This window comes from Saccoglossus kowalevskii, chromosome 12 (assembly GCF_978046115.1).
Source record: "Saccoglossus kowalevskii chromosome 12, keSacKowa6.1, whole genome shotgun sequence".
Classification (NCBI taxonomy): Eukaryota; Metazoa; Hemichordata; class Enteropneusta; family Harrimaniidae; genus Saccoglossus; species Saccoglossus kowalevskii.
In genome coordinates this window covers 18,787,301-18,859,389 of record NC_140652.1, presented here as the reverse complement: position 1 = coordinate 18,859,389, position 72,089 = coordinate 18,787,301, and the positions used below count along the sequence as shown (strand labels likewise).

General features: G+C 33.5%; 2 protein-coding genes and 5 long non-coding RNA genes across 13 annotated transcripts; 6 read left to right on the top strand and 1 right to left on the bottom strand.

Moving 5' to 3' along the window:
- Positions 1 to 6,328: 6,328 nt before the first annotated feature.
- On the bottom strand, positions 6,329 to 7,388 carry LOC144363527 (uncharacterized). Its single transcript, XM_078014109.1, has 4 exons — positions 7,278 to 7,388; positions 6,975 to 7,107; positions 6,495 to 6,775; positions 6,329 to 6,343 (listed from the first exon to the last, which is right to left on the bottom strand). The coding sequence occupies exons 1-4, from the start codon at positions 7,386 to 7,388 to the stop codon at positions 6,329 to 6,331; spliced, it is 540 nt and encodes a 179-aa protein (XP_077870235.1).
- Positions 7,389 to 15,631: 8,243 nt separating this feature from the next.
- Positions 15,632 to 18,265, top strand: LOC146735596 (uncharacterized). Its single transcript, XM_085506163.1, has 3 exons — positions 15,632 to 15,736; positions 17,071 to 17,206; positions 17,739 to 18,265. The coding sequence occupies exons 1-3, from the start codon at positions 15,683 to 15,685 to the stop codon at positions 17,873 to 17,875; spliced, it is 327 nt and encodes a 108-aa protein (XP_085362289.1). The 5' UTR covers positions 15,632 to 15,682; the 3' UTR covers positions 17,876 to 18,265.
- Positions 18,266 to 25,914: 7,649 nt separating this feature from the next.
- LOC144363526 (uncharacterized) lies at positions 25,915 to 30,163 on the top strand. The gene is made up of 6 exons (XR_013422741.1): positions 25,915 to 26,018; positions 26,140 to 26,228; positions 29,219 to 29,246; positions 29,428 to 29,483; positions 29,661 to 29,682; positions 30,010 to 30,163. It is a non-coding gene; the product is annotated as an uncharacterized LOC144363526 (long non-coding RNA).
- Positions 30,164 to 44,986: 14,823 nt separating this feature from the next.
- On the top strand, positions 44,987 to 45,478 carry LOC146735595 (uncharacterized). Its single transcript, XR_014931133.1, has 3 exons — positions 44,987 to 45,104; positions 45,202 to 45,310; positions 45,408 to 45,478. It is a non-coding gene; the product is annotated as an uncharacterized LOC146735595 (long non-coding RNA).
- Positions 45,479 to 50,182: 4,704 nt separating this feature from the next.
- LOC146735594 (uncharacterized) lies at positions 50,183 to 50,914 on the top strand. Its single transcript, XR_014931132.1, has 4 exons — positions 50,183 to 50,297; positions 50,397 to 50,505; positions 50,603 to 50,721; positions 50,821 to 50,914. It is a non-coding gene; the product is annotated as an uncharacterized LOC146735594 (long non-coding RNA).
- A 3,847-nt stretch (positions 50,915 to 54,761) lies between these two features.
- On the top strand, positions 54,762 to 58,109 carry LOC144363523 (uncharacterized). 4 transcript variants are annotated; one of them, XR_014931131.1, is made up of 6 exons: positions 54,762 to 54,865; positions 54,996 to 55,084; positions 55,383 to 55,410; positions 56,829 to 56,899; positions 57,072 to 57,090; positions 57,948 to 58,109. It is a non-coding gene; the product is annotated as an uncharacterized LOC144363523 (long non-coding RNA). The 4 variants fall into 4 exon arrangements; XR_014931129.1 differs by having other exon boundaries at positions 57,069 to 57,090; XR_014931130.1 differs by having other exon boundaries at positions 56,826 to 56,899.
- Positions 58,110 to 63,393: 5,284 nt separating this feature from the next.
- On the top strand, positions 63,394 to 66,438 carry LOC144363525 (uncharacterized). Of its 4 annotated transcripts, none has more exons than XR_013422740.2 (6): positions 63,394 to 63,547; positions 63,635 to 63,723; positions 64,027 to 64,054; positions 65,483 to 65,553; positions 65,737 to 65,755; positions 66,268 to 66,438. It is a non-coding gene; the product is annotated as an uncharacterized LOC144363525 (long non-coding RNA). The 4 variants fall into 4 exon arrangements; XR_014931128.1 differs by having other exon boundaries at positions 65,483 to 65,555; positions 65,724 to 65,755; XR_013422739.2 differs by having other exon boundaries at positions 65,480 to 65,553.
- Positions 66,439 to 72,089: the final 5,651 nt, after the last annotated feature.

Genomic DNA, 72,089 nt, shown 5'->3' with positions numbered 1-72,089 from the left:
ACTGTTAAATATTTGTTTCACGGATTTTTTTCACCAAAGGCATTTTAAATCTGAAGTACACATTTTTCGTTTCGCTGTAACGATCACCGTGCTGATAGAATTGCGATGCAATGGATAAAAACCATTGCTGTGCTGTCATCGTTAACTAACTTAACTAACTAACTAAACGTAAAATGCTCAGTCAATTAAAAATAACAATTACCCTGGAAATTACAGAAAAATCGGCAACGAGATGTTGTTTTTAAACACAGTGAAAAACTCACACACTCTGCGATGCCATCTTGGTTACCTTAATCGTAAACCCCCTTGTCAGCTAGCATGCATCTGTAGTGATGTCGCAAAGTACGGTGTTAATATATGACGAGATTGCAATATGAAAACGATACACAAAATAGGAAATCAACATGCCAGTAATCGACCACCTGAAAAAACTGACATGTTGGCCAGCTCAAACTCAAGATTAGAATATCCAAATTCACACAGAATAAACCCACAGGTACACAACCGCCAAGTAGTAAACAAAAGACCACATGTTGGTCTCACCTTTGAACCAGGTGATCAAGCCCTCAAACAGGGAGCATCTGAGAAAAAAAAATCATTGGTTGTTTCTATGAGCGGTCATTGGTTGATTAGTAGCATGAGATCTGCTCGGCGACCTCTGATACTAAGGCACTCTATGAATGAGGTATTTCAAGAGGTCAGGGTTCGTTTAATTTTTATCGACCCGTCTCGTCTGTAGTTGAATGAAACCTGTCTTGATTTACAATAATTTGCCTTCCATTTCGACTTTTTCTAACCGCCGTTTGAGCTATTGAGTAGTAAAAACTGCGAATAGCCGTTGTGTAGCAACATATTACAGCCAATTTCAACCTCGCCGTCTAAATTCGCACTGTCCATTTCACCGGAGATCGCGAAAAACTGCGTCATACAGAGTATTTGTTTAAAGGTTTGAGGAAAGGTAAATTTAGACTCAATCCACACAATGGCGCTCGCTGTGTTTATATCACTGTATGAATATGTCATCAGCTTTACGTAATCCATTGTGTCCCTCCCTCAGTGGAATGATAACACGACGCCATGATAGTTTTCATGCAAGGTTTTGACTCCGTGGACAAGTTTACGTCTGTTTCCCTCATATTGACGATTGAGCATCAGCAGACGTCGGTGTACGATGGATTTTGGGATGTTGTCGTGATGTAATAGCATTTTGTGGGTTATTAACGTCACTTTCATAACATGGGCATTATCTCTGTTCGTGTTTTCTGGTTGGTCAGAGAGATTGAAAATTAATTAGCTCCCACAGTTTTTGTCAGTTTGTCTTGAAATTGTCACACTATTTTGACAACGTCTCTACGAAGAAAGGTAAGTTTGGGCTTATTTTTAAAGCTTTGCGTTCTCGGACAATGACATTCGAAGTGTGAAATACTGGCCAGGATTAAAAATCCTGTTTGAGAAACATCCTGCTTGACAACTTTGTTATATGAAAGCAAAACATACTATTTATATGCCTGGACGCCTGTATGTTAATATACAACTGATAAACCTTGTGTGAAAGTTTTACTTGAAATAAACAAGATTTGTGAAAGCTATTTAGATTTGAACTTCCATAGTAAACTGAAAAAGTGGAGATAATGGATAATTTGCATAACTATTCAAGAAGTTTCCTAATGCTCATAATTAAAATGGCTGTAACAGTTCCAACTTTAAACCGTTATCGTTTTGTAAAAAAGTTAAATATAGTGCATAATAATATTATTATTTTTTCACCAGGATTCTTTTTGATTATTTACGTACAATATTTCTAAATCTTACTGAGCATTCAAAAAAGAGAATGTTTGTACCTGTTTTCTATATTCAAAAAAATCGTCTTTTGCTATCCTCTATGCTGCGAAATTTTAACAATCTATAGTCAAGACTGTTTGGATAATAAATAGCAAAATAAAAACGAACGAACCTGCATCAATACCTTAAAAAGAATTAAACAGAAATAGAAGCTATTAAGTGGTTTCGTTTTAAACCTAATTTTTCACTTTGTTACTCAAATCGACTAACGGCTGAGGTGGTAGTACGTCGAAACAAAGCCATGGAATTCCGAAGGAAGCACCAAAAGAAAAAAAACAGATATGCAATATACCATTTTCCAGCGAGTAAAATACATCTTTTGTTGAAATTAAAATAGAATATTAAAATTAATTCATTAACATTACAAGCAGTGAACGTCAAGGATGCATTAAATTATTATACATTACAAACCCCTTGCCTCAAAACTGATTCAAACAGCACATATAGCTTGCACATATAGGGCTTCGAGTTTAGCCGCCTCATTATTTCTGGCATATACCATTTCCCAGCTAGCGAATCACGTATAGTGTTGAAATTAGAATAGAATATTAATGAATTAATATTACAAGCAGTGAACATCAAGTGATGCCTTTGGTTAATTATGTGTAATGTAGACGTCTTTTAGCCAAAACGCCATCTAGCGGCGATATGTGGTAATTTTTGTTATTTTTTATATAACCATATTTGTAAGTATTATTTAACTAATTGTTATAGCATTTTTAATGTTATTGAGTAAGGACATTGTTCAATACGAAGATCGGCATAAGAAGCGGATTAATATCGGTATATATGATGGGAGCAGCTCATAGAACCGAACCACGTGATCGCGAAAAACGCGCGAAGACCGAGTCTCGCGCAGGAGTTTGACGACTAGACCACAAGCAAGGGAAGACGAACAAAATCGTAAAACGGACCAGAAAATCTGCAAAATGTGTTCTCAATGAACACTACAGTGACTGTGATACCGTTTGACCACGAAAGAATCATATTTGACTTCAAAAGTGACTGAAATCTGCGTTTCTTAGAAGTGAACATTCACTGAATTTGGAAACCACATGGAACTGCCGTGCTCCGCGAAATGATGTCAGATCCCATGAGATTGAATATGGCAGCGCCCATACTACCTAGAAGAATCTTACGAATCAATTGGAAGTGCACTCACTTGAATTGAATCAATCTCCATTCACAGAATTGTCTCCTCCTAGGCTTCGATGTCAGCTCTGATTTATGACAAATATAGTCGTTAAATGCTTAGTGATCGTATCTATACACTCAACTCATTTTAAGCTGACCTTTATTCAATTAATGCTGTATGGCTGTTTATCTGTGCTGAGTGAACTTTTATATCATATCTTGTTGCACAGAATGACACTTTCTATTTGCCATGACGCATTATAGTGCATTATAATTGTGCATAAATGAAGCTAATGTTGCATGTGTACTGATCACATACTGTGCTAATTAATAAGATCGGTCCTTTTGTATTAATGATTGGGTAGCAAATAAAACAAAATCCTTTGTGTAACTAGACACACGATTAAACTTTTCCCATATTTTTGAAAGCGTTTTAACAACCTTGTTGTAGTTCGACACACCATTTGTGTTAGGATCATCATACGCTGAGTACTTAAAGGGGAACCGATACTATAATATACTATAATCATGGAGCTAAAATAAGAAGGAGAGTGAACTGCCTTTGATGCTATTGTTCCCATGACTTCTGTCGACTATTTGGTCAACAGATAACACTTGACGGGTTTATCGGGGGATTACTGAACGTGAATATTTAATTAGATATGATCGGACGTTCTCTGATGAGTTCGGTTGTTTTTGTAAAACAACAAATCTGAAAATGGCGAACGACGTTGTTTCAGCTGCTTCTTCGGACGGCAGTAGTTTTTTCGATAAACGCAACGTTGTTAAAGGCATTTGACCATTGAAAACGCAGTTTTAGAGGACGACGAATATTGTTACTGCAATGGCGAGGAAACGATGGAAATGATAGCATGCGACGGCGAGAATTGGGCAATTGTGTGGTTCCATTACAGATGCGTTGGGTTAGCAACCGAAACAGTGCCAGAGGGTGAATGGTTATGCAGAATTTGTTCAGGTAAATTTGACAGTATAACCATCCTAACCCGAAGTTATATAAACTGCTCGTTGTTATTTACTGTTTTCGATTTTTTTATTAAGAGTTTTTGTATTTGTTTAAGCAGGAAATGGAAATTACGTCGTCGTTGACAGTGCTGATAGTCAAAGTACGTTCGCTAAGAAAACAAAAAGAAAAGTAAAATAAGGTAAGATTGTAAAATGTTAGAAGACTTCGTGTTCAAATTTTTCGTCTATTTTGGGTGATAAAAAAATCGAAAATAGTGCAATCGAACGTAAAATCAAAGGTCGTACTGTCGTCAAAACATGGCGTGGGATTCGACAAAATATTCTTGGGTATTATTTGATAATGTGCTACACATTTGCCGAGTCAATTTTGATGAAATACATGTATCCCAACGGTATACATATTCCACTCTAAAACATCGTTATTTTGACAGTAAACGAAAAATCGTATGTTGTAAACTGTCGGTGAAAATATGGAAGAAAAAACTGTGGATGTAATATTTTTCAGGTAGATAATTTTTCCATCCTAAATAAATTGTTTGATGTTTAGACTTTTCCTTTAACTTGGGTCATTCATTTCTTGCAGTGGTTTGTCGATCAAGTTTTACAGAGGCTGATGCACAGAGGAAGTGTTCTAGTATGTTTGGTGCAGCTGTGAGTGCTGTTTTGCAAAATCCTAGCTGTCATTGAATGAAGAGATCAGCCATGAACTTCAGCCACTACTGGGATACATCATTGAAAACATACACTCGTCCCCAGGTTTTCAGATGGCGACGAAAATAGTGGGCATTCTCTTTCCAAAGATTTGTGTAAAGGATATTACTCCCCAGTCTTTTGACAATATTTGTATTTCTTTTCAACAACTGAGATTGTCATCGGAACTTTGTGATATATTTCAAAATTTTATTCGCCAAACACATTTTATTCTTTCCAAATGTCCACTGTATTTTTTGGAACAGAGTCTTATGTTTGACTTGACAACACTTTTACTGCAAGCAAGATGTAGGGAAGTGAATCACCATACTCTACATATCGAAAATGAAGCAAAATTCTCACAAAGTGAGGAGCAGGTGTTGAGATACGTTGCTGGATTTGTACCACACAAGTTGATCAAATTTGATCAGCGATATCCTCAAAACTCATTTGCCCAATCCTGTTTGGAGGTACTCCTTTCATGGCAGAATGCTAGTAGAGATGACAACAGCAGTACAACTTTTCTTAGTTACTCTAGAGAATGGATACAGAAAGTTGATAGAGATGGCTTATTCGAAGTGAATGATGAGGTTTATTTATTTTTCAGACGTTTAGCGAATGTTGCTGGAAGTTTTTTTACATACAATAAATGATTGCATGTACAGAGATCAAAGTTTAAAGGAGGTTCTGTTGACAAACTTTCAAAAATCATCTTCAGTTGTAAGTGGTTGGTACATACTTGCCCAGTCAATTGAAAAATCATTGGCATCATCTCTTTTTATGAGAATTTTAGAATGTTATGTAAATATACGTTGTAGATCTTTCGTCAGTGCATATATGTAGTTGCGAAAAAAAGGAAAATAAAATAAAGCTGTCCAAGAAGGGTGAGAAATCCCTGAGAAAGCAACTTAAGAAGTGAATGATTTTACAAGGCTGGCTAAACTGTAAAAAAAAACTTTGTTCATAAGTTGAAATCACTATTGTAATTTTGAAGCAGTTATTTAATAAACAATTTCATACACAAGCTTTTGTTATTACTGAAATGAACATTTGTAATGGGTGGCCATAATAAGGGCAACGGTACCCCCTCCCAAACGGCTGCAAATCTTCCAATATTGAATGTGGAGATGACATGATATATGTAATAATATCCACTTTCTCGTTGAATTATTTATTTTCTCTGAGATTCAAGGCAAATTGTGAATGCAGAATAGAAATACAACCATTCCGGAGATGACTTCAAACAAAATATTTAATACAGCACAATAACGAATATTATCTGAACTTGTGACAACCCATGACAGGTACAGGCATTGACAATTCTCAGGTTGTGGCAGCATATCAAAAAGTAAAATGTTGAAATAGTAAGTACATGGCAGCCCTTGTAATTGTGATGGCAGTCTATTAAAAAATAAATAAAAAAATTGATATGGCAGCCCATAAAATTGTAAATGGCAAACTTGGTGATGGCAGCCTATTAAAAAATAAATAAAAAAATGACATTGCACCCCATAAATATGTAAATGGCAATCTTAGTGATGGCATCCTATTAAAAAGTAAATACAAAAAAATGACATTGCAGCCCATAAAATTGTAAATGTCAAACGTGGTGATGGCAGCCTATTAAAACATACATAAAAAAATGACATTGCACCCCATGAATATGTAATTGGCAATCTTAGTGATTGGCATCCTATTAAAAAGTAAATAAAAAAAAATTGACATTGCAGCTCATAAAATTGTAAATGCCAAACTAGTGATGGCACAGCACATGGCAGCATATAAAGGCGCAAAATATATACATTTTTTAAACAATGCAGTTCATGGCAGTCATTTGTTTCTACTGCGCCTATCCAATGGTTTATGGTACAATGCAGGCAGTTTTCCTGGTTGGTGTTTGTGCAGTTGCCTCGTGTACTGGCTCTTACTGCTGCTAACCCAGCAACATAGAGTGACAAGGCACTGTTGGCAAACTCAGCAACTGTTGGATTGTCATTCCCACCTACACATGCTCTGTGTTTACTGAAGTACTCTTCAATAGGGTCCTGGCAGAATTTTTCACTTAAAAGAAAATCTACACCATCCAACTGTAACAAAACTGGCACCAGATCCACAAAACAGTTGACTAAAAAATTAAAATAGAGTAAAACAATCATTGTTAAATACATAAGAATAATTAATGATTAACTATCATGCGTCTGCATACCAAAATATTTTCCGCATGTTTTCACATACTAGTAAACCACATTTCTTAAACTTTGATCCGCACTGAATATTTTTTGTTACTGTTTTTTTAGGTAAAATATAAAATTTTCAACACTAACCTGTAATTCTGTATCCCTCAAGTGTCTCTCTGCTTAAGCACATTTTCTTCTTCTCAACCTCTGTCGTATTTGGAGTTTGTAGGCACTCCCTCTCCCATTTATTAAGAAAACCTAGAAATTCTTCTTTAAGCCACTGTGAACAAAACATTGTTTTCACATCATATGTTTTGTTGATATACACAGACTGTTCTCAAAATGTATTACAATGTAGTAAATTAGCTACCATGTCTGGACATTTATCTAGGGACAACACTGATACAATATTATTTATAATTTTGAATGCATATTGCCAATTTTACTCACTTTCAACCTCCAATCATCAACACTACGATAAACTTCAAGTTCAGGTTTTCTACTTCTAATACCTTGCCCTTTTCTGTAGACATTTAAACAGTCAAAAAATCTGTCCATCATGGATACAAATTTGTTTGTTGACTTGGTGTCATGTCTGCCTTCGGCAGCAAAAGCTTTTGCCACTGTACCACTAAGAACCTGAAATAAAAAAAACATTGAACATCATAATCAATCCAACCTGCATGACAGATACGTCAACTCACTACATTTAAAAAAAATTCAACAAGACATAATCGCCATATATATTGATATAACTATACAATAACTATAAAATACTCACTTGTTCTGCTAGTTTGACCTTCATTCTCAATGGTGAAGAGAGGTGCAGGTGCTCCTGTGTGATACTTGGCAAACGTCTAAGACGAGCAATACCAATACCAAGTCAAGGAGGTGTTTCCATGATATATCTTGTTTCTGATACTAAATGCAAATTAAAAAAAACAAAACATGGTGAACTATAATGTTTTTTTGGAGGATTTGCATGACAATTCGTAGTATACTCCTTCTAATAATAAAACATAACGATAAAGAAATCAACACTAATTCAGGGCTAAAATTCAGAGTTAATAAATGTAAATAAAACCAACAAAAAATAATATTAATTCTTACATGTAGGTTTCTGGTCTTGTTATGCCAGCCGGAGTTCTCCCAGTTGTTGCGAGTCGTTTTCACAAGATGTGGAACATCGCATACAAAGTAAATTTTTCTGGTCTTGTCATGGGGATTCACTGTCCAATAAGTGACTCCATTACCATTTTCTGGGACATAATGTAGACGGTAAAAACGCCTGTTCGGGGAAGCACCATCAGCCACAAAAGCTCTAACATTAAAACCAGAGTATTCAAGAAACATCGTTGCTTGCGAAACAATCCAGAACAACTGGTAACTGTTGAAGCCAATACACGGAAACCAGGCAAATACTTCTTTCAAAGAAGAAAAAAATCCTCTAACCATCAACGCTAATACATGAGTGGCAATGGTAGGTTCCTCTGGTTCTTCATCATCATTTTTCAGATTTAGTACATACTGATGTAATTCATTATTTATATCGCCAATATTGGTGAATCCTACAAGCTTTCCTGACGATTTACTGTAAACCAAACCAGATTTTATTTTCATTTCATCAAATATTATGCTAACATTGGTTTGAAAATGTGGCAACTTGCAGTAATTAATGTCTTTCTTGATTCTTTTCATCAAAGCAGGGTTGAAACCATGTGACGATGTTGTGAAATATCTATAGTCTGACAAAGTTTGCTCATGGGGTAGGATTAGATACTGCGAACCTCTTATTATCCGGTAGGCAGAGAGAGATTTGGCATAAAGTGCAATGCACCACTTAATCATTGCCGGGTGCCATCGTCTGTGGGTTTTAGGGCCTCTAATTGCTCCCTGTTGCTGCTTCCAAAACAGATACTGCGGGCTGTCACTGTCATATAGACCAGCAATTTCTTGTTCTTTCTCCTCATGATAATAGAAAAAGATGATGACATGTCATCGTCCAGAACTTGTCCCTTTTCCTCAATAATCTCCTTTAATTTGTACTGCAGAGTCTTGTTTTTCCTCTTCAGCTCTTTATTTTTCTGCCCTAGCCATCTTGCTTTCTTCTCCAGTTGTTCGCGGGATAAATAATCATTTCTTGTCTTGGGAGACATTAGAGTCTTGAACTTTAAGTTTTTTACCTTTTTTTGCAGCAAGATTTGTCCGGTACATACTGCATACACTTTTTCTACATCTTCTGTCAAGGGGTTTTAACAGTAAATGACACTGTGTATGTCTGATGGAATTGGTGGCTATCGTTTCTTCATATGCCTCAATACCCCCTTTCTTATTCAAAAATACAGCAGGGTGGTTTGAAGATGACTTCACGTCCGCACAAAGAGATTCAAAATCTTCATTTCCAGAACAAATATTGCTTGTTGAAATAATGGTAAAGGCTTTGTGACATAAATCATGACTGTCAATGACAGGTGGTATCTCTGAATTGGCTGTACCAGATGTAACAAAGCGTCCATATACTTCCACAGTCCATGTACCTTTGCTGCTTATTGACACTCGTTGCAATACATATCTCCTGTCACGTGTTGTCTTGATGCACACAGCAGTGTCATTTTCAATCAGAGGATGAAAACCATACTCTTCACTGACACTGCATGCAGAGGGCAATATGTCGTATTGAATATTGCATTCTGGCACTGGACGAAAACACACGCTGCATTGGTCAGAATGTTCTGTGAAAGTTGGTAGATTGATATTTAAAGGATTCTTCAATATTTTACAGTTCTGCTTTTTTTTCCATCGATCAAGTTTCTTTACACATGGGAGACAGACAAATGGAGGATATACAGATTCATCTTCAATGGTGACATCAATATTCAGCCCTCTTGATATTCTGTTGCTGCAACTTGTTTTATGGGTAGGCTGCCTGCCACTGACTACTGCTCTGTTCTGACTACATAATCGGCATATCTTGTTTAGGTTGTGGATGTGAAAATCCATAATAAACTCTAAGGGAGAAAAAAATTGTGTTTAGCTGTAGCTAAATATGAATGTCAAATCATTAATATATATGATATCATCCATGGGACCATGCTACATGTGACAATGAAAGACTGTTGCGTGTTAAGTTTTTTTAATCGAACAAAAGATGTTCCATGGCAGTCTTGGGTACCAAAGTAAACTTGTAGCACATACCGTGAAGGGGTTAATTATTCACTGGGTTTTAATTTTGCTTATTTCGCTGACTGGAAAATGTGCTAAGTTAAAACCAATGAACATGTAAAATTTAGCATAGAACATATTATCTAAATGATAAAACCGTGAATATAAAACCCACTGAATATGCCTGAAATGGTGAATCAGCGAAATTTAAATTCAGTGAAAATTAGTCATTTTACAGTATTTAACAAATAACACATTTTTCATCATTTTGAACAAAAGTTAACTCTAAAATAAAATAAAAACAGTATACCAGTGACACAATTAGGGACCGACATTACAAAGCAAGGTGAGGGACGAAAACAAATTAAAACGGCTAGGTAAAAAACATGGCCAAAATTACACAGTAACTACTAAATTGTTGATGCATAATATACAAGTGATTTTGATCAAATCACTGTAGTAGGGAACAAAAATCGTGAATGTCAAACCCGCCACAATTTAACTATCCTCTATCCCTTAATATGAGCTATCAACACAAATCAAACCAATGCAACGCATGTCAAATTCAATCGGCGATTGTCGGTTTGGCCATGATATGCCGTTATTGGAACCTACCTTAGCAGGACGTAGAAGAGGTCAGCTTACTATTGAACTAAATTTCGGCGTCTGCAGGCAAAGATTTTACGAAAAAATAGAATTTATCGGAGCTCAAATTTAACGTGTCGTTTATCCAAAGCAGTTGTTGTCCATGAGGGCCCACACAGGAAGTAGGACAGACGAACAGAAATGAAAAACGTGATTGTGAATTTGGCCACGGGAGCTCGAACTTCAATTCTAGCTTATTATAAAGTACATGAAAAACACTATATATTGGTGGTAATTTTATCGTCTGCGGCCAAGTATTTAGTTTTAAAATCAATTTCTTGTGAGCAATATTTCCAAGACTACGAGAACTACATAAAAAGTAATAACTTACTGAAAAACGGTGCGATTTCCATGACTCAAACGCAGACCTGTAATTACCGCTACGCGCATGTTCACCGACCTTTGACCTCAACTGCGCAGAACAAAAATGATCGTTACACCTCAGGAAGGCGGTGACGACTGAATAATCAGTGTGACGGCAGCCGGCAGAAGTCATCGACATGAAAGGCGCGTAAACACAAAAGAATAATCAGCTTAAAATAAAAGACTCAAGTAGGATTAAAACCAGTTCACTCTCCTTCTTATTTTAGCTCCATGCTATAATATACAGTAGGGTCAAGATGGCCATCGTATTAGTATGCTAATCCGAACCAAGCGGCTAACATCGCGCCGGGAGCTCCGTGAAATGTGCCATTCACAATGTTTGGAGATCAAGTTGTGGTTTCAAATACATATCCACGGGGGCACGAATATATACGCTAGCAATTGCACTCATCTGGTTGGGCTTTTGATGTATCTTTGTTATTTTCGGTTGAAACGTGCCGCGACTAGAGAAAATCACGAGTTTAAAATCGTGGCTAATGTATGCAAAATGCCTGTCAATCACAGTTTGAGTAAACGAAAATGTAAATCCCCTAGATGTTTATTCAATCGACAAAGCTTGTTGGTTTACAAACAGCATTATCGTTACAAGGTATATGTCTAACCATCGGTAACACTAGGACATGTAAGACGGTAAATAACGTCAATAACATTAGGTTACGGCCTCTCGGATATACATTGCAATAACTAGAAGTAGAAATCATTCGCGTAGTTTCAATTTCGTGGTCCAAAAGCTCGAAATTAAAACCACGCAAAATTGTTCTGTTGGAATGTAAAACACAATACCAAAGTCAAAACAACAATCACTCCTGACCTTACAATCTTACGAATTTTACCGTAGTCATTGACGCCTATTCAAGAGTACGATGTTGTCATTTTTACCCACTCTATATAGATTTTTCATACATTTCGTAAGAGGTAGAAGAGGAGATGGCAGTGAGGGGTTACCTCAGCTGACCTATATCAGCTCAGCGGGTCACAGTTCCCAAACACAACGCTAGTATTTACTCAAAGTTCATATAACTGTCGATCTAACAGATAAGCTACTTATCGAGTATTCTGGACCACAGTGCAGATTCTGGGTTAGATAGTTCCATAAGTTGGTCATAATGCAGCTATTGCATATAGAGTACGCCAATGTGCTGCCTATCATAATAGGTGGCTATTATTTTTTAGCAAGAATGCACATGCTGTACGGTTTTAATATAGAGTGACCTCCCCGGGCCGAAACCGGAGAAGGGACGAGCAGTCACAGCGCGATCAGATGTACAACAAACGCTCCCAGGAAAATTAGTTTTGAAAAAAATATTTTCAGGGCTCAGATTACAATAGTATGGACGTACTAACACGTTTCGTACTAGAGATAGTTGTCTGATTTTAGAGTGAGAACAATAACATTCATAATTTTTAGGACTTGTCAATACGTACAGTCGGATGTGCGTGTGTGTGTGTGTGATTGGAACTTCTAGTATGTCGGACCTTTCATGCCGTAGTATGCAGCGAGAAAAAAATATTCCTGATTGATGAAGGTCATATTTTCACATTAGTATTTTTGTCTTAACTCTGTCTCAAAATGGAAGAACCTCATTTTCTATTAATTGTTTGCGCTCACTTAAACAACAGGAATGCGAATATCAACATAACGAGTGGTGGTGAATAAACAGTGCATTGTTTTGAGTTAATATTTGAAACTTATAGACACACAGATTAAATCTGTGTTCTTGAGTTTGGCAAACACTACTTAGGCTGCTTTGCTTCCTCTCATAAAATCAACATTTTAACCAACTTACATGACATTCTAGGTTAGGTTGACTTTTTTTCATATGAAAGTAGTGCATTACATGAAATAATAAATAAATGTGAAAATTGTAATTTTCAACACAAATAATAGTCTAGCTACCTTAAGCTGTTAATTTTTTTGCTTAACGAGCGTTAGACACAAACAACATGCAATAGTAATCCACAGTAGAATGAGATGAACCAACGTTATATATAGTTCGCCACATATTTAATATTGGAGGGTAACCATTAACTTATTAAGGGTACACATGTCATAATATGAGGGGAATTAAATCCTATGATTTCAAAAATGCCTATATCAACAAGTTACACGAAAGCATTATATTTTTAATGTTTTACCACTTATGTCCGAATTACATTATAGCCTATATCAGCTCAGCAGGTCACAGTTCCCGAACACAATGCTAGCATTCATTCAGAGTTTATATAATAGTCGATCTGACAGATAAGCTACTTATCGAGTATTCTGGACCACAGTGCATGATGTTGGATTCCGGGTTATATAGTTCCATAAGTTGGTCATAATGTACCTATTGCATATAGACTACGCCAAACAAATTCAGTATCTAAACGAGAACAAATTTATACAAATTGTACTGCAATCACGCATTGTGAAAAAATCGGTTGGTCATTATTGCAAATACGGTAGATATTGTTATTTAGTGGTGATACATTGGCAATTCTGAATGTGAAGGAAGACTCCTACACTTATATGTTTATTAATCAATTATTATTCAAGTACTCATTGTATGTTTACACATGTTTAACAGACATTTCGGGTAACAATCAAAGGTGTGTAACAGTGGGGTATCTCTATATAAACACTTAAGTGCAGAATCAGTGTAGTAAAAACAACATTTGACAATGGCGTCACTATGAAAAAAAAATCCATAGAAATAAACATTCCATGTTTGCGTAGCATAGAGTTAGAGAAAAAGTATGGTATAATAATTTAATATAACATTTAATAACTTTACCAAACTTAGCCCTTTACTAATCCTGCATTTTACAAATATATACATGTTAAGTTACAATGTGTATTATTTTTTGCATTTTATTCAATTAAATTGCAATTAAATCGGATTCATATACAGAGTTTATTCAGAATAATACATCACAGTTCTTCACATTTAGTATGAGATACGAGGTTCAAATGTGATAAACTATTTATGGCTTTGTCGAATTATTGGATTAATAGAAACATTATACTACTAAGTATTATCGCGATCTGACATGTGGTGTGCTGTCAAAGCAAGATTGAATGCCAACAGCTAGTGCAATATCCTTCTAGCTACCAATCACTCAAAATGGAAAGACTATTATGCAGATATGTCTGTAATTATTTATTTATGTTATTATGTATATCTGATAGGAAAAAAACTGACTTTCATGGATAATTACCTTAATTAAATAATTTAAATAGTCATATTTGAAAATCTCACGTATTAGCTATTTGGTACGTAGAAGATTATAATAACAATTTATAGATGTTGACAGTAAGTAAACGTATAATTATATTATTACGCCATGTTATTATAATTCAATACGAACCACATTGCCATGCAAACCGATACCATATAAGAAAGTATGTTCAATGTGTCTAGTAATGTGTTTATTCATAAAAAAATGTTTTAAATTTCAGAGGACAGTATCTGAAATAAGAATAAAATACAATCATAAGAAATGATTAAGAGAAGAGTAGCCATTAAGTGTGTGAAGTACGTATTCATATTTCTTCTGTCAATCACGACAATAGTCATTATTCTTAATGAATACCAGTCACCTATTGCGGCTGCATTGATACCAAAGGTATGTCATGTTATGTTGCATATGTAAATAAACACCATACAATGCATAGTTAATATATTCTAAAATGATGTATATGTATGTTATAAGTTATATGTTTTTGGTTTTACAGTTTATACAATACCACCGTAAGATTCCTTGTTTCATTATGCCTGCTTTTATCCGACCATCAACTGGTCCTCAACACAACTACATGCGCCTCAAACATGCACTAGTCGCTGCCCGGTACAGAGACTGCTCTATTGCTACTTATCCAATTCCTGTTCATAAAACACAAGATAATGGATCTACTGCACGAAGTTGGAACGATACATTTGATGTTAAAAGCATGGAGAGAACATCCTCGATCCCATTTATATCACCACAAACGTTTTATGACAAGTGTCACGGAAAAGCAGCGTTCAGTATTTGTGGAGCACAGAAAGAGTTAAATTTCAAGGAGATTACTGACAAATTAAAATATGATATAGGACTGTCATTTCTCATTGATAACAAGACAAATAAGGGTGGTTATGGCTGTGATACATTTTGGAACGCGCCGTGTGTTATCACTATCGACACTGTGCTACCAATTGCTGCTCGCATATTTTATGATACCGAATCATTTTTCAGCAGAGCTGCATACATAGAAAACATAGCAACAAATATTACCAATAAAATCTGTGATGGGAAACCGTATCTTGCGTTTCATTGGAGAAATAGGACCGGAGAAAGGTACAATGGTCATTTTAATTAAACTATCATTACATTAGCCTGCAATATATTTATGTATATCTCATTATTTGTGTTGATAATAGAACAAAGCATATTAAATATTTGAAATAGAATTCATTTCCCAAAAAGTGAAAATCACTGAATGTTTTGTGAAATACACATTACTTCTGCTATTTACAAATTATTGATCTAATTCGACGCTGATAAATAAATTAACATATGAATGCATATACTTTTGTTTCAGATGTGACATATGGTACACGAATACAAATCGTAGTCTGTGTGATTTTAAACTTCTGACCCTTCGGAATTCAAGTAAACAACTCGTGAACGTTATTAAAGACTATATGAACAAGACGAAATTATTTTGTATGTACATAGCATTTCCGCCATTCACAAAGGTAATATTTTTAATGGAATATATGTTGCATATATAACAATAATTTAAATGTTTTTGCCCTGTAACATAAGCATGTTTATCAGATTTGTGAATTCGTATTTTCATGTATTATGGTAACAGAACCCGGTCAGAAATTTATCTGTGATTGAGACATTTTCTAAATATAGAAATCACAAAGCATGAAAATATAACAATCTATGCATCATCTGAATTCTTAGATATAGGCAAGTACGATAGGTCATATGTAGTACCACCATTATCTCATTTCGGTTTTTTTACCAAATTGACTATAAACACGTCTTTCGAATTGCACAGGGCACAGTAACACTCTGGGCAAGGTGATCACATCTCTATTTCAATTTTCTTTCTTTTATATTCTACCTAATGCAAAAAAGCTTTGGAACTGCTAAAAACAAACGCTGACGAAGAAAAACGCGCGATCGTATGGGCTAATGTGTTACCAATGTTCTGCATAATGTTTACGTCATTTGCTGAGTTTAAAATTTCGAAAATGCTAAAAACAAACGCTGATGAAGAAAAACGCGCGATCGTCTGGGCTCATGTGTTACTAATGTTCTGCATAATGTTTACGTCATTTGCTGAGTTTAAAGTTTTGAAAACGGTGTCACTGGTTGATCTTGAACAAATCACATATACGTGATCTGATGTGATAACGTTCCCCTTAAGTTCAATAACATGAACACATATATGGATATTTAATAAAAACTCGGACATTAACACCGAAATTAGTTTATTCTTGGATACAAATGACTGGCTATTGCCAACATGTCACTGTGCACGCATATCCAAGCAAAACGTGTTGCGACGGCCTGTAATGTACCATACCACCAAGTAGCCCATAATATATTTGTTGTTAAACAATCAGATTTTTATGCATGTGGATCAGGCAACTGTAATACACACTTAGACTAGACCTGTTGTTTTTTCTGTAAATAATAATTTTGAACATGTTTCTCTGGTAAGAATTCCCCTCCGTGCATTTGGTTTAACGACATGAAAATAATATTTTGATCTTAGTACCCCATTTGGACAGATAGAAATTTAACACAATAAAAAAAAACATTCTTACCAAGCCTTTGTATATATAACATATGCCAGCACCTACATGTGTTCACTTCAGATGAAAAAGTTGATATTCATTCCCTCAACCCTCATATGGAATAATAATTTCGTTGATGGATTAATTTTATTGTAAATTCAACCCTTATTTTGTGAACCAATATAATTTTCATTAACTCGACTTGAAGCGTAATGCTTTATTATTTTATTTATAAATCACTACTTTGACTATTATGTTGTTCTATTTGTTGCCAGAGAATACTCGATATTATCGGCGATAATATTCAAAACTACTTCACAAAGCAAGATATAATCAATTTAGTCCCAGATATTGCAAAGTATAAAGATGATAATTACGTCATATCTTTAGTGGAACAAGAAATAGCCATTCGTAAGTGCATCTAGTGATTGCTAAAAACTACTCACAAGTTGTAAAACGCTTGTAATTTATAACAGCAACATAAACACGATTACAAACTAATATGACCGTCAATGTGTTCATAATGATATATGCATAATGGCTCTTACAAATGCATTGCATTTTTATTGATTCAGGCTTGCTCCTAAAAATAAAATTAAAGCGGGGGGGAGTCATCACCTGCGCATGCGTCAGATGGTCATAGCGTGTCATTGTTTACAGACAAACGTCTACCCATGAGCCTTTGCTTTTTTACTATTTTACAGGTGACGATCCTCCAGCTTTAACTGATAATATTGATTTTATAATTGTAATAATTAATAAGCAAATAATCGATTTAATCAAGTTAAATTTTTGTTCTAAACTCTTGTTTGCACGTTCGTGTTCGTACATCAATTGCATATAGCGTCGTCCACTGAGAACAGTTGATTATGTTTTGCTGTACATAGTGTAAAACACAATCATCATTTGCGATAGATTTTCTTGTTTCGTCTTATTATTTCAGGTGCTGCCGAATTCATTGGTTGCAAGGATTCCGCATGGACTGAGCAGGTTGTGAAAGCAAGAACACAAATACGGAAAAAAAGCGTCATGATTAATTCTCTGCACGGTGTGCCACATGATGTAATTCTAATAAATTGAGTGTAAATGAGATGCAAAAAGCATACGTTATGTTTGAATTAAAACGACGGTAATGTGTTGGATTTGTTAAATTGCCTGAAATTCTAAATAATATTATTAAGGAAATTATTCTACGTTATTTGTCACTATCGCATTACTGCAAATAGATGAAGTGATAGAGAAGCTTCTTAGTTTATTTTGTTCAGCGACAAATAACATATTGGAACGCATAGTTATGAAACGTGCAATTAATTACTGCCAGGCATCAGAATTAGTAAAGTTTCCTTTCCTGTTAGAGTGTTGGAAGTCCTGGTTTCTGTTTGTGTTTGTTTTCTTTTTTTCTCTTGTTTTTACACTCATTATAAAATAAAATAAAATACATAACAATATGATATCATGAATAAAATATAATGTTAAACTTGGGGATTTTCACAATTCATTGATGATTTGCGCTATGAGTAATAATTTACTGAAAAAAAACATGCTTACCTGCGCAGTTATTCTTAATCAGGAACGCAAATTCCGATTTCATCGATGCTACAACTGCTCATTTATCTTGGTCTTATAGTATACATTATTAGCTTCCTTCCTTCCATTGCTGCCTTAGTTTTTTTTTTCATTTTTATGCACCCGAACAACAACTGAAAAAGTGTTAGTTCAGCTTCAGTACACTGAGTACATATTCAATACACAATGCCTAAATAGTGACTAAATAAAATAATCGTATTATATATATAACTATTCATTGATTATTGGATATTGATTGCAATTTATGTGAAAACACCTATACATTTTGAGAGGCAAATATTGAGCGTGCGAAATGTCTGGAACTACGTTTTTGAAACATAGTCTTCCTATTAAAAAGCCAGATGAAAGACAAAAGGCCAAAGTCACTGCAAATCAACATATTTACATATTTTGCTACTCCTTGTCATGAATCTGTAACACGACAAGTGACTGATATCAACAGTGCTGGTACCACGCATGTGCAAAATAAATATGATGTTCAAAGTTTCAGTAAACAATACATGTGCAACTATTTTGGGTTTTGTGCATTTTTCTATTTTCTTAATTCTCGTGACATATTCTTACAGTTGTCCACTTTTATAAGCGAAAAATACATATTGTTCTATAATGATTTTGCTACTAGTATGACTATGTAAAGAAATAGGAAAAATACATTGAAATTGATTTTAATAGAATTGTCAGAAAGAAAGTTTAGGTTTATTGTTTTGTTTTTTTCTGTAATAATACACGTTTGCACATTGTACTGTGTTTTCGCCATATTATTCTTATTTGATGATCCACAATTTAAAAGTGAAAATATTTCTTGAAATATACAATCTAGTACTATACTATAATATACAGTTGGCCTAGCATTGCCATATAGTATTGCAAACAGGAAGTCCAAAGGATGAGTCAGCGTGTACCCTGACTACCCGTTTTGATGAATGGTCAGGGGGTAGTCACAGTGTGGCTTGTGAGTAAGAATAAAAAACGAATACCGATGCCGTTGTTATTATTTAGAATGTTGACAACATATTTTCACTAATGAGATAAAATTGTCACCTCCATTGACGGATCGATAATGGGTGAAGTGCTGCCATAACATAACAAGTTGTTCATCGTTCATCGCAACAAAATAGATTTTTTTTTTCAACACAGATCTCCGGTCGAGCGGCATTAGATACTGACGCTTCCTGTATAAAAAATATGTGAATGTGCCAACTTGTCATTTTAAACTTCGCTGTTGTTCGGTAATATCTCAAAAAATATACATAGAAGTATCATTCACAATTCATGGTTCAGTCGTCAGTGCAAAGCAAGAGACTAGTTCGCACGTGTTATTAGGATTGTAACTGATTCCATATTCATGTATTTGTCGGTAATAATAGTCAAATGTGTATCATTCTAAATAATCTGCTGAACCAAAATAAATTTCGCATCCTACCATCTCCTGGACGATAGTAAATCTCTCACTGTATTCGAAACATAATAATCAGTTTTGTTTAAAACATGATTGGGCGTTTCCAGCGTCCATCATAACCCTATAGAGTTCGCACAGAGTAGAATTAGTGCGCCATCAACAGGATTGATGTGAGTGATTTTTCGGAGTCTGGTAAATAGTTTGCATAATGCCCATTTGTATTATTCTCCTCTTCGCCTGGTACACTCCTTAACATAAATACTACCAAGATTTAAATGACTGTTATTTTGTGGTAGATCATTATTAAATTTCATTCTTAGAAGCCGGTTGAATTTGTAGTTTGCCGCCGATTCAATTTGACTGCTCTTTTATCACATGTGAGATTTGCGTTGTGCCCAGCCAAAATATAACAACGTTTCTTATTTTAGAACCATCTTTTGTGCGGCGTCTCAAAACCTTTGTGCATGAGCACTATCGTCAATATAATGTGTCAAATGGATGTTTATTTTCATGGATCGCAGTTACAAATACGATTATCCTGGTATGATTCTATTCTGCCTCAGTGACATATTGATGGATTCAGTGGTGGTTTTCTATTGAATAATATAACGCCTAATTTACCTATTCCTAAATCTGCTGTTGGGCGAACATGGGTTGTTGTAAAGTTGTTGAAAGAGATAGCTGGGTCGGGTTGCTGGACCTGGGTATGTGGTAAATATACCGAAGAGTCATGCTGGGCCTTTTGGGGAAAAAAACTTTTAATAAATTTCATTGTTCACAATTGGTGTTGTCCCCAAGAAAGTACAGGGTGAATTCAGACTAATTTATAATTTGGCACATGGTAATTCCATTATGATGACATTCTACCTAAGATAACAACACTTAAATATGTACGAGTGGATGATGCTGTTCAGGCGATCATACTATTTGTTACTTGATATATATCGGCATATAAATTTCTTTTATGATAATTATTTAACAATGCGGTATGCAGATATTTTCAAACTTTTAGCACTGCTTTAGAATAGATGTCTAAACATTCACATTATGCATGAGTTCTGATTATTTTGGATAGTATTTTTTTCGTTAACATGTCCCAGCTACTGTTGCGTAATTAAAACATTGTGGGCTTTACTGAACCTCATCATCTTCGCCATATTAATCACTGTTAATCACAATTAGATTTTCAGCTCAACTTCAATTGAAAATTTTTCTTCATCGTGAGCCACTATCTTGCAGACTGCATCCCTCGTAATCAGAGATGCGGCTGTGTCTAATCGTCTTGGGACTCTGTTTGGCTCACATTGGTTTAAGTTGGGAAAGTTTTTTTTTTACATATAACATACATTTTTTAGAATGCCTTACTGGCTCTACTGGCAATTGAGTTCTGGAGTGAGCTTATGTCAAACCAGGCAATTTTGTTTCTGTCAAACAATGCTGTAGTGGTACACATATTTAACAAACAATCAAGTAGCGACAATGATGTTGTGACTGTTGTTAGGAGGATGGTATTAGTGTGTACGATACATCATGTACAAGCAAAAACACATTCCGGGAAATGTAATTGGAAAGATTCTCATTATCGATCAGTGGCCAATCCCTATTTCAAACGATATATTGGAGAAGGTCAGTAGTATATGACAGAGTTACTGACGTCGATTTTGGTCGCATCAACACGGTGTTACTACAAACATGCTTGACAGGCATTACACCTTTTCCTCAAGTATTACACAAGAATTTTAACATTGTAAGTCACTGAGTCTATTTTTAAAGAAATTCACATGTACGGATTCTAAGCGAATACAATCACACCACTTCATAAGCAATTTATGATTAACACAAGACTCGAGGGTGTTTGAATCCGACAGATTCAACAAATTAACAAATTAGCCACGCGTAAACAAACGCTCGCTATAGTTAACCGTTTACTGATATCATGCTCCATTTCGCATTCTCTTGTTGGATCTTTGCCAAACATTGATGGATCAGTTATAAAGATATATTTCCTATTCATGTTCTACGCATGTACATACATCGAGGAAGTAACTTTTGCCACAAAAAATATATATTGATATTACACCATATCCGGGGTGCTGTGTAGACAGCTGGCCTCCTGTTCTGTGTGTCAGATCAACAGCCTATAACAAGTGATTACTTTATGTTGACTGAACTTCGATGCAGAGCTACATTTTGTGGCTTGAGCCCCCAATATTATCAGATTTTGGTATAAGAGCTGCATTAAAGTTATGGCTTGTTTGAGACACAAATCATAAGTCTGGAACGGGGCAAATCCGATGCATTTAAACTGTAAAGCTACTATCATGTGCTGTATTTGTTTTTCCTATATCGTTGGTGGGCTTACATGGGCAACCCTTATGTCAACCCTGGTGATAGGTATCTTCTCACTTTTTCAGAAAATGTTTTCTACATAGTTTGGGGCTAACACAATGTGTGTGTTTTAGTCAAAAGTTAGAAACTTTAGAAAAACTTTATTGTTTATTCAATTAACTGGATATGTTACATTGTATTCAAGATTTTGTAATAACTTTGTCGCTTATTAAGCAATGTGTTCACTTAACCCATATTACAACTGGGGTATCCTAATTCGGGTAATGATTCCCAAAATTCTCGCACATTCATACAGTTATAAAAAATATTTCTGCGTGAGATTAACCAAAAGTACACTTGTTTGAAGTCGCCATGCACAGAGTTGAAATTTGTATACAGAATTATTCGTGTTATTTTAAACGGCCATTCTTTCAATCGAGTATCTATATTTAAAAGTATGAAAAGTTATTTGTTATGTAATTTTCCACAATATATCTGATTGGTTTAAAAGCACTTAATATAATATGTGGCACGAGGTGAAATAAAGGGATACACATGTCATAATCCAGTGTAATTTATTCCACATTTTGTTATTCCATTGCTCGGGGTATGTACCCATTGGCTACTCAATTATGGATGCAATTTTGTGGTGGGTGTTGATTGGTTGCTGGGTCAATGTTTATTATTGACACTCATTGATCTCAGTTGGGGTGAACATTCAAATGTAATAGCATGAGTAGAGAAATAAACTGACACACATATCAATCACGGAATATATCCTATGTAATTTATTTCACAATTTGTCAGACCTTTGAAACCAAGTTATGTACAAAATTTGAACGGCAAATCTTAGCGTTTAAAGGATTAAATGTATGCATTGCACAATAATATACATTTATTACAGAAACCGTACTTTTAATGAAGAAATAATTTTAATAAATATTATCACTTTATGAATAGTATTATAAATATTCAACATTAATAAGTACATTAATATGGTTGAATTATTTGACATACAATATTTTCTTTATATTATCTTATTGTTTACGGGGAATATTATATGGAGTGTTTTAATTGTATGAATTATTGTGTTGGTATATTTATTGTTGGCATTTGTATTGATGAATGACCTGCTTTCGGCCTGCTAAATATACACAAATGTACAGTATAATTTGTTACATTTCAATTAATTTTCACTATGCTGTGTCAAGTCTCAATAGAATAAGAGGCAAATGGCATTTTCACTGGAATTTATTTAAGCGGAAAAGTGTTTACAGTATTCCAACTTATTACATATGTAATGCAGTTTATTTTGATTCGTCCGTGAAATCAAAATCGGTATTTCCACACCCCATATGCAAACGAGGTCTGAGAGCACAATAGTCCTTTTATGAGTAGCTTTTTACGAAACATGGCAGAAATAAACAATAATTAGAATTACGATATTTTACCCTTGGGTACATGAATATACTTGCCGAGTGAAATGAAATTTGAACAACAGTAATGGTACTACTAGGCAGTCACCTGTTTTGACTAAAACTAATTTGCATATCACCCATGCAATAATGTTTTTGGTATTTGTACGGTCAATATGCAAATGAACATGGTATTGGCGATTCGCGCCACTAGGAATGCCCTTAAAATCACTTTTGTGTTTCTGTGTGATTTCCACACGTATTAGTTCTTCTGTGATTTCTTTGGCATGGCCGATTTCGCTCAAACTTAGCACGGAGGTTACACCTTCACCCTTGTGATAATGACAAATCTGAAAAAAATGTGCGCACCGTTGCCATAGCTGATTTTTGGATAGCTTCGCGCAAGATGTATCTCCTCCTACAAATTTAGGAACACCTCAGACATAGCTCATTCTACTCAGCTTGAGTGTGGGCACAACGTTACTATATGTAATATCTGAACAATTCTGACAAATGTATTCATGGCAACAGCAAAAAACTGTTTTTTTTTAATACCTTCCGCAAAAAGTATCACACCCTACATTTCATGATGAAAAAAGTAAGGACGTAGCTCATTCTACTTAGCTTGAGTGTGGGCAACAAATTAAGTTTTTCATTGGTTCTAATATAATAAAGATACACCATATGAACAATTATGCTAACAACAAGACTCATCTGTCAGCTCAAGTACTAAATCAATAGGATTTCACGTTTTCTTTGTAAAGGGTGGTGGCTGATAACTTTCAGGACTACTCACCGGGTGTACTATCAACTCATCATTTGACGGCTGTTTTACATGTATAAACGGGCTACAATATTCAATTGCGCACCGCCCGCTTTTATCTCTTTTTAGTCGATTAATTTACGACCGCACGTTTTTTTTTTTTTTTCAATCGGAAAACGATCACATTTTTATTGCTTTTTCCTCCACACTTAGTTAAAACGATTATTGCATATTTATTACAAAGGTCATTTTCCGGGTCAATCAATCCAGAATCGATTGTGTATTAGTACGCTATTTTCGAATGCTTTTTTATTTGGTCTCTTGTAATAGTTGGCCTAGCATTACCATATAGTATTGCAAACAGAAAGTTCAAAGGAAGGGTCAGAGTGTATGTGCCCTGACTACCCGTTTTGATGAATGGTCTTGAGTTGTCACAGTGTGGCTTGTGAGTAAGAATAGAAAATGAATACCGATGACGTTGTGATTATTTAGAACATATTTTCACTACGGAGATAAAATGGTCACGTCTATGGGTGGATCGATAATGGGTGAAATGCTGCCATAACAAAAAAAAGTTGTTCATCGTCTTGTGTACATCGCAATAAAAAGGGATTTTTTTTTTAGCAACGATCTCCAGTTGAGCAGCATTAGATGCTGATGCTGCCTGCATGAAAATGTGTGAATGTGCTCACTTACTATTTTATACTTCGCTGCTGTTCTAATTATTTATTTCAGTTTTTTATCCAATTCGTCACAACAGTCAAAGATTCATATAGTTAATATCTCACTGTAATCGAAACATAATAATCAGCTGGGTTTAAATAAGATCGGGCGTTTTCCAGTGTCCACCGCAACGCTGTACAGTTCTTTCGCCCAGAGTAGAATTCGTACGCCATCAACGGTACTAACGTGCGTAGTGTGATATCAATTATTCATATCAATCAATCCTGTGTAATTTATTTCACAATTTTCCAAACCATTGCACAAGATCAGAAAAAAATGATGTACATAATTTTCAAAAGAATATTTCAATGAAACACTTTGGACGGAAAATGTGTCGTCCAATGGATTAAAAATATATTACACAATGATATACATTAATTACAGAAACTGTACTTTTGATGATGAAATAATTTTATAAAATAATATCACATATATGAATGGTATTACAGATATATTCAACAAACAACTATTTTGATATAGCTGAATTATTTGGCATACGATATTTTTTTCATTTTATTTTATTATTTATAGTACAGGAATATTATATGACGTGTTTTGATTGTATGAAATACTGTGGTGGTATATTTATTGCTGGCATTTGTATGGTTGAATGAACTGCATTCGGCCTGCTAAATATACCCAAATGTGCAGCACAAATTAGCCACATATATTATTCTTCATGTGTTGATCTGGTATTTTTGTCAAATATTTTCGCTGATCGTTCTATAGATAAAGAATAAAATTGTCCATAAAACAATCATTTTCATCTAACTATTTATTTCACTGGGCAAGCACATTCTATAGGTATTCCACTGAACAGAGTTGTTATTTGATTGATGTACTGTTACTAGTTGCCCTGGCAATATATAAAAATACTACATACAGAAATAAAACAACGCTTGATAGAGTCTGTCAATCACGCCACTGTGTTTGAAATTACGTGCACAGGTACACAATCATCACTGCTATTCATTGGAACGGGTCAGTGTTCGTATATCTCATACACAAGTGAGTAATGTGTTGTTGATAAATTACATGTCCATATTTAAAGCTGTTGGTGAATTACGTTTTCAAGTTTACAACCACACTGAGCAAATGCACACAATTTTCATATTATTTATAATTTCAGCCATTACAGCAAACATGCGTCCTGTGATGATTTTTGCTTTATTATTCTTACTGGTCATCAATATTAAGGGTGCAGAAAATCATTTGAAAGTAAGTACAGTTCTATTGTATAAAATCTATTTGCTATCATTCAAGGCAATAAACTATCTAGTAAGGAAATTTAAAATAATCTATAACTAACGTATACTGTAACATTTTACTTGAGAATGTATGAAGTACGACCTAATTCAATGTTTCATCATGAGATCCGGGTTGCATTGAATTATCATTTGAAATCAAGAGCCGCGATGTCGTCAAATGTTCATGTGTTTTTTTAATAATCAGTACATCACTTCTTTTTAGTGTACAATTTCAGTACAGTACAAGAAAAATGGTACCAATGTTATTGTAGACGTAAAGTTTAGAGACACAGCAATCTGCCAGACAAATTGTCACAGATTGTTAACAATATAATAAATATAATAAGTTTCTTTGAGTAATTTGTTGTCTATACAGCGTGGGTGTTTGCTATTGAAAATAAAAGCCCATTATAAGTTTCAGTTCTACCGTTAGTGTCAGTAGTTTTTGCATACACATATTCATTATTGGAAAGGCGTACGCAAAACCAACATCTATTGTTCTTTCAAGGGCCAAGCCACATTTTTTTAAATGCAAAAGAAGAGAAGTTGTCCTAATCAAGTATTTCGAACCCATGAGTGAAGAGAAATGTGTCCGACTATTTGGATACAGTCAATAATTAAATCCTGTTTCAGATTTTAGTAGACGCCACTTTTGTATGGAGTTATTCGGCACAGAAGATTGATTAATTTAAATTTCAAAAACTAAATTATTATTTGAACTCTATTAATTAGACACGTTTAACAAAAATGTATCCTATTAATTCGCCATCAATATCGCCATTCAACTTGATGTTTTCAGTGTGCGTTTATGCTGTTCACTTTACCGATTACATCGAGTAGTTGGGATCACCGGCGATCGTCGCAATTATGATTCATTAAATTACAACAATAAATGTGTTGTGCTGTATAAGTATATAGTCAATTAATATTCATCGAAGATTAAATAAATATTGTAAATATCTATGATAAGCAATAATACCGAAAGAGTTCGACAGCTAGAGTCGAATCGGCTTGCGTCCGCTATGTAAATTCATTCTCTACAAGCGTCTACTTCGTGCGTGAATTGACGACTTAGGTTGGTCAAGCACTTGACCACTTTACTAATTCTATGGTCGACGAGATGAGTGGAGCCTTCCTGTCGCAACAATGGTTTAAAAATAGTCCAAGTCTGTACTCTTAAGGCGCCGGTGCTGATCGCTGATGAGTATTTTGCGTTAAATTGACAGGGCAATTTTTGCATGAAACACAAGGCCACACAGATAGCCGCCTGATTCTGTTTGCACGGCTATCAGTCACCAGCAAGCGTATATATCTTTTTGAATGATTTTTGACAACGTTTGATTTGTTGCACCAGGAGTTCATTACTGTAATGAATATTCAAACCCAGTGCTAACGTTAATTATTCATAATGTTTTTGTTGCACTGTCACAGGCAAACGATGTGACAGCGGCTACAGAAGTGATGCGTCTCTGGTCTCAAAACTAGTGTATCAGTCGTTACACCGGCTACTCTTTACCGCCTTCTAGTCATTGTAGATATTATGAGCTCATTTTCAAATTAAATGTTGTAAATGTATGAGCAACGTGCCAGGTCTGTTTTGAACGGTATGTTTCACGCAAAACTGACTATTCTTTGTCCCCTTCAAGTGTCAACGAAAGTGTTTCGTCTTTGTACATGATATATGTTTATACAAGCGTTTATTTTGCAGATACCGTTGTTGGAACTTCACTATTTGTTGTACATCTCCTTTTTACGGCTGATTGTTTCAGTTTTTCGTTTATCTTCTCATTCCTCGGTGACAAGAACCGATGTTTATTACGCAGCAACCTCAACAATGTATTAGACCCGACAGATAGGCTTTGCATGTCGTAATCACGTCATTATGTTAATTTTGGTGACTGCGCAGGAAATGTAATTCTCTGGAACGTGATAGTCAGCGTAGTTGTAACTTCAGTCAAAACGAAACGAAAATGTCCAAAGTTTTGTCATACTAACGGCATTGATAATTCAAACTTAAAGCTATTGATGGTTTGGTTCACCTAAACGTTTAATTAACTAAATTGTGATTAAATAATGAGTAAATACATACGTATGATGACTCTTACTCACTTTGAGTCCATCAAAACAACATGTTTAGCATGACAAAGCATTTTAATTAATGAGTAAATATGGCGTCATTTTTACGAACCAGTGCAATTGATATTAACAAACACTGACGGATTTTCGCGGATTTCACTCATCATGCAGTTTATTTTTGTAAAAAAACACAAAAACATGACAAATGCTTGCACAACCCTAATATTAATTAAATATAACAATTTCACAACGATGAACATGAAGGTTATTTTTTTTTTCGCATTCCCAGTACACACATCTTCACTGTTTTTACATTTTCAAGAAAAAAGTTAGCAGTACTTCCTCCCACAGTATGCGCTTGAGAATAACAGCAATTGTTGTAGGAATATCAATCAATAAAGGTGTCGATGGGCAGAATTTTGCTGCCATATTTTGCATTAGTGACTTATTGTTTAAAGAAATAATTAGTATTTATAATTATTATTAGAAAAATCATCACATATAATTGTTCATTGGCACTTTATAACAACCTTTCATTGCCAAATTATTCTGAAAAGCCCTAATCAAATGGTCAAATCGCCTGGGCAGACCTTTTATAATTATTTATTTGACAGGATCCAGTTAATCTCCAGGCGCATGACCAATATGTAAACAATCTTTGCAAATCATGCATTACTAGTATCTAATTCTCCTGATATTTCAGCTTTCGGAAAATATATAGTTTTCCATTAATATGCTTTAATTTGAATTGCTCAGATCATTTTATCTAAACGATTTAATTACCCATGTTAACACATTAAAGGATTGACAATCCGGAAATATTTCAATGTGGCAATATTAATCCAAAAATAAGAATTACACATCAATTTGTTTTATTCTCAACAGGGTTCTAAAGGCGATGCTTCCAGACAAGGTTTGATACATATTTCTTTGAGCATTTATTTATAGTGATCCTAATTTGAATGAATGAGTTGTAAGCGTTCATTTAATTTCGTAGTTTCGAATGTAATTTTATATGTTTAACATAATATATTTATTGTGTGCTTCTTTGTATCGATACATGGGTAACAGTTTTGTCCACTTTTGTTCAATAGAGAGACATTGGGGAAAGCGCGACGGAGGTTCGGCTCAATTACCAGAGAAACGTTTTGTAAGTCAATAATGATGATCAACCGCAATATATCATATATACGCGCTACTTCATAATTTCTTTTGTACATATTCCTCGGAAATGTATTTATGTAAACAGGCTCAGATTTCCTTCGAGTCATGCATCTAAATTGAGTAATCTGATTGTATGTTTCTTCCCATGCATGGTGTGACAAAGGAGAGAGCATTAGATGACCTAGGTAAATAGCCAGTTGTTGACATAACTCAAAATGTGCTTCCTATCTGTATTTCCACTATGACATGTTTGATAAATGGAGTTACTATATACATGGATTGACGATTTTAATTTCATTTTAATTTCTTTTATGTAATTGATGTCAGATATCGATCTAAGTTATGCGGGTGAATAAAATCAAATTGAAAAAAAATGCATTAACTCAACATTGCATGCAGCTAAATTTCGTAGATTCTAATGTAGCTTTTAATGTGTATAACGTGTGAATGTGTGTTTTGTTCTAATTAATATGAATACATTATTAACAGTTGTGCCAACATGTGTTTTCTAGTAAAAAGACAAGGACTTGGAAAATAATAATGAAAGGAATGGACCACTCTAACGCCAGTTCAAAGCATTCATTAACTAGTGTAGATAATATTATAGTGTGTTATGTGTTGATATTTAGTAATAACAAGTTGAACTGAATAAATATAATGACCATAGTCAATGTGTATTTGCTTCTTATGTTAACGCAATCCATATTTATATTTGAAAGCGTACGCGTCAGTCCAAAAATGTATACTTTGTTACGAAAAATGTCAAAAATAATGGAGTTCCACTATTTCTAAAATAACAAAATCAATCATAAACGTCACATGACATCTGTGTTTGCATGTCATGTATTACCGATATTCTTATAACAACATACCAGCAATGCAATTCAAATATTATAAAGTTACAGTATGTTACTGACAAAAGGAGTGTAAATACATTTTCCAATTCAGAAACAACATTGCTGAATGATAGATTGGCCTTTGTACTTATCATTACATTTAGTACTGTTTTTTTTCAGTAGCAACCTCTTGTTCCCATGAGAATACCATCGGGTCTAATATAAAGATACACCATGTGAAAAATTAGCCTTACAACTGATTATTCGACAAGGCTCATCAGTCAGCTCAAGTACTAAATCAATAGGATTTAACATTTATCTCGTAATGGGTGGTGGCTGATAACTTTTAGAACAACTCCCCGAGTGAACTACCAACTACCAACTACCAATGTATTTGACGACTGCTTTTCAGGTATAAACTGGCTACAATATTCAATCGCGCACCGCCCGTATTTTTCGTTTTTTTTCCAACCGCTCGTTTTTTTTTCAAACGGAAAATGATCACATTTTTATTGCTTTTTCCTCTACGCTAAGTAGTTATTGCATATTTATTACAAATTATATTTTCCCCGGATCAATGAATCCAGAATCAATTGCGTATTAGTATGTTATTTTAGAATGCTTTTTATTTGTTCTATTGTAATAGTTTGGCCTAGCATTACAAGATAGTAATGCAAACAGGAAATCCAAAGGATCAGAGTGTACTCTGCCTAACCGTTTTGATTAATGGTCTGGGGTAGTCACAGTGAGACTTGTGAGTAAGAAAAGAAATTGAATACCGATGACGTTGTAATTATTATTTAGATTATTGACAACGGATTTCCACTATTAAGATAAAATTGTCACGTAAATGGGTGGATAGATAACGGATTAAGTGATGTTAAACATAACAAAGCAACAACAAAAGATTTCTTTTGAACACAGATATCCAGTCGAGTGGCATTAGATACAGACACTGCCTGTATGAAAAAAGTGCGCATGTGCCAACTTATCGTTTTATACTTCACTGTTGTTTTACGTATTTATTTCAGTTTTTTATCGGATTCGGTAATATCTCAAATATATATATAGAAGTAACATTCACAATTTATGGTTCAGTCGTCAGCGCAAAGCAAAAAACTAGCGTTGTGTGTTAATAGGATTGGACTTGTTTCCATATTCATTTATTTGTCGGTAATAATATTCAAATGTGTATCATTCTAAATATTCCGCTGAACCAAAATAAACTTCCCAACCTACCACCTCCTGGGAAAACAGTCAATGATCCGTAAGGCAATTCTCACACTGTAATCGAAACATTATAATCAGTTGTGTTTAAAATATAATTGGGTGTTTTCCAGCTTCCATCATAACCCTATACAATTCTTTGCGCCCAAAGTAGAATTAGTGCGCCATCTACGGGACTGATGTGCGTAGTGTTATTCAATTATCCATGCTCGTGGTGTGACATCACTTTTTTAGGGCAGATAGCACAGAAATATAAGTCATTTTTCTGAGTATGGTAAATTGTTGGACTATTGCCAATTTGTATTAATCTCCTCTACACCTAGTATACTCTTTATCCTTAATACTTTCAAGATTTAAATGACTGTTATTTTGTGGTATATCATTTGAATTTCATTCTTAGAAGCGGTTTGAATTTGTAGTTTGTCACGGGCTCATTTGTTTAATTTGACTGCAATTTTATTACATGTAAGATGCGAGGCGTCTCTAATCATTTGTGCATCAGCACCGCCGGCTTTATAATGTGTCATCAAGTTTCAATTCAAGTCAAGTGGATGTTTATTTTTTTACAAATACGGTTATCTTTGTATAATTCTATTCTTGCTCAGTGACATATTGATGGCTTTAGTTGTGGTAACATAACGCCTGATTTACCTATTTCTAAATCAGCTGTTGGGCGACCAGGGGTTGTTGTGAAGTTGCAGAAAAAGATAGCTGGGTAGGGTTGCTGGGCCTTTTGTAAAAAAAAACAAAAAAAAAACAACTTTTAGTAAATGTCGTTGTTCATCATTTGGTGTTGAATTCAGACTGATTTGTCTTGGCCATATGGTAACTCCATTAATGATGACATTCTACCTGACTAACTACAGTTAAGTATGCACGAGTGGATGATGCGGTTTAGGCGATCATTTGTTCATGGTTGCTACTTGGCGAAACATATATGCATTCAGGATTATTACTGTGACACCATCTTATTATAATTGTCCGGGGTTTAAGTGGCAATAACTTTTCTTTTATGATAAATGTTTAACAATGGGGTGTGCAATGGGGTATGCAGAATTTTTGAAGCTTTTAGCAATGTTTTAGAATAGATGTCTAGACATTCAAATAATTCAGGAGTTTTACATATTTTGGATGATAGTTTTTCGTTAACATGGCCCTGTTGTGTTTTTGTATAATCTTGGGCTTAACTCAACCTCATCATCGTCGCCATCTAACTCACTGTACTAAATTAGTTCTACTTGTTTGGCAAGATTTTCAGCTGCACTTCAATGAAAAAGCTGTCTTCATTATAAGCTACTATCCTGCAGATTCTGCATCCCAGTTAATCAGAAATGCGACTGTATATACTGGTCTTGGGACTTTGTTTGGCTTACATTGGTTTTATGGAAGTTGGGCAAGTATTTTTACACACAACATAACATTTTTTGGAATGCTTTACCATTTGCTTTACTGGCAATTGAGGTCTGGCTGGGCTCGTGTCAAACCAGGCAATTTTGTTTCTGTCAAACAATGCTGCAGTGGTAAACATATTTATAAACGATCAAGTAGTGACAAGCATATTATGAGTCGTGTTGGAAGGATGGTATTAATGAGTATCATATGCATCAGGTTTAAGGCACACACGCATTCCGGGAAATAAAATGAATTGGAAAGATTCTCATTATCGATTTCAAAAAATGTCAACCAACTGGCAACACGTGCAGATCAGTGGCCAACCCCCATTTCAAACTATACATGGGAGAAAGTCAGTAGTGGTATATGACAAAATTACTGACGTTTGCTTTGGTCTCATCAGCACGGTGTTACTACTACGAGCTTGACAGGCGTTGTACCTCCACCTCAAGCATTGCACACGAATTTTAACATTTCCAGTCAGTGAGACCAATTTTAAAGACATTAACATTGATGGCTTCTCAACGAATACAATCACACAACTGGATCAGCCATTTATGATTAACACAAGAGATATGGGTGTTGGTATCCGACAGATACTTTTGTTGTCAACAATTTATTAACAGTCATGCATTAACAAAAGCTCACTATAGTTAGCCGTTTACCAATATCACGCTCCATTTTGCATTCTCTAGTTGTATCTTTGCCATACATTGATGGATCAGCCTATACAAATGGTTATTGAAAGCACGCTTCCTTTTCATTTTCTACGCATGTACACACACCGAGGAAGTAACTTTTTCCTCAAAAGATAGATCTTGATATTACACCACACCCAGGGTGCTATGTAGATAGTTTAAAAGTAACATTCACCAAATAAAAACATGGCTATGCCACTCAGGTCGTTATTATGAATCATCAACTGGGCACTTTCTGTCCAATTGCAACAGTTCCCAATTGTGTTACCATTAGTGGACAACAACCTGGCCTCCTATTCTGTGTGTCATATCAGCAGCCTTTAAAAGGTGGTTAATTTCGATGCATGGCTACATTTCGTGGCTTAAGCTCCCAATATTATCAGATTTTTGTTTTTTTAAGAGCAGCATCTAAGTTCTGGCTTATTTAAGGCATCTATAGTTGCATAAAAAGGTGTTTGTTATGTAAAATCCCACAATGATACAAAATAACGGAATGAGATGGTTTGTCATCTCTCCTATATTCATGTACATAAGACTCTATATTAAATGAAGGACCATAGTGAATAACATGATGAGATTTTTTTAAAATCAATACCCATTCCAACAGCTGTTGTACAAAAAATAATACGCAACTCTGAATATGACACTTTCGTCATTTCACAGAATCTGTTTCACTTTGGTACATCCAATGTAAGAAATTGAGGCAGTATATTCCCCTTTAAAGTAATCATATAAACTAGGTGTATAATCAAGCGATGAACAGTAGACAAGTGTACATGGAAACTGGTCAGTTTCCTCTCTCAACATATCAACCATCCAGGAAATAGTCGAGGAGATATCACGTACAATTTTTAAAACACCATATCTAGCATCAGCTTTATTGGGACACACATTTATATTGTTAGCGTCTGAAATAGAGAGACTGTCCGTGATCTGTGACTGTAACAATTTGGATGCTACTGTAGTCAAGGCAAGTACTTGCGCATCAGGAAAAAAGGATCGTAGTTCTCCTAAATGGGAAAAATGCTCTCTAACATTCCTGCTATTTGCTCCTGCAATAGTCGGTTTTCCCCTGTAAGGAGAAAAAATGAGGATACTCATTTTATTATTATTTTATTTTAATATAGGTAATTCATTGTTCCTCTGTTTTAGGGGCTTGGGGATTTGAAACTGGGAAAGGTTGTGAATTTTTTTTGTAAAGCATTATTTAACTAATTTGTACCATAGCTGTCACAAATTGGGCAGTTTGGCAAATCAATTTGTTATCGTGTTATGGGGAGTCATCACCTGCGTATGTCAAATGGCCATAGCGTGTTATTGTTTACAAATAAGCATCTATCCATGAGCCTTTTTAACGTGTTGTTTATCATCGCTTGGGACTCAATTCCTGCATGTGAACGGGTGACAATCCTCCCGCTTTAATTTGTAGCATATTTCATGACGCCTATGTTTTGATATCTTGATGGCTTTAAACAACAGAAATTCTAAAAAAGCTTGTAAATGAGCGATATACTTACCACTTTGGAACTGTATGAACTTCATCAACCACTAATAAAATGATCTTGTTACCATGTTTTCCCTTCAATATTTCAATATTTTGTGTATTCTTTAAGTAAGACTCTGACGACCCAAAAATATATCTTTGACAGGTCAATATCAAGGTTTACCTGTAATTCTGTTATTGTTGCTGCTGACAAACCACAATTACTGATGAAAGATATCTAAAGAAAAAAAAGCACATTAACATTAATTTGTTTTCATCATTTGATACAAACTTCATTAATTACAATACAAACTTTAATCAATTGAATTATTTTTTATCAGGGGGAAGTAAATTAGAATTCTATTAAAGTCATTTCATTAGGTCTTTTATTGGGGACACCAAAGTTTATACAATTATGATTGCTCAATCAGTTGGGAATACCATTGAAAACATTTGATGAATGAGGGATTTCCAATATCCAGTTGGCAGAATTGCAAGTACATTTTTTTTTCTAAAAGATACTTTATAGCCAATTTTTGCTCTTCTTCTGTGTGGGATCGACACCGAACTTCTCACAGACCTTAAAATTAAATAGCAAAAATAAGTAGTACTACCCAAGCGGTGTATTACTAGGTTTTTAATAAGACAATAACACGGGTCGAAAGATAACTCGGACTACTATAGAACAGATGAGCATTGGTCATATGCATGCCACGTTTGTTTGGGGGGGGGGGTAACTTTTTAATCAAATAAAATTCTGTGACTATAGCATAAAGAGATGTTCTTTATTGTTTTATCAAACATTAGTTGGATCTTTGTTTATGTTTGGTCTTAATGTAGCTTGTAATCAAACAAACCAGGGTTTAGTCTAACCTGGATTTTACCCATCACGCATTGCATATGAGTGGTAGGCGAATGTACCAGCGACTGACTAACTATGCCGACCCTACTTTAGGTCATGTTGTACAATCCAAGAAACGTTCCGAGCACCTGTGGTTTGTTCTATAGTAGTCTGAGAAGCTAATATCCAGTCGGCCATCGAACGTAAAGTTACTCTGTGGGACAACAGCTACAAACAAGACAATATACGAAGTATGCAAAAAACTATGATTGCTTTCCAGTAACAATTACGAAATTCATCGAAACACGCATAAATCTACCTAAAAATAAATACACTGCAGCAGTACATACGCTTGCGCAAAACATGAGTTTCACCGCTTTGTAAGACGCTCTGTGATTGGCTGAGTAATTTGCCTGGTTCAATCACTGCTGGAACGAGAGTTCCTATGCGGGTTGTTAAGATCTTTGTGGCTTTCACGGAAAAAAAAACATCCTTGCAGCAAATTAATTGTAACGTCAAAAAATAATTAAAATAAATAATAATATTATCGTAATTATATATAAAAAATATGCCAACCAGAATCGTATTTTGATCAGATTGGCTTCTGAAATAAATGTTTAAAATGTCTCGAAACAGATTAAATATAATGATAAGGATTGTAAAATATAAAGATGATATAGTATCGAACACATTAATTTGTATATGGTAACTTATTTTCAAAAGATTCAGTATAAGTTTAATATTTTAATTTTAATTTCAACTATGTATGTGATTTACTGGCTGGAAAATAGTATATCGCAGAAATGATGCCACGGTTAGACTAAATACATTATCATAATTGAATTATTTGGCATACGATATATTATAATATAGGATATTATCCTTTTGTTTCGTATTTTTCGGTACTGCAGAAAGAAATTTACTTGTCGAAATTATACGACAACATTCTCCCCTTACAACGGGTTTGATGGTTTATATTTTTGATGGCATTTATGATTTGTATGATTGAATGAATTGCAATCTGGTTGTTAAATATATAAAAAATAGTATAGCCAAATTGAGCCACATGTGTTATACTTCATGTGTTGAACTGGTATTTTTTCCAGATATTTTTGCTGAACATTTTATCAATACATTGATTTTAATTTAGCTTGAGGCATTTTCTCATTAATATCCATTTATCTAGGCAAGCATATTGTATTAGTATTTGACTGGTCAGAGTTTTATAGAAGTACTATATATAAAATAAAACGGCTCATAGAGCCTGTCATCACGTCCCGTAGAGTTTAAAGAATCAAATATTTAACTGCAGTAATTATTCATTACTATTATTGGGCATTGATCACGCTGTTGGCACATCTCATATCAATTCTACAGGGTAAGCACACGAAATAAGAACTTCACTGGTACAATTGTCATGGCAATTACACCACTCTGTTTGAAACATTTGAATGATAATGATTGATAAAAAGCACAAATACATATATATTATTCACTATTATATCTTGACACCAGTAATGATGTTGGCACATCTCATAGCCTTCTGCCGAATATTTTTTTCAACACTAAGTGAGTTGTCATGGCAATATATACATATATAACAAACAGAAATAAAAAAAATGGTTCATAGAGCTTGTCAGTCACACCACAATCTAATATTCACTTGCACAGGTATATATTATTCACAACTATTCATTGACACAGATCACTGTGTTAGCACATTTCATACTCAAGTGATTAAGGTGCTGTTGGTGAATTATGTGTCCACATTTACAAACATAGTGAGTTAATGCACACTAATTTATAATAAGTTTAGCTTTCACAAAAACATGCGACCTGTTGTGATTTCTGATTTATTATCCTCACTGGTCATCATTGCGAAGAACAAAAATTGACAGTAAGAAAACTGACGTTATCTATACTTTCTGTTTCATCATTCAAGGTGATATACTGTTTAGCAACAAGAACATGTATTTTGTAAAGTGGTCAAAAAAGGATATATACTAGTAGTGTAGTGGCAATAGTGTAGTGGTTCATATGAAAGTAGTAATATATGATTGAATGAAAGCCAATGGTGAAAGCTGAGAGGAAGCTAATGGCAGGAAGGTGGAAGCTATGAATGCCAAACTTAAGACTAAGCTAGGATTTTAAAATGTACGAGCAATGTGTGATACAGGGAAACTAGCACATGTAACGGCAGAGATGACAACCTAGATGAACTTGGAGTAAGTGAAGCAAATGAACAGGATCAGGGAGTCTTGGGACTAGCAGAAGGGGAAACAGTATTGTACTCGGGCAGGGGTGACAAACACCACAGGGAAGGAGTAGCCATCATTCTTAAGAAAGGGGTACAGACAAATTGATGAAGTGGGAACCTGTCAATAGTAGGCTTAATACGATCAGACTCAGAGTGAAACACATCAAAGCAACTATAATCCGGTGTTATGCCTCAACGAATGATAGTAATGATACTGTTAAGGTAGGATTCTGTGAACAACTACAGCCAACCTTGAAACATACACCTAGAAACGACGTGGAGATTGTGACGAAGGACCTGAATGCCAAGGTTGGAAATGACAACACTGATCGTGAAAGATCCACGGGTAAGAGTCCAGTAAGTATAGTAATTGGGGAGAACCATTTTTCAAAACAAAATCATCCACAAACTGAACTAGTACTCTCCAAACGGAAGGGATAAAACCAGCTATACGATCTGATGATTAACATAACCAGGAGACACTCACTAATTGATGTTTAGGTTAAATGTGGAGCTGATATTGGTAGAGAATATTACCTTGTCAATGGACCATAGCTCTGCTCAAAGCAAAGCTTGGAAAAACAGGGAACAAAAAGACAGGCAGACAACAGTTTGATGTTGGCAAATTACAAAGATGAAAGTCTCATTTGTGTTTCAAATGATGAACAGGTTTCAGGCATTAGTAGTTATGAAGGATCAGACAGAACAAAATGCAAGCAATATTAGTACTTTATGGGAACAAACGAGTGAATCTCGTCTGGGGTATAAGCAGAAGAAAAAGAAGGAGTTGTTGACTAAAAACATATTGCAAACCATATAGAGCAGAAGAGCATTAGAGAAACAAGTAATCGACACAAAATCTGAATAGCTGAAAAAAAGATACAAGAAACAGTACCAAAAAACCAACAAAGCAATTCAAAAGTAAACCAGAGCTCCCAAGCGGGCATACACAGAAAAACTTGTTAATCAAGCAAGGGGCAATCAGGAAGTGGGTACTAGGAAAGATTTATAAGTTTACCAAAATAGTCAGTGGCAAGAAGCGTCGAACCACTGACAAACAGGGTCGATCCCAACAACTGTGACAGAACAAGAAGCTCGCTGGGAGATTCAAAGAAGTATTGAATATACGACAAAAAGAAGGCCAACCTAAGAGATTGTAACATTTGGCATGAGATCACTTTCCTATCAGTATCAAGTAAGATCCTGGCAAAGCTAATTATTCAACGAATCTCAGATGAACAGCTTAGAAATGTTTACAGGTGAGTGAATTGTATACCTTCTCTAATTATAGCATAACTAGATACTCACTGCTGGTAATATTAATGAAATGATTTTAATATTTTAATTTAATTTCAGAACTAAAGCTGAAACACTATCTTTGAAATCAAATTTTAAAAGATTTCAACGGTGGCTTGCCTGACACCCCCCCCCCCCCTAGGGGTAAAAGTTATATGTCATGCCATAGTATGTTTACAGGTGAGAGAATTGTATACCTTCTCTAATTAAAGCATAACTAGATACTCACTGCTTGTAATTGTAATGAATTAATTTTAATATTTTATTTTAATTTCAGAAGTAAAGCAAATTCTATATCTGAGACGTATATCGTACATGTATTCACAACGCCTAGGCTACCAAATCTATAGGAACAAGTTATAAGTCATGCCACAGTATGTTTACAGGTGAGAGAAATGTATACCTTCTCTAATTATAGCATAACTAGATACTCACTGCTGGTAATATTATAATGAATTAATTTTAATATTTTATTTTAATTTCAGAAGTAAAGCAAATTCAATATCTGAGACGTATATCGTACATGTATTCACAACGCCTAGGCTACCAAATCTATAGGAACAAGTTATAAGTCATGGCCACAGTATGTTTACAGGTGAGTGAATTGTATACCTTCTCTAATTTAAGCATAACTAGATACTCACTGCTTGTAATTGTAATGAATTAATTTTAATATTTTATTTTAGTTTCAGAAGTAAAGTAAATTCAATATCTGAGATGTATATCGTACATGTATTCACTACGCCTAGGCTACCAAATCTATAGGAACAAGTTATAAGTCATGCCATTGTATGTTTACAGGTGAGTGAATTGTATATCTTCTCTAATTTAAACATAACTAGATACTCACTGCTTGTAATTGTTATGAATTAATTTTAATATTTTATTTTAGTTTCAGAAGTAAAGTAAATTCAATATCTGAGATGTATATCGTACATGTATTCACTACGCCTAGGCTACCAAATCTATAGGAACAAGTTATAAGTCATGCCATTGTATGTTTACAGGTGAGTGAATTGTATACCTTCTCTAATTAAAGCATAACTAGATACTCACTGCATGTAATTGTAATGAATTAATTTTAATATTTTATTTTAATTTCAGAAGTAAAGCAAATTCAATATCTGAGCCGTATATCGTACATGTATTCACTACGCCTAGGCTACCAAATCTATAGGAACAAGTTATAAGTCATGCCATAGTATGTTTACAGGTGAGTGAATTGTATACCTTCTCTAATTATAGCATAACTAGATACTCACTGCTGGTAATATTGTAATGAATTAATTTTAATATTTTATTTTAATTTCAGAAGTAAAGCAAATTCAATATCTGAGACGTATATCATACATGTATTCACTACGCCTAGGCTACCAAATCTATAGGGACAAGTTATAAGTCATGCCACAGTATGTTTACAGGTGAGTGAATTGTATACCTTCTCTAATTATAGCATAACTAGATACTCACTGCTGGTAATATTGTAATGAATTAATTTTAATATTTTATTTTAATTTCAGAAGTAAAGCAAATTCAATATCAGAGACGTATATCGTACACGTATTCACTACGCCTAGGCTACCAAGTCAATAGGAACAAGTTATAAGTGATGCCATAGTATGTATACAGTTGAGTGAATTGTATACCTTCTCTAATTACAGCATAACTAGATACTCACTGCTGGTAATATTGTAATGAATTAATTTTAATATTTTATTTTAATTTCAGAAGTAAAGCAAATTCAATATCTGAGACGTATATTGTACACGTATTCACTACGTCTAGGCTACCAAATCTATAGGAACAAGTTATAAGTCATGCCACAGTATGTTTACAGGTGAGTGAATTGTATACCTTCTCTAATTATATCATAACTAGATACTCACTGCTGGTAATATTAATGAATTGATTTTAATAATTTAATTTAATTTCAGAACTAAAGCTGTATCACTATCTGTGAAATCAACTTTTAAAAGATTTCAACAGTGGCTAGACTGACCCCCCCCCAGGGCTAAAAGTTATATGTCATGCCATAGTATGTTTACAGGTGAGAGAATTGTATACCTTCTCTAATTAAAGCATAACTAGATACTCACTGCTGGTAATATTAATGAATTAATTTTAATAATTTAATTTAATTTCAGAACTAAAGCTGAATCACTATCTGTGAAATCAAATTTTAAAAGATTTCAACGGTGGCTAGACTGACCCCCTTAGGGCTAAAAGTTATATGTCATGCCATAATATGTTTACAGGTGAGTGAATTGTATACCTTCTCTAATTAAAGCCTAACTAGAGACTCACTGCTTGTAGTTGTAATGAATTAATTTTAATATTTTATTTTAATTTCAGAAGAAAAGCAAATTCAATATCTGAGATGTATATCATACACGTATTCACTACGCCTAGGCTACCAAATCTATAGGAACAAGTTATAAGTCATGCCATAGTATGTTTACAGGTGAGTGAATTTTTATACCTTCTCTAATTAAAGCATAACTAGATACTCACTGCTTGTAATTGTAATGAATTAATTTTAATATTTTATTTTAATTTCAGAAGTAAAGCAATTTCTATATCTGAGACGTATATCGTACATGTATTCACTATGCCTAGGCTACCAAATCTATAGGAACAAGTTATAAGTCATGCCATAGTATGTTTACAGGTGAGTGAATTGTATACCTTCTCTAATTAAAGCATAACTAGATACTCACTGCTGGTAATATTGTAATGAATTAATTTTAATATTTTATTTTAATTTCAGAAGTAAAGCAAATTCAATATCTGAGACATATATTGTACACGTATTCACTACACTACGCCTAGGCTACCAAATCTATAGGAACAAGTTATAAGTCATGCCACAGTATGTTTACAGGTGAGTGAATTGTATACCTTCTCTAATTATAGCATAACTAGATACTCACTGCTGGTAATATTAATGAATTAATTTTAATAATTTAATTTAATTTCAGAACTAAAGCTGAATCACTATCTGTGAAATCAAATTTTAAAAGATTTCAACGGTGGCTAGACTGACCCCCCTTAGGGCTAAAAGTTATATGTCATGCCATAATATGTTTACAGGTGAGTGAATTGTATACCTTCTCTAATTAAAGCCTAACTAGAGACTCACTGCTTGTAGTTGTAATGAATTAATTTTAATATTTTATTTTAATTTCAGAAGTAAAGCAAATTCAATATCTGAGACGTATATCGTACACGTATTCACTACGTCTAGGCTACCAAATCTATAGGAACAAGTTATAAGTCATGCCACAGTATGTTTACAGGTGAGTGAATTGTATACCTTCTCTAATTATATCATAACTAGATACTCACTGCTGGTAATATTAATGAATTGATTTTAATAATTTAATTTAATTTCAGAACTAAAGCTGTATCACTATCTGTGAAATCAACTTTTAAAAGCTTTCAACAGTGGCTAGACTGACCCCCCCCCAGGGCTAAAAGTTATATGTCATGCCATAGTATGTTTACAGGTGAGAGAATTGTATACCTTCTCTAATTAAAGCATAACTAGATACTCACTGCTGGTAATATTAATGAATTGATTTTAATAATTTAATATAATTTCAGAAGTAAAGCAAATTCTATATCTGAGACGTATATCGTACATGTATTCACTACGCCTAGGCTACCAAATCTATAGGAACAAGTTATAAGTCATGCCATAGTATGTTTACAGGTGAGTGAATTTTTATAACTTCTCTAATTATAGCATAATTAGATACTCACTGCTTGTAATTGTAATGAATTAATTTTAATATTTTATTTTAATTTCAGAAGTAAAGCAATTTCAATATCTGAGACGCATATCGTACATGTATTTACAACGCCTAGGCTACCAAATCTGTATGAACAAGTTATAAGTCATGCCATAGTATGTTTACAGGTGAGTGAATTGTATACCTTCTCTAATTAAAGCATAACTAGATACTCACTGCTTGTAATTGTAATGAATTAATTTTAATATTTTATTTTAATTTCAGAAGTAAAGCAAATTCAATATCTGAGACGTATATCGTACATGTATTCACAACGCCTAGGCTACCAAATCTATAGGAACAAGTTGTAAGTCATGCCATAGTATGTTTACAGGTGAGTGAATTGTATACCTTCTCTAATTTTAGCATAACTAGATACTCACTGCTGGTAATATTAATGAATTAATTTTAATAATTTAATTTAATTTCAGAACTAAAGCTGAATCACTATATGTGAAATCAAATTTTAAAAGATTTCAACGGTGGCTAGACTGACCCCCCGTAGGGCTAAAAGTTATATGTCATGCCATAGTATGTTTACAGGTGAGTGAATTGTATACCTTCTCTAATTTTAGCATAACTAGATACTCACTGCTGGTAATATTAATGAATTAATTTTAATAATTTAATTTAATTTCAGAACTAAAGCTGAATCACTATATGTGAAATCAAATTTTAAAAGATTTCAACGGTGGCTAGACTGACCCCCCTTAGGGCTAAAATTTATATGTCATGCCATAGTATGTTTACAGGTGAGTGAGTTGTATACCTTCTCTAATTATAGCATAACTAGATACTCACTGCTGGTTATATTAATGAATTGATTTTAATAATTTAATATAATTTCAGAAGTAAAGCAAATTCTATATCTGAGACGTATATCGTACATGTATTCACTACGCCTAGGCTACCAAATCTATAGGAACAAGTTATAAGTCATGCCATAGTATGTTTACAGGTGAGTGAATTTTTATAACTTCTCTAATTATAGCATAATTAGATACTCACTGCTTGTAATTGTAATGAATTAATTTTAATATTTTATTTTAATTTCAGAAGTAAAGCAAATTCAATATCTGAGACGTATATCGTACATGTATTTACAATGCCTAGGCTACCAAATCTGTATGAACAAGTTATAAGTCATGCCATAGTATGTTTACAGGTGAGTGAATTGTATACCTTCTCTAATTAAAGCATAACTAGATACTCACTGCTTGTAATTGTAATGAATTAATTTTAATATTTTATTTTAATTTCAGAAGTAAAGCAAATTCAATATCTGAGACGTATATCGTACATGTATTTACAACGCCTAGGCTACCAAATCTGTATGAACAAGTTATAAGTCATGCCATAGTATGTTTACAGGTGAGTGAATTGTATACCTTCTCTAATTAAAGCATAACTAGATACTCACTGCTTGTAATTGTAATGAATTAATTTTAATATTTTATTTTAATTTCAGAAGTAAAGCAAATTCAATATCTGAGACGTATATCGTACACGTATTCACAACGCCTAGACTACCAAATCTATAAGAACAAGTTGTAAGTCATGCCATAGTATGTTTACAGGTGAGTGAATTGTATACCTTCTCTAATTTTAGCATAACTAGATACTCACTGCTGGTAATATTAATGAATTAATTTTAATAATTTAATTTAATTTCAGAACTAAAGCTGAATCACTATATGTGAAATCAAATTTTAAAAGATTTCAACGGTGGCTAGACTGACCCCCCTTAGGGCTAAAAGTTATATGTCATGCCATAGTATGTTTACAGGTGAGTGAATTGTATACCTTCTCTAATTAAAGCATAACTAGATACTCACTGCTTGTAGTTGTAATGAATTAATTTTAATATTTTGTTTTAATTTCAGAAGAAAAGCAAATTCAATATCTGAGATGTATATCATACACGTATTCACTACGTCTAGGCTACCAAATCTATAGGAACAAGTTATAAGTCATGCCACAGTATGTTTACAGGTGAGTGAATTGTATACTTTCTATAATTATAGTATAACTAGATACTCACTGCTGGTAATATTAATGAATTAATTTTAATAATTTAATTTAATTTCAGAACTAAAGCTGAATCACTAACTGTGAAATCAAATTTTAAAAGATTTCAACGGTGGCTAGACTGACCACCCCCCTAGGGCTAAAAGTTATATGTCATGCCATAGTATGTTTACAGGTGAGAGAATTGTATACCTTCTCTAATTAAAGCATAACTAGATACTCACTGCTTGTAGTTGTAATGAATTAATTTTAATATTTTGTTTTAATTTCAGAAGAAAAGCAAATTCAATATCTGAGATGTATATCATACACGTATTCACTACGTCTAGGCTACCAAATCTATAGGAACAAGTTATAAGTCATGCCACAGTATGTTTACAGGTGAGTGAATTGTATACTTTCTATAATTATAGTATAACTAGATACTCACTGCTGGTAATATTAATGAATTAATTTTAATAATTTAATTTAATTTCAGAACTAAAGCTGAATCACTAACTGTGAAATCAAATTTTAAAAGATTTCAATGGTGGCTAGACTGACCACCCCCCTAGGGCTAAAAGTTATATGTCATGCCATAGTATGTTTACAGGTGAGTGAATTGTATACCTTCTCTAATTAAAGCATAACTAGATACTCACTGCTTGTAGTTGTAATGAATTAATTTTATTATTTTATTTTAATTTCAGAAGTAAAGCAATTTCAATATCTGAGACGCATATCGTACATGTATTTACAACGCCTAGGCTACCAAATCTGTATGAACAAGTTATAAGTCATGCCATAGTATGTTTACAGGTGAGTGAATTGTATACCTTCTCTATTAAAAGCATAACTAGATACTCACTGCTTGTAATTGTAATGAATTAATTTTAATATTTTATTTTAATTTCAGAAGTAAAGCAAATTCAATATCTGAGACGTATATCGTCCATGTATTCACTACGCCTAGGCTACCAAGTCAATATGAACAAGTTATAAGTCATGCCATAGTATGTTTACAGGTGAGTGAATTGTATACCTTCTCTAATAAAAGCATAACTAGATACTCACTGCTTGTAATTGTAATGAATTAATTTTAATATTTTATTTTAATTTCAGAACTAAAGCTGAATCACTATATGTGAAATCAAATTTTAAAAGATTTCAACGGTGGCTAGACTGACCCCCCCCCCCCCTTAGGGCTAAAAGTTATATGTCATGCCATAATATGTTTACAGGTGAGTGAATTGTATACCTTCTCTAATTAAAGCATAACTAGAGACTCACTGCTTGTAGTTGTAATGAATTAATTTTAATATTTTGTTTTAATTTCAGAAGAAAAGCAAATTCAATATCTGAGATGTATATCATACACGTATTCACTACGTCTAGGCTACCAAATCTATAGGAACAAGTTATAAGTCATGCCACAGTATGTTTACAGGTGAGTGAATTGTATACTTTCTATAATTATAGTATAACTAGATACTCACTGCTGGTAATATTAATGAATTGATTTTAATAATTTAATTTAATTTCAGAACTAAAGCTGAATCACTATCTGTGAAATCAAATTTTAAAAGATTTCAACAGTGGCTAGACTGACCCCCCCCCCCAGGGCTAAAAGTTATATGTCATGCCATAGTATGTTTACAGGTGAGAGAATTGTATACCTTCTCTAATTATAACATAACTAGATACTCACTGCTTGTAATTGTAATGAATTAATTTTATTATTTTATTTTAATTTCAGAAGTAAAGCAAATTCTATATCTGAGACATATATCGTACATGTATTCACAACGCCTAGGCTACCAAATCTATAGGAACAAGTTATAAGTCATGCCATAGTATGTTTACAGGTGAGTGAATTGTATACCTTCTCTAATTAAAGCATAACTAGATACCCACTGCTTGTAATTGTAATGAATTAATTTTAATATTTTATTTTAATTTCAGAAGTAAAGCAAATTCAATATCTGAGACGTATATCGTACATGTATTAACAACAACTAGGTTACCAAATCTATAGGAACAAGTTATAAGTCATGGCACAGTATTTTTACAGGTGGGTGAATTGTATACCTTCTTTAATTAAAGCATAACTAGATACTCACTGCTTGTAATTGTAATGAATTAATTTTAATATTTTATTTTAATTTCAGAAGTAAAGCAAATTCAATATCTGAGACGTATATCGTACATGTATTCACAACGCCTAGGCTACCAAATCTATAGGAACAAGTTGTAAGTCATGCCATAGTATGTTTACTGGTGAGTGAATTGTATACCTTCTCTAATTAAAGCATAACTAGATACTCACTGCTTGTAATTGTAATGAATTAATTTTAATATTTTATTTTAATTTCAGAAGTAAAGCAAATTCAATATCTGAGACGTATATCGTACATGTATTCACTACGCCTAGGCTACCAAATCTATAGGAACAAGTTATGAGTCATGCCATAGTATGTTTACAGGTGAGTGAATTGTATACTTTCTCTAATTTTAGCATAACTAGATACTCACTGCTGGTAATATTGTAATGAATTAATTTTAATATTTTATTTTAATTTCAGAAGTAAAGCAAATTCAATATCTGAGACGTATATCGTACACGTATTCACTAAGTCTAGGCTACCAAATCTATAGGAACAAGTTATAAGTCATGCCACAGAATGTTTACAGGTGAGTGAATTGTATACCTTCTCTAATTATAGCATAACTAGATACTCACTGCTGGTAATATTAATGAATTAATTTTAATAATTTAATTTAATTTCAGAACTAAAGCTGAATCACTATCTGTGAAATCAAATTTTAAAAGATTTCAACGGTGGCTAGACTGACCCCCCCCCTAGGGCTAAAAGTTATATGTCATGCCATAGTATGTTTACAGGTGAGTGAATTGTATACCTTCTCTAATTAAAGCATAACTAGATACTCACTGCTTGTAATTGTAATGAATTAATTTTAATATTTTATTTTAATTTCAGAAGTAAAGCAAATTCAATATCTGAGACGTATATCGTACATGTATTCACAACGCCTAGGCTACCAAATCTATAGGAACAAGTTGTAAGTCATGCCATAGTATGTTTACTGGTGAGTGAATTGTATACCTTCTCTAATTAAAGCATAACTAGATACTCACTGCTTGTAATTGTAATGAATTAATTTTAATATTTTATTTTAATTTCAGAAGTAAAGCAAATTCAATATCTGAGACGTATATCGTACATGTATTCACTATGCCTAGGCTACCAAATCTATAGGAACAAGTTATATGTCATGCCACAGTATGTTTACAGGTGAGTGAATTGTATACCTTCTCTATTAAAAGCATAATTAGATACTCACTGCTTGTAATTGTAATGAATTAATTTTAATATTTTATTTTAATTTCAAAAGTAAAGCAAATTCAATATCTGAGACGTATATCGTCCATGTATTCACTACGCCTAGGCTACCAAATCTATAGGAACAAGTTATAAGTCATGCCATAGTATGTTTACAGGTGAGTGAATTGTATACCTTCTCTAATTAAAGCATAACTAGATACTCACTGCTTGTAATTGTAATTAATTAATTTTAATATTTTATTTTAATTTCAGAAGTAAAGCAAATTCAATATCTGAGACGTATATCGTACATGTATTCACAACGCCTAGGCTACCAAATCTATAGGAACAATTTGTAAGTCCTGCCATAGTATGTTTACAGGTGAGTGAATTGTATACCTTCTCTAATTTTAGCATAACTAGATACTCACTGCTGGTAATATTAATGAATTAATTTTAATAATTTAATTTAATTTCAGAACTAAAGCTGAATCACTATCTGTGAAATCAAATTTTAAAAGATTTCAACGGTGGCTAGACTGACCCCCCATAGGGCTAAAAGTTATATGTCATGCCATAATATGTTTACAGGTGAGTGAATTGTATACCTTCTCTAATTAAAGCATAACTAGAGACTCACTGCTTGTAGTTGTAATGAATTAATTTTAATATTTTATTTTAATTTCAGAAGAAAAGCAAATTCAATATCTGAGATGTATATCATACACGTATTCACTACGTCTAGGCTACCAAATCTATAGGAACAAGTTATAAGTCATGCCACAGTATGTTTACAGGTGAGTGAATTGTATACCTCTATAATTATAGTATAACTAGATACTCACTGCTGGTAATATTAATGAATTGATTTTAATAATTTAATTTAATTTCAGAACTAAAGCTGAATCACTATCTGTGAAATCAAATTTGAAAAGATTTCAACAGTGGCTAGACTGACCCCCCCCCCCCCAGGGCTAAAAGTTATATGTCATGCCATAGTATGTTTACAGGTGAGAGAATTGTATACCTTCTCTAATTAAAGCATTACTAGATACCCACTGCTTGTAATTGTAATGAATTAATTTTAATATTTTATTTTAATTTCAGAAGTAAAGTAAATTCAATATCTGAGACGTATATCGTACATGTATTCACAACGCCTAGGCTACCAAATCTATAGGAACAAGTTATAAGTCATGGCACAGTATTTTTACAGGTGGGTGAATTGTATACCTTCTTTAATTAAAGCATAACTAGATACTCACTGCTTGTAATTGTAATGAATTAATTTTAATATTTTATTTTAATTTCAGAAGTAAAGCAAATTCAATATCTGAGACGTATATCTTACATGTATTCACAACGCCTAGGCTACCAAATCTATAGGAACAAGTTATAAGTCATGCCATAGTATGTTTACTGGTTCGTGAATTGTATACCTTCTCTAATTAAAGCATAACTAGATACTCACTGCTTGTAATTGTAATCAATTAATTTTAATATTTTATTTTAATTTCAGAAGTAAAGCAAATTCAATATCTGAGACGTATATCGTACATGTATTCACTACGCCTAGGCTACCAAATCTATAGGAACAAGTTATAAGTCATGCCATAGTATGTTTACAGGTGAGTGAATTGTATACCTTCTCTAATTTTAGCATAACTAGATACTCACTGCTGGTAATATTGTAATGAATTAATTTTAATATTTTATTTTAATTTCAGAAGTAAAGCAAATTCAATATCTGAGACGTATATCGTACACGTATTCACTAAGTCTAGGCTACCAAATCTATAGGAACAAGTTATAAGTCATGCCACAGTATGTTTACAGGTGAGTGAATTGTATACCTTCTCTAATTATAGCATAACTAGATACTCACTGCTGGTAATATTAATGAATTAATTTTAATAATTTAATTTAATTTCAGAACTAAAGCTGAATCACTATCCGTGAAATCAAATTTTAAAAGATTTCAACGGTGGCTAGACTGACCACCCATCCCCCCTAGGGCTAAAAGTTATATGTCATGCCATAGTATGTTTACAGGTGAGTGAATTGTATACCTTCTCTAATTAAAGCATAACTTGATACTCACTGCTGGTAATATTGTAATGAAAAAATTTTAATATTTTATTTTAATTTCAGAAGTAAAGCAAATTCAATATCTGAGACGTATATAGTACATGTATTCACTATGCCTAGGCTACCAAATCTGTATGAACAAGTTATAAGTCATGCCATAGTATGTTTACAGGTGAGTGAATTGTATACCTTCTCTAATTAAAGCATAACTAGATACTCACTGCTTGTAATTGTAATGAATTAATTTTAATATTTTATTTTAATTTCAGAAGTAAAGCAAATTCAATATCTGAGACGTATATCGTACATGTATTTACAACGCCTAGGCTACCAAATCTGTATGAACAAGTTATAAGTCATGCCATAGTATGTTTACAGGTGAGTGAATTGTATACCTTCTCTAATTAAAGCATAACTAGATACTCACTGCTTGTAATTGTAATGAATTAATTTTAATATTTTATTTTAATTTCAGAAGTAAAGCAAATTCAATATCTGAGACGTATATCGTACATGTATTCACAACGCCTAGGCTACCAAATCTATAGGAACAAGTTGTAAGTCATGCCATAGTATGTTTACAGGTGAGTGAATTGTATGCCTTCTCTAATTTTAGCATAACTAGATACTCACTGCTGGTAATATTAATGAATTAATTTTAATAATTTAATTTAATTTCAGAACTAAAGCTGAATCACTATCTGTGAAATCAAATTTTAAAAGATTTCAACGGTGGCTAGACTGACCCCCCTTAGGGCTAAAAGTTATATGTCATGCCATAATATGTTTACAGGTGAGTGAATTGTATACCTTCTCTAATTAAAGCCTAACTAGAGACTCACTGCTTGTAGTTGTAATGAATTAATTTTAATATTTTATTTTAATTTCAGAAGAAAAGCAAATTCAATATCTGAGATGTATATCATACACGTATTCACTACGTCTAGGCTACCAAATCTATAGGAACAAGTTATAAGTCATGCCACAGTATGTTTACAGGTGAGTGAATTGTATACTTTCTGTAATTACAGTATAACTAGATACTCACTGCTGGTAATATTAATGAATTAATTTTAATAATTTAATTTAATTTCAGAACTAAAGCTGAATCACTAACTGTGAAATCAAATTTTAAAAGATTTCAACGGTGGCTAGACTGACCACCCCCCTAGGGCTAAAAGTTATATGTCATGCCATAGTATGTTTACAGGTGAGTGAATTGTATACCTTCTCTAATTAAAGCATAACTAGATACTCACTGCTTGTAATTGTAATGAATTAATTTTAATATTTTATTTTAATTTCAGAAGTAAATCAAATTCAATATCTGAGACGTATATCGTACATGTATTCACTACGCCTAGGCTACCAAATCTATAGGAAAAAGTTATATGTCATGCCATAGTATGTTTACAGGTGAGTGAATTGTATACCTTCTCTAATTAAAGCATAACTAGATACTCACTGCTTGTAGTTGTAATGAATTAATTTTATTATTTTATTTTAATTTCAGAAGTTAAGCAAATTCAATATCTGAGACATATATCATACATGTATTCACTACAGCCTAGGCTACCAAATCTATAGGAACAAGTTATAAGTCATGCCACAGTATGTTTACAGGTGAGTGAATTGTATACCTTCTCTATTAAAAGCATAACTAGATACTCACTGCTTGTAATTGTAATGAATTAATTTTAATATTTTATTTTAATTTCAGAAGTAAAGCAAATTCAATATCTGAGACGTATATCGTCCATGTATTCACTACGCCTAGGCTACCAAATCTTTAGGAACAAGTTATAAGTCATGCCATAGTATGTTTACAGGTGAGTGAATTGTATACCTTCTCTAATTTTAGCATAACTAGATACTCACTGCTGGTAATATTGTAATGAATTAATTTTAATATTTTATTTTAATTTCAGAAGTAAAGCAAATTCAATATCTGAGACGTATATCGTACATGTATTCACTACGCCTAGGCTACCAAATCTATAGGGACAAGTTATAAGTCATGCCACAGTATGTTTACAGGTGAGTGAATTGTATACCTTCTCTAATTGTAGCATAACTAGATACTCACTGCTGGTAATATTAGATCTGTTTAATTTATTTAAAAGATTCCTCTCATTAGTAAATAGCGCCCTCACTCCACAATATTTGGAATGAGTGGTTGGTCAAAAATTGATGAGTCAGGTGCATCTATTGGCTAAGCTTGCTGTACATAGATGCAAATGAGTATATGAACCATTAATGCTGTAGGGTGTACTGGGAGGGGTGGAGGACTTCATGTTTGTAATGACTGGTTGTAATGCGGTATCTCGTTGTTTTCAAGATGCAGCCTGATATTTGTTGCTTTCTTGGTTATTCAATTGTGGCTAAAATTTGTGAGGTGGGTGGAAGATGTGTTTATTGAGTCATTGTTTAGACACCCTGCAGCTTGAAATGGTATGGCCAAATCCAAATTTGATATGATAGTGTTGAATATATGTGCGATATGGCAGTGTCGTCTAAAAACCACGCATCAAAATGAGTACTGTTTATTTATTTACTGTTGTAGATCCTGAGAACTAGCCATTGAATATGATGTCGGGAATAAATGGTTTTCTGAACAAGCTTCGTTAATTATTCCTGGCAATATTCCAGTATGAATTGGGAGCAAACTGTGACACCAAATCTAGTCGTTGTATTGTTATGCCTCTAAAATATATTTTTTTTTAAATAAAATAAATTAAATAGAAATATATTATGTGTATTTTTGTATGTGGAAACATGGCTTGCCCACTTATAAATATAAAGAAGTGTGGTCTGCAGTTCTTTTTTTTAATTTTTTTTATTTGTGGAAAAAACTTTATTGTAAACAATAAAACACTCACAGTGCAAGGCTAGTTCACCAACATGTCTATTCTCTTGCTTGAGTGTGAAAGTACATGGTTTAGTGACTACCTCTTATATTTTTAAATTTTAGAATTTTTTTTTATTTGGGAACATTCTTCTATAAAAATAGAACAGATATATATATATTTATATATTCCTTCAATTCTCTCACATCCAAGCCTTTAATAAAAAATAAAAAAATGCGAAAGAATTTTTCCGTAGGAGATGACAAAAAAGTACACGTGTCGAACTCATGGAAGTATACAAAATAATGCGCGTCATTTTAAACTGAAATTCTCTTAATCGAGTATCTATAGTTACATTAACTGCAGTTTAGAATGTAAATTACCACACTATATCTGATTTGTTTAAAAGTATTGTATATACATTTTCATTATGCGGTAAAATAAAGTTATGCATATATCATTTACGAAAGATATCTTGTAAAATGTATTTTCCAAGACCTTTGCTTGCGATCCGTGAATACGAAAGATGTACACAATTTTCACAACAATATTTTTATAAAAATTGTTAGACGGAGAATGCTGCCGTTCAACGGATCAGAAGTATACTTTGCCCAATGATATATATAATGATTACAGTACTTTTGGCATTGAAATAAATTTAATGAATACTTTCAGAAAATTGTAAATATTATCACATACATTACAAATAATAAACAAAGAACTACATTAATATTTTTTAATTATTTAGCATGCCATATTTTCTTTCACTTTATTTTGTTTTTGGCCAGATATTTTTGCTGAACATTCTATCAATGAATTAATACAGATTTACATTAAAACAAGCATTTTCACATAAATATTCATTTCACTGGAAATCACATTGTATAATTATGCCACTGATCAGAGCTGGTAATATACAGAAGTTGTATATATAAAATAAAAATGTCTTATTGAATTTTTTAACAATGAAGTATATATATATATATTATTCACTACTGTTATTTGACACTGATCACGGTGTTGTCACATCTCATACCCCTTCTACTGGGCAAGCTCTCGGAATCAGAACTACACTGGTACGAGTTGGCATGGTATTATATAAAAATACTATAATCAGAAATAAAACAATGGTTCATCGAGCCTGTCAATCACATCACTGTTTGAAACCATCTGATAATTACGTGCACAGGTAGTCACTGCTATTCACTTCTTCACTGCTTTTCATTGAAACGGATCACAGTGTTCGTAGTTCACATAGACAAGTGAGTAAGGTGATGTTGGGGAACATCGTGTCCATATTTACAGTTGTTGGTGGATTATATAATTATGTGTCGACATTTACAAGCATCCTGAACACGTGCACACTAATTTTACTATCATTCATAATTTCAGTCATTACAACAAACATGAGTCGTGTGATGATTTTTGCTTTATTCTTCTCACTGGTCATCAATATCAAGGGTGAGGAAAATCAATTGACAGTAAGTAGACTTGCATTGTCTAAATTTCTCTGTTATCAGGCAATACATTCTGGTCAGAAATAAAAAAAAAATATAATCTAACGTCTACTGTCATATTCCTCATGAAAATGTATGAAATCCGATCTAGCTCAATGTTTCACCATTAGGTTCGGGTTGCATTGGATTATCGTTCGAAATCAAAAGCCCCGATCGCGGCAGACCAATTTAAAGGGCTGATTATCGAGATATATTGCCATGTGGCAATAATATTTTTAGACCAAGAATAACTATTACATATCAATTTGTTTTATTTCAACAGGGTTTTGAAGGTGATGCGTCCGGACAAGGTGTGATACATATTTTTTTTTAAACATTTATTCATTACAGTCCTGATCCGCTTGCAGACGTGAATGAGTTATAAGCGTTCATTTAAAGTGCCTGTGAAATTCCCGCCCTGTTTTGGATCTGTGTTCCACTGTTATGGATAGTTATTGACTTTTTTTTTGAAAATGATTATCTGTATCTAAGTGAATGTATGTGTAGCTATGTCCAGCTATCATGAAATCATCGACTGTTTCCGGATTTCCGACTCTCGCCGAAGTTAAAGTGCGCCATCCAATGCCAACATTTGAGAGAAAGCCATACTCCTGTGCCGTACTTTTATAACACTGCGTCATTCAACTTACTTTTAAACAATATACATTTTTCCGTTGTTTTTTATCTTGAGAGAGATTTTTTAAAGAAATAGATTACTGACCAGCCCATGTTCACCGAGGGTTATTTCAGGGGAGAGAGGAACGTTGGGTGATGTTTCAAATGTTTTGACTAGTTTTTGATCCTAAATATCGCTTTGTTTGGTATCAGAATTAATGTTCTTCGAAAAAGTAAATTTTTAATATAATGGTGTAATTATGACATTCACGCTAATTCGAATCCACTCTAAAGTTGTCTGTTTATGTGTCGCTCTAAATTATTTTTATTATCCAATCTAACGCCGCCTTTCACGCACTTGTCCTCGTCATGACCCGAAGCGTTCACTCCTTTCAACCGAATGTCAATTCATTTCCATGCGACTGTCGTTTATTGGGTAACTGTGATTTGTCATTTATTTTTTTATTATTATTTTTTTATTTGATTGATCACTATACTTAAATGTTTCAAATGTCAAAATATCTTCTCTTTTTATTATTATTTTTTTTTATATAGACGATCGATGAAATAAAACAGTATAGTGAAATGTCTCGTAACCTGCTAAATAACGAGACAATTCAGGCGTCAAATTTGATTATGACAAATTCGAACTTGATATTATGTGTTCATTATCGTCTAATATTCTTCGAAAAACAAGTAGACAAATGGCAATTCAGTCAAGTTGAGAAAACTTTACAGGAAATATGCCTTATATACACGTATCAGCAATGCAAGCTGCTTAGCAAACTCCCTTTCTGACGTCACAAGGGCTATTTCTGTATGCAAATAGGAAGCTAATGTGGAGTCTCGTTTTGAAATACACGAAATAAAGTTACCCTAGACTGAGTTTGAAATGCATTTTTTCACGTTAAAAACATATCTTATGTTTAGATACTTACAAAATAATAATATTGATTACCAATGAATGGTTATAGGCGAGATAATAGCAGCCATTTCACAGGCACTTTAAATTCTGTAGATTTGAAAGTAATTCCATTTGTTTACAGAATATGCATGCATGCTGCTTCTTTGTATCGATACATAGTTAACAGTGTTGCCCATTTTTGTTCAGTAGAGAGACGTTTCGGAATTGATGGTGGAATGGGCGGCGTCGAAGGATGGCCTCCATTGCCAAGTAAACGTTTTGTAAGTCATTAATGATGATCTACCGTAATATATCATGTGTACGAGCTACTTCATAATTTGTTTTGTACGTACTCCTCAGTAATTTATAAGGCTTTCCTTCGAGTAATGTATCTATCTAGATTGAGTAATCTGATTGTATGTTTTTTTTTTCATGCATGGCGTGGCAAAGAAGGGAGGATTGGACATTCCAGGTAAATGATTGATTTTATTTTTAGCTGATCTATTGTTGACATTATGAATGAATTCACTATTGTAGGCTGGCTTGCACAGTGATGTGATATTTGTTATAATTAAATTCAATTAATATATACACAACTATAAAAACCCATTATTTTAATATAACAGTTTTGATGGCGGTTTAATGAACTAGTGTCTAACCAATTAGCTCAGCCTCTCATCTATCACTTTGACACCTGACCTATATTACCTCCAAACATTCACGTAAGTCCGCACCCTAATGGAGCATTCCACATTTCAGCTGCATGATTTACTTTTATTGCAACATATTGTCTAATTAGAAACCGTATATAGTGCCGATACTTTTTAATATTAGTTCATAAAACTAGGGCATTCGGAACAAATGTGATCAGTACAGAGGTTCACTATATGTAAAATAGCGCAATTCACCATCATAGTATTTTGTTGAAACGAATCTTAACTTAAGTTACAATCCTCAAATGTAAGTATTTTAAAATTGTTGTCACCAATATTCGTTCTGTTCTCATCAACACAAAATGTCAAAATGCGAAATTTTCTTCCTATCTGTCATTTAGGTTTCCCCTATGACATGTTTGATAAATGAAGGAGTTATTATATACATGGATTGACGATTTTAATTTAATTTTAATTTCTTTGTGTCACTGATGTCAGATATCGATATGCGGGTGAATAAAACTAAATTGAAAAACAATGCCTTATCTCAACATTGCATGCAGCTAAATTTCGTAGATTCTAATGCAGCTTTCAATGTGTATAACGTGTGAATGTGTACTTTATTCTTATGAATATGAATACATTGTTAACAGTTGTGCCAAATTGTGTTTTCTAGAAAAAAGGCAAGGTGATGGAAAATAATAATGGAAGGAGTGGACCACTTTAACGCCAGTTCAAAGAATTCATTAACTAGTGTAGATAATATTATAGTGTGCTAATAAGTATTAGTGTTTATTAATAATAAGTTGAACTGAATAAACATAATGACCATAGTAAATGTGTATTTGCTTCTGATGTTAACGCAATCCATATTTATATTTGTCAGCGTACGCGTCAGTCTAAAAATGAATACTTAGTTACGACAATTGTCAAAAATAAAGGAAGTCCACTATTTTTTTAAAATAACACAATCAATCATAAACGTCACATGACATCTGTGTTTGCATGTCATGTATTACCGATATTCTTATAACAACATACCAGCAATGCAATTCAAATATTATAAAGTTACAGTATGTTACTGACAAAAGGAGTGTAAATACATTTTCCAATTCAGAAACAACATTGCTGAATGATAGATTGGCCTTTGTACTTATCATTTCATTAAGTACTGTTTTCGTTCAGTAGCAACCTCGTCTTCCCTTGAGAATACCATCGAGTCTAATACTAAGATACACCATAAGAAATGTTATGCTTATAACTAATTTTTCGACAAGGCTCATCAGCCAGCTAGGATTTCACAATTACCTCGTAAAGGGTGTTGGCTGATAACTTTCTGGACTACTCTCCGGGTTTACTACCAACTCTACACTTGACGACTGCTTTGCAGGCAAAATGGGCTACAATATTCAATCGCGCACCGCCCGCTTTCATCGATTCTTAGTGGAATAATTTTTTTTTTCGGTCTAAAAATGATCAAAATTTTATTTGTTTATTCGACGACGTTGTTATTATATAGAATTTTGACAACGGATTTCACTATTGAGATAAAATTGTTTATGGGTGGATCGATAATGGTTGAAGTTCTGCTAAAACATAACAAGTTGTTCATCGTCTTGTGTACACCGCAACAAAAATATTTCTTTTCAACACAGATCTCCAGTCGAGCGCCATAAGATACTGACACTGTCTCTATGAAAATGTGTGAATGTGCCCACTTGTCATTTAATACTTTGCTGTTGTTCTAAGTATTTGTATCAGTTTTTTATCGAATTCGATAATATCTTGAAAATATATATACATCAACTTTGTTGATTTTGCAAAACTGTTTGAAAGCCTCCACCGAGACAGCCTATGGAAGAGTGTGATTTAAACATCACTATTTCATCACTTCAACATCACTAATGACTGGTTGATGTTTCAAATAACAGAAGACAAAATAATAGGCCTACGATGGACCCTCTTCTCAGCACTAGAAAACCTTGATTTTGCTAATGACTTGGCTCTGAACTCCCACACACACACATGCACAGACAATAAAAAACATTACACCTCAGTTACATGATAAGGGAGTACGCAATGATTTCATGAACCGGTTGAGCAAAGCTAGTAATGCATCCTGAATGCTCAACAATGTATGGCTATATCCCAAATGCAGCACCAAACCAAAGTCAACCTCTCCTCTCAAACCTTTGGTATGGCTCAGAATGACAGCGAGTGACATCAAGCAGCAGTCTTCTACACACAAAATTTGAGAAGAATATATTGTGTCGGCCTAGTACAATATACAACCATGACGTACTAAATAGACGCCAGCAAGAAAGCATGGACAACATTAAAGGAAGGTGACGCTGGAACTGGATTGGCCACGTGATGAGGAGAGCACCAAGCAAAACGTAGCCCTACACTGGACATCGGATGGAAAACGAAAGAGAAGGTACCCCAAAACTACCTGGCGTTGAACGTTAGAGAACGAAATCAAAGCGATGAAATGACTACAAGCAGCAACAAAACATAAACACTAATAATGATAAAGAAGTAACAGAATTAAACGAAACAAAAATAAAAAAACACGATCTAATTCATTGTTTAATCATATAATTGGAGTAGCATTGGATAACCATTAACAATCAAAAATCGCGGATCTACTAATGAATCCAGTATTGCTGTGTCATATGTTTTAATCCAAGAATGATTATTATAACTAACTATAACTAATGTCTACTGTAATATTTCGCATGCGATCTAAATCAATGCTTCACCATTAAGTTCGGGTAGTTATCGTTCAAAATAATACGCCGCGATCGATGACCGACTACTTTAAAGGCTAGATAATCCAGATTTATTGACCTGTATCGATATCATTTATAGTCAAATATAACTTTTACAAATCAGTTTGTTTTAATTTTTGAGACACGGTTTCATCATATTTTTTCACATGTATCAGTCACTAAGCTCATCCATTACTTTGACATCTGACCTATTTTATACCAGAAATTCTCATTTTCTAAAGACAAGGAAAAATGCAATTTCTTGAATAATTATGAACCGTGAAATTCTCTTAATCGAGTATATATAGTATCATGAACTGGCGTTTGGTACGTAAATTACTACAATATTTCTGATTTTTTATAAAGTGTTATACATGTGTATTGTATACGCACATTTAGTAAAAGGTGAAGCAAAGTGATACACATATCATTTACGAAAGAGATCTTATTTTATATTTTCCCAGACATTTGCTTGTGATTTGTAATTACGAAAGATGTACGCAATTTTCAAAAGAATATTTTAATAACAATTTTTGGACGGAGAATGATGGCGTTCAATGGACCAAAATATACTTTGCCCAATGATATATATTGATTACAGTACTTTTGGTATCGAAATAACTTTAATGAATATTTTCAGACAATAGTAAATATTATCACATATATTACAAATAATAAACAAACAACTACATTAATATTGTTGAATTATTTTGCATACGATATTTTCGTTCAGTTTATTTCGTAATTTCCTGTGAAAAAAAAACAATAAATAGTGTTCATATGCCCACGGGATGTAATAAGTGGTGTGTTAATTGTTGAGGTTATACGATAACATTCTCTGCTTTCATCCAATCAGGGTGTGTGTGTCTTGATGGCGTTTGTATGGTTGAATAAACTGCATTCGGCCTGCTAAATATACCCAAATGTACTGTACAAATTAGCTACATGTTTTATTCTTCATGTGTTCATCTGGTATTTTTTGCCAGATATTTTTGCTGAACTTTGTATCGATGAATTAATACAGATTTACCATGAAAAAAAGCATTTTCACATAAATATTCATTTCACCTGTCAATCACATTGTATAATTATTCCACTAAACAGCGTTGTTAATATATAAAAGTTGTATATTTATATATATATATATATAATAATGGCATATCGATTTTAAACTAATTATCTTGGTTGTAAAATATCAAGATTATATTGTGACCAATTAATTTGTAAATGGTAAATTTATTTTAAAGAATTCAGTGACAATATTATAAAATAAAATGATAGAAGTATTATGTGTATTTTTGTATGTGGAAGTATTATGTGTATTTTTGTATGTGGAGGTGAGGTGAGGTCTGCAGTTTTTTTTTTGTTTGTTTTTTTAATTTTACAGACTCTCACAGTGAAAGGCTAGTTCACCAAGATTTTCTTGATTGAGTGTGAAAGTACATGGTTTAGTGACTTCCAATTATGTTTATAAATGTAAGAATTTCTTTTATTTGGGAAGGTTCTATAGAACAGATGTAATGAATTAATTTTGATATTCACTGCTTGTAATGTACTGTAATGAATTAAGTTTAATATTTTATTTTAATTTCAAAACTAGTTCTGAATCACTGCCTGAGAAATCATATATCGCACAGGTATTTAACTGCGCCTAAGCTACACGAACTATGGATACAAGTTATAAGTCCTGTTCCAATATATTTTCAGGTAAGTGAACTGAATACCTTCATTAATTAAAGCATCACTTGATATTCACTGCTTGTAATATATATCGTAAAGAATTAATTTTAATATTCATTTTAATTTCGAAACTAGATCTGAATCACTGTCTGAGAAATCATATATCACAGTTATTTAACTGCACCTAGGCTACAAGAACTATGGGTACAAGTTATAAATCCTGTCCCAATATGTTTTCAGGTAAATGAACTGTATACTTTCATTAATTAGAGCATCACTTGATATTCACTGCTTGTAATATATTGTAATGAATTAATTTTAATATATTATTTTAATTTTGAAACTAGATCTGAATCACTGCCCGAGAAATTATATATCGCACAGGTATTTAACTGCTCCTAGGCTACACTAACTATGGGTGCAAGGTATAGGTCCTCGGCCTCAATATGCTGTCTGGTAATTGAACTGTATACCTTCATTAATTAAAGTATAACTCGATGTTCGCTGCTTATAATATTAGATTTGTTCAATTCTTTTAAAAGATCACTCCCATTAGTAAAATAGCATCCTCACTCTACAATAATTAGAATGAGTGGTTGGTTGGTCAACAGTTTGATGAGTCAGGTGCATCTATTTGCTATTAGATGTAAATGAGTATAGAAACCTTTAATGCTGTAGGATGTACTGGGGGGAATGAAGGATTTCGTGTTTGTAATGACTAGTTGTAATGTGCTATCTCGCTGTTTTCAGGATGCAGCCTGACATTTGTTGCTCTCTTGGTTGTTCAATTATGGCTAAATTTTGTGTGGTGGGTGGAAGATGTGTTTATTGTTTGTTGAGTCATTGTTTAGACACCCTACAGCTTGAAATGGTATTGTCCAAATCCAAATTTGATATGGCGGAGTTGAATATATGTGCGATATGGCGGTGTCGTCTAAAAACATGGCATCAAAATGATTTCTGTTTATTTATTTACTGTTGTAGATTCTGAACACTAGGTACTGAATATGATATCGGGAAAATATGGTTTTCTGAACAAGCTTTATTAATTATTGCTGGCAATATTCCAATATGAATTGGGAGCAAACTGTGACACCAAATCTAGGTGTTGTATTGTTATGCTTTTAAAATATTTTTTTTCAAATGGTCTGAAACAGATTCAAATATAAGGATATGGATTGTAAAATATTAAAATTATATAGTGTACAACACATTTATTTGTAAATAGTAAATTTATTTTAAAGAATTCGGTGGCAATATTATATTATAAAATAAATTATACTAAATAGAATTATTATGTGTATTTTTGTATGTGGAAACTTGGCTGGCCCACTCAAAAATATAAAGAAGTGAGGTCTGCATTCTTTTTTTTTATTTTTTTATTTGTAAAAAAATGGTATTTTACAGAGTATTAACAATAAAACACTCATGTCTATTATCTTGCTTGAGTGTGAAAGTACATGGTTTAGTGACTACCTCTTATCTTTTTAAATTTTAGAATTTCTTGTATTTGGGAAGGTTCTTCTATAAAAATAGAACAGATATATATGTTATATATTATCCACTACTACTGTTTGACACTGATCACTGTGTCATATCTCATACCCATTATGTTGCGCATGCGCACATAATCAGAACTACGCTGGTACGATTTGACATGGCAATATATAAAAATACTACAATCAGAAATAGTTCATCGAGTCTGTCAATCATATCACTCTGTTGGAAATAATCGAATAATTACGTGCACTGGTATTCACTGTTATTCACTTCTTTACTGCTATTAATTGAAGCGGATCACGGTGATTGTAGTTCACATACACAAGTGAGTAAGATGATGTTGGTGAACTTCGTGTCCATATTTACACATTGACCAAATGCATATTAATTTTCTTATCATTTATAATTTCAGCCATTACAACAAACATGAGTCGTGTGATGATTTTTGCTTTATTATTCTTACTGGTCATCAATATCAAGGGTGAGGAAGATCAATTGACAGTAAGTAGATTTGCAATGTCTGAATTTTTCTTTTATCATTCAAAGCAAACAATCCCAGTCAGAAATTAGAAAAAATCTGAACTAACGTATACTGTAATATTTCACATGAGAATGTATGAAATATGATCTAATTCAATGTTTCACCATTACGTTAGGGTTACATTGGATTATCGTTCGAAATCAAAAGCCGCAATCGCAGGAGACTAATTTCAAGGGTTAACTATCCAGATATATTTCCATGTGGCTATATTATTTTTAGTCCAATAATAACTATTACACATCAATTTGTTTTACTCCCAACAGGGTTTTGAAAGTGATGCTTCCAGACAAGGTTTGATACATATTTCTTTAATCATTTATTTATAGTGATTCTAATTTGCTTTCAGACGTGAATGAGTTGTAAGCGTTCGATTAAAGTGCCTGTGAAATGCCTGCCCACACGATTCCCAGTTTAGATCTGTGTCCCACTGAAATGATTATTTGTATGCAAATGAGTTTTAGATATTTCTAGTGCTGTAGCCACGCCCAGCTATTCTAAAATGGTCGACTGTTTCCGGAATTCCGACTCTCGTTGAAGTTAAAGTGCGCCATCAAATGCCACATTTTGAGAGAAAGCCATTACTTTTAAATAATATACATATTTCGTTGTTTTTTTGTTTTGTTTTTTTGAGAGAGAGTGTTTTTAAAGAAAAAGTTTCTGGACTAGCCCATATTCACCGAGGGAGGAAAGAGAGACGTCGGGTGGTGCTTAAAATGATTTGACTTTTTTGGATCCTGAATATCGCTTTTAAATACCATTTATTCCTTGTTCTGTGAGAAGTAGCAACTTTTTTATAGTGTCGTGAAACCGAAGCGTCGGACAAACAGGAAATTACGCAGCACTCACACTCTGCTAATTTTTGCATTTCTGCAGGCTAATTATTTCTCTATTTTATTGATCACAGTAGTTAAGATCGAATGTCAAAATATGTATGATTTTTTTTTTACTTAGACGGTTGATGAAATAAAACAGTGTAGTGAAATGCCTCGTAACCTGCTAAATAACATCAAATTTGATTTTGACAAACTCCGCGATGATTGAAAGGCATTCCGTGGAAAAAAAGTAGACACTTCGACTGACTACCATATAAGTAATTGTTCATTCCTAACCAATCCCTTTGTAGTTCTTTCCAACTTCTTATGAACTCGAAGTTGTCCAATACTGGGGTCCAGCGACAGTACTATTGTACAAATGAGCACCGCTGACGGTGAGAATCACGGTGACCAACTACGCCGGGAAGAATACATTTCGCATCTAACTCAACTCTATGCGATATTATGTGTTCATTATGGTCTATTCTTCCTCGAAGAACAAGTATATAAGTGGCAATTCAGTCTAGATGAGAAAACTGCACAAGAAATGTATTAACACGAATCGGCATCCCAGCAAGCTCTCCTTCTGACGTCACACGATGGATATATCTGTATGCAAACGAGAAGCTAATTAGGAGCCTCGTTTCAAAGTACACGAAAATAATGTTACCTTAGACTGAGTTTGAAACGCATTTTTTCACTTTTAAAACATATTTTAGGCTTAGATACATAACAATTAATAATAATGATTACCAATGAATGGTTTTAGGCGAGATAATAGCAGCCATTTCACAGACACTTTAAATTCTGTAGATTCGATATGTAATTCCATATGTTTAAAAAGTATGTATGCGTGCTTCTTTGTATCGATACATAGATAACAGTTTTGTCCACTTTTCTTCAGTAGAGAGACATCTCGAAATGTACGGCGGAATGGGCGGCGTCGGAGGATGGGCTCCATCTAAAAGGAGACACTTTGTAAGTCAATAACGATGATCTACCTATATCTACTATCTACGTCATATGTACGGGCTACTTCATAATTAGTTTTGTACGTACTGTATTTATATAACAAGGCTCAGATTTCTTTCGAGTAATGTATCTATCTACATTGAGTGACCTGATTGTTTGTTTTGTTCCATGCATGTCGTGGCAAAAAAGGGAGGATTTGACGATCCAGGTAAGTGGCTGATTTTATTTTTAGCTGATCACTTGTTGACATTATGAATGAATACACTATTGTAGGCTGGTATGACGGAGAGTGATGCGATGTTTGTTATAATGTATGTAAAACAGTGCAATTCACGATCCCAGTATTTTGTTGTAACGAATAATAACTTAACTTACAATTCTTAATTTATAATTGTTGTCATCATTATTCGTTCTGTTTTTATGAACACAAAATGTGCTTCCTATCTGTCATTCCGGTTTCCACTATGACATGTTTGATAAATGAAGGAGTTAATATATACATGGATTGACGATTTTAGTTTAATTTTAATTTCTTTATGTCATTGATGTCAGATATAAATCTATATTGTAAAGGGTGAATAAAACCAAATGCAAACATCATGGGCAGTTTATTTCTGTGTATTATAATGTAGCTTTTAAAGTGAATACCTTGTGAATGTGTATTTAGTTCTTATGGATATGACTACATAGATAACAATTGTGCCAACTTGTGTTTTCTAGACAAAAGACAAGGCGATGAAAAATAATAATTAAAGGAATGGACCACTCTAACGCCAGTTCAAAGCACTCATTTACTAGTGTAGCTAATATTATAGTGTGTTATGTGTTGATATGTATTAATGTTTATTAATAATATAAGTTGAACTGAATAAATATAATGACCATAGTAAATGTGTATGAGCTTATGATATTAACGAAATCCATATTTATATTTGTCAGCGTACGCGTCAGTCCAAAAATGTATACTTAATTACGCAAAATGTCAAAAATAAAGGAAGTCCACTATTTCAAAAATAACAAAATCAATCATCAACTTCACATGACATGTTTGCATGTAAAGTATTACTAATATTCTTATAACAACATACCAGCAATGCAATTCAAATATTATAAAGTTACAGTATGTTACTGACAAAAGGAGTGTAAATACATTTTCCAATTCAGAAACAACATTGTTTAATGATAGATGGCCTTTGTAGTTATCATTACATTTAGTACTGTTTTTTTTCAGTAGCAACCGTTCCCGTTTGAATACCATCGGGTCTAATATAAAGATACACCATATGAAAAATTATGTTTACAACTGATATTTCAACAAGGCTCATCAGTCAGCTCAAGTACTAAATCAAAAGGGTTTCACGTTTACTTCGTAATAGGTGTTGGCGGATAAATTTCAGGGTTATTCCCCGGATGTACTAGCAACTCATCATTTGACGACTTTTTTCAGCTATAAACAGGCTACAATATTCAATCGCGCACCGCCGCTTTAATCGTTTTTTAGTCGATTACTTTCCGACTGCACTTTTTTTTTTTTTTTTTTTTTTTTGCTTTTTTCCCCACGCTTAGTGCAAACGGTTATTGGATATTTATCACAAAGGTCATTTTCCCCTGGTCATTGAATCCAGAATCGATTGCGTATTAGTACGTTATTTTTAATGCTTTTTTATTTTGTTTCATGTAATATTTGGTTTAGTATTATCACATAGAACAACATCATATTGTTATTGCTGTTTTTCCCACGCTTAATGAAAACGATTATTGCATATTTATTTATATATTTACAAAGGTCATTTTCCCTGGGACAATGTATCCAGAATCAATTGCGTATTAGTACGTTATTCTTGAATGCTTTTTATTTCGTTTCATGTAATAGTTGGTCTAGTATTATCATATAACATTGCAAACAGGAAGTCCAAAAGATGGGTCAGGGTATACCCCTGACTACCCGTTTTGATGAATGGTCTGAGGTAGTAGTAATAATAGAAAATTAATTTCGATGACGTAGTGATTATTTATAAATTGACAACCGATTTTTACTTCTGAGATAGAATTTTCAGTTGTTTATCGAATTCGGTAATATCTCAACAATATATATATATATATATATAAGTAACGTGTACAATTCATGGTTCATTCGTCAGCGCAAAGAGTGGTTAATCATCGCTACACCTGGTATACGCCTTACCCATAATGTTCAAGTTTTAAGTCACGGTTATTTTATGTGATATATCATTTGAATTTCATTGTTAGAAGCGGTTTGACTTTGTAGTTTGCCTCGTGCTCATTTGTTAATTTGACTCTCATTTTATTACATTTTATTACAACGTTTCTTATTTTAGAACACTCTTTTGTGAGGTGTGGCAAAACCTTTGTGCTTGAGCACTACCGAAATACAATGTGTCATCAAATTTCAATTCAAGTCAAATGAATGTATATTTTCATGGAGTGCCTTTCGCGAAAAAAAATTCATTGTTCACCATTTGGTGATGTTCCCAAGAAAGTACCTGTCCAGGTGAATTCAGACTGATTCATTATTTGTCTTGGCCACAGGGTAAGTCTATTAATGAGGGCATTCCCCTGAGCTACCTACAGTTAAGAATATACGAGTGGGTGATGATGTTAGATAATCATACAATTTGGTCAGGGTTGCTATTTGGCCAAAACAGACATTCGCTCTGCATTCAGGATTATCACAGTGGCACTATCTGATTATAATTATCTGGGGCTCAAGTGGCAAGAACGTTTCTATTATGATAAATGTTTACCAATGGGATGTGCCGAATCCTGCAGAATTTTTGAATCTTTTAGCACTACTTTGGAATGGATGACATGACAGTCAAAGCATGCAGGAGTAGTTCCACATATTTTGGGTGATGTTTTGCTCGTTAAAGAAACTTTAAAAAGAATCATTATGATTTTATGATATGTAATGAATTGGAAGTCTCATTAGTCAAGGAGAAAACAGAGGGCCCTGCTACTGCTGTGTACTTTGAGGGTGTTGAATTAGATACAGTTTTGATGCAAGCTCGTCTCCCACTTGCGTTCAGCAGTTTTATGGACGCCAAAGAGGCAACCTTTAAGACATCCTTGTTTGGGACCCTTAATTTTGCTTGTATTAATGTCACCCCGGGAATAGCATTGTTAAGACGCTTAACTGATTTGACTTTTGGCTTAACTCAACCTCCTCATCATCGCCGTATCAATCACTGTACTAAATTAGACTTACTTTTTTGGCAAGACTTCCTGCTGCACTTCAATAGAAAAGCTTTCTTCATCGTGAGCCACTATCCTACATTCCAGTTAATCAGCTGTTGTTTGGCTCACATTGATTTTATGGAAGTTGGCCAAGTAATTTTATACAAAACATAACAGTTTTGGAACTCTTTCCCATTGTACTTGCAATTGAGATCTGAGGTGATCTCATTTCTAACCAGGCTTCTGTCAGATAATGCTGCTGCAGTCTTGTTAGAAGAGTGGTATTAGTTTGTCTCAGATGCAACATCAGCTTTAAGGCAAAACACATTCCGGCAAAATACAATGAATTGTCAGCTTCTCTTTCTCTACTAAATGTCATGACATTCCATCAGCTGGCACCATGGGCAGATCAGTGACCAACCCCCATTTCAAAAAGATACATGGGAGAAGTTCAGTGGTATATGACAGAATTACTAGTTTTGATGTGGGGCTGACACACGGTGTGTATAGTGGCATGGTTTGGCCCCACACACAGTGACGTTAACTTTGTGATTTGTTCAACAAACTTGATTTGCTACTTTTCAGTAAAGATTTGGAGATTTTAGGAAAACTTTATTGTTTATTCAATTAAGAGAATATGTTACATTGTATTCAAGATTTTCTTAATAATTTTGTCTTTTATTCTAGCAATTTGTTCACTTTACCCAAATAGGTTGGGGTTTTTGAATAAACCGGCCACAACTGGGGTATCCAAGTTGCGACGACACAGTTTGGAACCTTGTTCAGCCAAATACAGGTGTATTTATTTGTGTGCATGGGTTCCAGACCCAAATATATATACTGCAATAAACACTTGTCAATCTGACTTCATTATTGTACCTGATATAAACCTGATTTTTTGTGAATGAATTGATGCCCATATAAACAAACACTTTCAAATTCGTATCAGAACTGTGCACTTGAATGAACTTGTGGTGTCAGGAACACAATAGCAAATGGGCGTTCAACCAGTTCTTTATAGGAAACATTGGGCTTATGTGCTGATCATATTTATTGATCCTGTATGCATTTAATACATACCTATCATTTCTGGAACATTATTGATGACGTAGATGGCGTTCAACTAAAGCATACAGTAAAGATGTAGGGGTTCCGATGGCTTTCTTGTTTCATTGTTTATTCTAACAAAGTTATTAGTCTGCAAAACTGAGTATTATTAGTGTGTACAGTTTTATACGCATATGTGTAGTTGCACTAAAGCTCTCACACTAGGACCTAAGTTTATAAAACTGAATGGTCTTCATGCTATAACTAATCTGTTCTTTCCTACCGTGCATATTGTTCCTTAATATACAAGTTACAGGTCATTATTGTCAATGACATGCATGTAATTCCTGTCAATTTTTTAGTGAATGTACTATAAGGCAAACTATTCATATAAATATTCAGATACAATGATTAAACAAGATTGGAGTCACAAATAGTTTGAAGTGTCAATTAAAAATTTTAAATGGAAGTGTATGTATATTTTTTTTTAAATGTAGGTGAATACAAACGAAAAGTGATTGTAAAATTAATATGAAAATGCATTAAAAAAGAAAACGAATTTTAAAACGTAAATGGATTTGAAAATGAAAATAACTGAAAATGGAAATGGGGTTGAAATTGGAAAAGAATGGTTCAAATGGGAATGGAATTTAAAATGCAAATGAATTTTGAAAATGAGAATTGATTTGAAACTGAAAATAAATTTTAAATGAAAATGAATTTTAAAACAATAATGAACCTAAAAAAGAACATGGATTTTTGAAATGGAAATGGATTTGAAAATAAAAATGGATTTTGCTAATTAAATAGATTTGAAATTGAAAATTGATTTTAAAAGAAAAATGAAATTGAAAACGAAAATGAAAATGAATTTTGAAATTAAAATGGATTTTCAAACGAAAATGATTTTTAAAATGGAAATTGGTTGTAACATGAAAATGGATTTTGAAACGAAAATAAATGTGAAATTGAAAATGAGTTTGAATATCAAAAATGAAATCGAAATATTTTTGTGTCATGACGTGAGCAACGTATACCGTCTCCTTAATTGATTCAAATTCACTTGTAGGTTCTCTTCTGTCTAGACTGTGTCAATACTTATGTTGTTAGTCTTTGACCAATCTCCCCCGTTTTAAAGTTGCTTAGGCACCAAACTCCATTTCGGTGTCATCACTGAAGCTCTTATGTGAAGGAGCCACCTATGTGAATGAGCCCGATTTCTTTAGAAAAGGTTTTTAGGGCATTCATATGTAGAATAGATGGTTAATTGTATCCTACTGAGATCCATACCCAGACGTGATGTTGTTGAGCATAGAAATGAGGAGAGCAAGGAAAAGGCAGATGAGCAAGGGTGATAGTGAGGGTCCGGCTTTCTAAGTTTACTGGACGTATTTCCAGGGATGGCAACAATGTGACGCGATGAATAATGAATATATGAAAAACCAAAAATATATACCTAACTGAAGATTTGGTACATTCCACAGCTAATGAAAACACGCTGATGTTTTCGTGATTGATATCTACACGTGTAAACTAAGGTTGTATGTGATGTTAACACGTGTTCTTGTGCTGAACGTTGCCAGTTTCTCAATTCATCATACTTTGATTTCGCTATGTTTAATTCGGTTGAAGTGAGATAAATTTTGGATAAAAAAAATATATTGTTGTAAGAAGAAGTTGCCACTTAAGCATTTCAGCACATACTGAGCGTCTAGCATGAGTTATGAACCTCAGTTCAATTGTAAGCCGTGCTAAGCTTATTATCTCAGAATCGAAAATTCGAATATTTTTTTTTATTGTACAGAATAACTTGAGTTGATGTAGTATTTATTCTATTTTTGTTTGATAAACTACACAGATGTTTATAAAATATGTTTATAATAGTAATAATAGTTTTTATTTCGAGAACCAGCTCATAACAAAAAGTTGAACATTACTTAAAAAAACACTACAGCAAAACAGAAATGAAATTAGAAATAGGTGCCTTATAAATATCAGAAAGGACCCTCTTCCAGTAGTTGCTGTCCCTTAACATGTCAATGGCTGCCACAATTAAACAATTCACACTAACAGTCAATATTGTGTAAAAGCCAGTCCTAGACTTGCGCAGAATAATTAAAAAGTGGGAACACCATTTAAAATCTGAGTTTCAGAAATACTCAAGTTACGACTGACATGAAATATATCACGGAATGCATTGTTATAAGCAACACGCACAGCATTCAGATTAGCTTTGGAAAATAAAGCCTATAAATCGGTTTATACTGTCGACAGAGTTCATTCGCGGGGTGACTCAAATA

Excerpts from the sequence above, each read along its gene's own strand:
- LOC144363527 (XM_078014109.1), bottom strand. The coding sequence starts at position 7,388 with ATGATGGACAGATTTTTTGACTGTTTAAATGTCTACAGAAAAGGGCAA. Across the intron at positions 7,108-7,277 it reads TTGATGATTGGAGGTTGAAA|TGGCTTAAAGAAGAATTTCT; the intron begins GTGAGTAAAATT and ends TTTTGTTCACAG. Across the intron at positions 6,776-6,974 it reads TGAGGGATACAGAATTACAG|TCAACTGTTTTGTGGATCTG; the intron begins GTTAGTGTTGAA and ends TTAATTTTTTAG.
- LOC146735596 (XM_085506163.1), top strand. The coding sequence starts at position 15,683 with ATGAACAAGACGAAATTATTTTGTATGTACATAGCATTTCCGCCATTC. Across the intron at positions 15,737-17,070 it reads CATTTCCGCCATTCACAAAG|AGAATACTCGATATTATCGG; the intron begins GTAATATTTTTA and ends ATTTGTTGCCAG. Across the intron at positions 17,207-17,738 it reads GGAACAAGAAATAGCCATTC|GTGCTGCCGAATTCATTGGT; the intron begins GTAAGTGCATCT and ends TTATTATTTCAG.